This window comes from Ictidomys tridecemlineatus, chromosome 12 (assembly GCF_052094955.1).
Source record: "Ictidomys tridecemlineatus isolate mIctTri1 chromosome 12, mIctTri1.hap1, whole genome shotgun sequence".
In the NCBI taxonomy this organism is placed as follows: domain Eukaryota; kingdom Metazoa; phylum Chordata; class Mammalia; order Rodentia; family Sciuridae; genus Ictidomys; species Ictidomys tridecemlineatus.
The window spans coordinates 5,511,453-5,573,004 of record NC_135488.1 but is presented as its reverse complement, the minus strand read 5'-3'; the positions used below and the strand labels follow the sequence as shown (position 1 = coordinate 5,573,004).

The 61,552-nt window shown below is 44.2% G+C and overlaps 1 protein-coding gene and 1 long non-coding RNA gene across 7 annotated transcripts; one reads left to right on the top strand and one right to left on the bottom strand.

Moving 5' to 3' along the window:
* Nucleotides 1-21,499: 21,499 nt before the first annotated feature.
* LOC144368987 (uncharacterized) lies at nt 21,500-23,139 on the top strand. The gene is made up of 2 exons (XR_013428400.1): nt 21,500-21,573; nt 22,915-23,139. It is a non-coding gene; the product is annotated as an uncharacterized LOC144368987 (long non-coding RNA).
* LOC144368986 (mitochondrial enolase superfamily member 1-like) lies at nt 22,686-57,460 on the bottom strand. 6 transcript variants are annotated; one of them, XM_078027998.1, is made up of 17 exons: nt 57,313-57,460; nt 53,276-53,384; nt 44,851-44,968; nt 42,427-42,540; nt 42,017-42,043; nt 40,164-40,236; nt 40,007-40,045; nt 39,423-39,505; nt 37,478-37,512; nt 34,913-35,000; nt 33,358-33,393; nt 33,131-33,265; nt 29,124-29,165; nt 28,228-28,357; nt 27,837-27,936; nt 24,971-25,052; nt 22,686-24,449 (listed from the first exon to the last, which is right to left on the bottom strand). In XM_078027998.1, exons 4-17 carry the CDS (start codon nt 42,535-42,537, stop codon nt 24,348-24,350), a joined length of 1,083 nt encoding a protein of 360 aa, XP_077884124.1. In that variant the 5' UTR covers nt 42,538-42,540; nt 44,851-44,968; nt 53,276-53,384; nt 57,313-57,460; the 3' UTR covers nt 22,686-24,347. The 6 variants fall into 6 exon arrangements, with proteins under 6 accessions (XP_077884124.1, XP_077884125.1, XP_077884121.1 ...); XM_078027999.1 differs by lacking the exon at nt 57,313-57,460 and adding an exon at nt 53,999-54,069; XM_078027995.1 differs by lacking the exon at nt 44,851-44,968 and having other exon boundaries at nt 42,427-42,513.
* Nucleotides 57,461-61,552: the final 4,092 nt, after the last annotated feature.

Below are 61,552 nucleotides of genomic sequence, written 5' to 3'. Positions count from 1 at the left end.
GGAATGTGTTTGGGAACTTCTGGATGACGAGATGTCCCACCCTCCAGGTTTTCATCTTCAATGTAATGAGTGCAGGGGGAGCCAGGAGGGCTCTGTTAGGTAGAGAGAGGTGGGAGCTGATGGAGCCTCAACTAAGTGCCCCGGACTCTGGGTTCAGAGCTAGTGTTATGTGGAATTGTTGAGAGACATGAAGAAAACCCAGCTCACTGTACGCAGAGACAGCAGATGCCCTCACGTGGTCAGGCTGCTGTGCTTCTCAGAGCCCCAAGATGTTCCACAGGTGAGGAGGTGGGGAACCCACGTGCCAGCCCAGGCTGCTCCTGAGCACCTCTACCTGGATTTGAAGCATGTGACTCTGCATCAGAGTCATCACATCAATGTATCCCGGCCCCCCACCCCAAAAGTTCTCTCAGAGACACTGAGGTTCCACTGGCTCTGGACTTGCCCTTTTCTCTGGGATTCTGGGGCCCCATTAATTAGGTGGTCACAATTTTCAGCACACAGGCTGAGCCTACTGAGATCCCAGGAGTATCCAGGCATTGCTTCTATTTATAGTGCATCATGACCCACGACACTGTGGACACGTATTGCACTCACCTAAAGAAACCACCAGGCCCAGGGCCTTCGTGCCACTGGCCTGCAGAGATCTGGAGGAGCAGGCAACCTATAGGCTGTGTGGAACCAAAGACCATAGATCCTGGGATCTGAGCTGGACACACAGGTCATGTGCACACAGTCACCACTGTCACTGAGAGTGCAATTAAAACACCTGCAGATTTAGCAGTGGACCTGGTATGCCCACAAGTGGGGGCGATCTGCATCCCTTGAAAATGATCGTGTCCAGAGAAAGGCAAATTTTGTATAGCCTGAGATTAAGCAAGCTTTGAGGGGAAAGTAGGTGTGTGTGTGTGTGTGTGTGTGTGTGTGTGAAGATTGTCACCATTCACAGATAACATTTAACTAATTAGTGTTGGGAGCATCAAAGGCAAATGAAACAAAACCTCTTCCCCAGGGCAAAAGAGGGGAGATAGGGTGCATACTCAAATTTTAGTAATTTTATAGGTTACTTCCGATACACTGTTATAATTTTCCTAGGGTCTCTATGGTTCTACCCGTCATAAAAGAAGTCTGTATTTGTTGTAGAGGAATCTTTAAATAATATATTATGGAAAACATCAAAAGATAATGCCTTGCTTAAGAAAACAGCAGGCAAACTAATGACCATTATAAAACATTGGGGTTTTTAAAGTCAGCATCCTGTTTTATACACAGCCTACTGCTAAGAATTATGCTTCACACCTGGTGTGGTGGTGCAAAAAATATGTGGTTGGCCATTATTTTTCACATCCAATGGACTGTTTTTTTTTAGTGTATTGATGTTATATTTTTATGAACAAAACTTCAGTTTTCATGAAGTCCAATATTTCTATTTTTTTCTAGTTGCCTGTGCTTTTGGCATCTTATCAAAAAAAAAAATAATAATTGTCAACTCCGGTGTCCTGAATCTACTGCCCTATGTTTTCTTTTGTAGGTGTTGTATTAGGTAAGAGTTCAACTTCATTCTTTTGCATGTGTATGTCCAGTTTTTCCCAAAATGATGTGCTGAAAAGACTGTTCTTTTCCTCACTGAATGGTCTTGTGTCCCTTATCAAGAGTCATTTGACCACATACACCAGGACTTACTTCTGGGCATTCTATTCTGTCCCTTTGGTCTTGGGTTGGCTTCCTGTCAACACCACAGAGGAGCTAAGGCCACACAGTCGGCACTGCGGGCCAGCCTTGTGACTGGAGCATGATGTGAGCTCTGAGGCGCAGGCCAGCGTTCTGCCAGGTTTACACCTTAACACACTGAGGAGACTGAAGTGCTTTCTCACACAGCCTGTATTGCCAGAGGTCCGTGAGGCGAGGCTGCATCCTCTGAGTGGGGTCTCACAGGCGCCCATAAATGCATGGGCTGAGCCTTGCTCCTTCCTGGAGGTCTGGGGCTGCCCCTGCAGGAGGAGGTAACAGCTTTCCAACCTGCCCAGGGTCCTTGGTGGGCTTGGAAAGGTTCACCTCCCCTTCCATCCTCTGCTGACATTAAGAGCCCTTGGGATTCCATGGGGCCAACCCAGGTCATCTAGGGTGACCTCCCTATTTTTAAAGTCCCTTGATTAGGAACCTGAATTACATCTGTAAACTCCTCATTTATCTGAAAAGAAATAGATTATACACTTCCAGGGATAAGGGATAGAATCCTTGGGGCTGTAATTTTGCCCATCTTTCTCTCTCTGACCTTGACCTTGCCAGCCATCAGGACCTAGCAGATTCCTGCTGAACCATCCAGAAGGACAGTATGTGCCTACAAACCAACCAGCAGACAGACAGACAGACGAAGCAGCTTTCTCCTGACAGAGCATAGCTCAGAGAAGGAAAAGACAGACTTGCTGTTTAATCATATTTATTGTACAAGCATTGAAGGATATAAAATTTGACAGTAATGGTAGCCTAAATTTAGATGGGTTCTTTTAAAATGGAAAGCTACGAGAGGTGTTTCTAGATATTCTGTTCTTAAGTATTGGAACCCACTTTCTATTCTGGAATCTTCTCTGAGTCTTGATATAAGGGCCTGCTCTGTCTTTGGGGGTTGGGGGGGAGCTGTGGTGGGTTCTCCCAAGCACGCTTGTCATCGTTTGGCCGCAGGAAACAGGAGAGGCAGGTGAACAGCAGTTGGCATCGCCGTACCCTCCACATGCCATTTCTCCGCCTGTGTGGATGCTGCAGGGGAGGAAAACCTGTGTTTTTTTCTGGCGTCCTGTTTGTTATGGATCTGCCTGGTTCCTGGGGCTGAAGTGATGGAGCCATGCTGCTCTGAGCAGAAAGCCCTTCCAGAGTGTGGGCGGGGCTCTCCCTGCACAAGTCCCTGAAGTGCGTGGGGAAGGGGAAGGCATCTGTCATGGAGTAATGGGCCGGACCCTCAGTGTGGCTCTCGCTCCTTCTAGGGCTGGCCCTGGTGAAAACATATGCCAGGGAAGTCCCTGTCCTGCTGTGTTCTCGTGGGTCTTTTCTTCCAGCCCTCCAATCCCTCCTGTAGGAAATCCAGTTTCCATGGAAGTGGTTTAACTGTCGCGTCTCCTCCTGGCCAGTCATTTACAGTGCCCCTTTCATTCTTGCTGAAGTCGGGGGAATCTATCTGCCCCTCCCGCCATGCAGCATGACCACTCTTCCGGTTCCCCTTATCGCTCAGGGCAGGTGGCTCTCCTCCTAGGTCTCCATAACTGCATGCGAGGGAGAGAGTTGGACAGCAACATGGCTCAGGTCCTGTCCATGTTGAATGCTGGCGCCTTCCTAAGGCACTGAGAATGTCAGAAGGGCAGGTTTGGAGCGAGATTCAGCATTAGGGACAGGGATGGCTCTGAGGACCCTTCGCAGTCCACAGGGGATAGGGAGAGTGGGCAGGTTTTCCAGGGCCTGTGGGAGGGAGGATGTCGCCTGAGGCCAGCCTGATAGGCCACAGAACCAGGATGGGAACCTGGGAAACATGACCGAAACCTCCTAGGATGCCTGCCTACACCTTGCATTGGTTGTACTCTTCGTACTTCATGACCTGCATCATTATCAACAGCCACATCTTCATGTCCGTCTTCCTGGCCATGGTCTACAACAATGACCGGAAGCACCTGCAGGTAAGTGCCTAAACCTGGAGCTGGGGGCCAGGAGGTGGGAGCGCCTCTGCTGACCCTTTGGAGGCATCCCCTATTGTTTACTTGGGTGGAGCTGAGGGCTCCTTTGACGTCTTGCTCCTTTCTGCTCCACGGAAATCTCTTACCAGTCTTCCTGGTGGGGCTTAGGATGTATCTGAGGAGATCCGAAGGACAGTGGTTAGCCAGGATACCCACCCTTGTGTGGCAAAGCTCTTGGCTCTGCTTGTTGCTTTTAATGCCTTCCTAAGCTCATGGCTCTCTGCAGTGTGCATGTTCAATGGGACTGGGGATGTTCTCCAAGCTTCCACCCCTTCCCCCTCAAACGGAAGGGAACACTCTAGAGCCAGCCCTGAGTGCTCTGCTTGTGACCACTGGCCTCCTGGGGGCAGAGGCTGAGCAGAGGTTTCTGAGTGCCTGGGTGGTAGGGAGCTGCATTTGCCTGGAGCTGCCCAACGCCCAGCCGTCCCAATCCCTCGCTGCACAGACCTTCTTTTACTGTAAAACTTACTGCACAGAGAAACCTTTCCTGAAAGGTCAGTTTTCCTTCTGGCTCTTGACTTTTTGGTCCTGTTTTGAATTTCCTGTTGATGAGGGGTGTCCCCACTGGGGGCAGGTAGAAAGCTGGGGAGAAGGACAGGGCTTGCGGTAGAGGGCAAGAGAGCAGTGGAACTGAGTCTCAGAGCTGGACTTTGAAGACATTTGGCTCTATCAGGGTCCCAAGGAACCTCGGGGCCTCCTGGCACCAAGACCAGGCCTCCCCTGGTAGAAGAGGCTGCTCCTCAAGGTCTGGGTCTCTCTTCTCTTGAACTGCTGGACAAACAGTTGATGTGCCTCCTACGCCTCGAAACCAGCCTTCCTTAACATGCATCATCCAGCACACATGTTTTAGATGTGCTTTTTGTGCCTGGAACCACCCAAGGTTCTGCGGAATCCACAGTGACTGAGACCCTTTAAGCTGGTACCGTCCAGCTGTGGGACCCCATCACCTGGTTGCCGTGTTGTGGGACAGCCTCAAGGAGCAGTAGGACTGAGCGCGGAAGCTGGACGGCTGGTTCTAACCTCAGGGGCGTTGTTGAGTTTCCTTCCCTTCTGGAAAGTTCCCTGTGGTCTGACCAGATGGCAGCTGTAGGAGTCCAGCTCCCACAGGGGGTCTCAGGAGACGAACGGATGGTGAGGAGTCTTAAAAAGGGGGTGGAGAAACAACACAGACACCAAGATGAAGGTGCTGAAGCTAATCTTTACTTGTGAAGTTAATCATGTATACTTTTTATTTTGGCAGGCTCACAGTACTTTGTGGTTACAAAACAGAAATCATTATTCAAAGAAACAAAGTATTACATAGCTACAATTAGAATAGAAGAATGTATCTTGGCTTATGCATAAGCAAGCATTTTTACTTTCAGTTCACTTTGCTTTGAACTGTTTCCACTTAGTTTTTAATAATAGTTAGAAATGTCCCAGACTACTGGCCTATACCTTGACTATTCTTTCTTGACTAGAATTGGTGCCACTGTTATGGTAAGCGGTTAACTTTGAAAGAGAGGCTACTAATTTTAATCAAACAAGAGCAAGAGCACAAACCATTGTGCACAGGAACAAGAACAAGTTGCCCAGTACTAAGCACTAATCTGTCTTCTTAACATTAATTCTTCTTCTTTAGATTTTAATTTAATTTCTCAAAAAATTCCTCGACTGTTTATCCTACAGGGGGTTTCCTCATTAAACATTAACAATTTACATTCCACAGTTGAATCATTGCATTTAGAGCAAACAGATCTATTCTTTAGAAGTAGTTGCATTAATTGGGAAATTCATGTTTTTTTCCTTCATACTTAATGATAATATGAGAAGTTGCAACTAGACTTATTAAAGGAATACAAAAACAAACCAGCCCATTCCCAGAAACATACTGCGCTCCTCCAGAGGATGGATGCCTTGCACCATCCACCTCAGTAGGGCCTTGCCATTGCCTGAGTCAGGGGAGGGGGGCAGCAGGCAGCCTCAGCTGTCTCCTCATCTCTCTGGCTGTCTTAATGGAGCCCTGTGTCCCTCTCCCTGTGTCTCTCTCCCCTCAGTGGTGCCCCAGCCCCTTCCTTTCTGGAATCCTTTCTCTGGGGTGGAGTGGAGTCTGGAGCCTTCTGCTGTGGGTCTGTTTCTCACCACAGATTGTCCTCCACGGGTTCCCTCATTGACACTTGGTAAGATGAGTCTGTGACCGCAGGCGTTGTCAGCAAAATTGACGTGGAGCAGGGAGGGTGACGTCCTGCTCATTGGCTGACCCATCAGTGACTCTCCCTGAACTCCTCCTTGACCTCCACGTGTTTGGTGTTGAAGAAACGGACATCTTCTTGAATCTTCTCTTAAAATACCCAACTCTGCTATTCTGAGAACGGGGTTCGAAAACTGGCCTCCCTGAAATGTCCCCAGGTGCTGGAGGCATTCCGCCTTCTGAAGGTCAAGGTGGCACTGAGGTTGCGGTGAAGGAGGCTGCATGGAAGCAGCTGGTGAAGGTGGTGGTGCCCGACATCAGCACCTCCCACCTGGAGCTACTTCTGAGGACCTCAGACGAGGGACAGAGGGACACGTGGGTAAGGAGCCATCACCTCTGATGGCCCTCTTCACTGTGCTTCCCAAAGTGATGGGAAGCTGGATGTGGCTCAGTGGTTGAGCGCCTGCCGAGCGTGGGTGAGACGCTGGGTTCGAGTCTCAGCACCACATAAAAATAAATAAATAAAATAGGGGTATTGTGTCCATCTACAACTTAAAAAATAAAATTAAAAAAGTGATAGGAAAAGCAGCAGCGCTGTGCAGTCACTCAGGATCTGAGGTGTTGGTCCCAGGATCCCTGTAGACACCAAATCCCAGGATGTCAAGCCCCATGGAGGGTATGGCAGAGCAACTGCACAGAACCCAACACATCTTTCTGTACCCTCAGATCATCTCTAGATTTCTTCTAGTAGTTAATGCTGCGAAAATCCTTGTTACCTAGTAGTGACAGGAGAAAAAGTCTGCACGTGTTCAGTGCAGACACATTTTTTTTCCCTGAATATTTTTGACTTGAGGTTGGTTGAGTCTGGGAATGTGGAACCCACAAGACAGAGGGATGACTGTTATTTTAGTTTAAAAATTTTATAAAAAAAATGGTAGTGAGGATTGAACCCTGGGGTACTTAATCACTGAGCCACATCCTCAGCCCTTTATCTTTTTTAATTTGAGATGAGATTGGCAGAGTTGCTGGAGCTTCACCATGATGCTGACCCTGGCCTTGGCCTTGTGATCCTCCTGAGTAACTGGGATCACAGGTGTGAGTCGGCAAGACAGGTCCTCAGCATTTAGCCAGCTCTATTTTGTCACTTGAATCATGATTATAAGTTAAATGAGACCAAGGTTCACCTGATTTGCAAAAGAAATTAGTCATGGCCTTTTTTATAAAGATCCATCCATGTGGTGAGGAGAAGATGCCAGCAAGCCGCTGGGTTGAACAGACTCCCCAGTATTTTGCCTTTAACAAACAGCTGCCTCAATTTAAACATCACTCTTGGGCCAACCTGTTTTTGAGGAAGATAACCAGTCAAATTTGCTGGCTTGTGGGTGGTTGATTATGTTTCTCAGGATACAGCAGAGCTTTCTGCTGACTGGTGGCTCCTTCCTTAAGTGCTACTTTCAAAAGACAGTTTTAATAATACAGGTCTTCAATTACACACTTCACGCGGTCTCACCTCGGAACAGGTGAAGGAGTGAAAGGGTGCTGTGGAGCGTTCCACGTCCCCACTAGGTCAGCAGATGTGAGTACTTGTGGATTCCAAGACTGACACAGGAATCCTGTTAGCACCCAGAGTGTTGGAGCTTGAATCCAGTGTTAAACAGAGAAGCATAAAATATAAGGGCAGAAAAAATGGGTGGAGTAGAATTATAATTTTTTTTTCCTTAGTGATATCTACTTTTTGTGGTCTCAAATGTTTTCTTATTCTTTCCTTTTTTAAAAAAATTATTTTTTTAGTTATAGGTGGACACAGTACCTTTATTTTATTTTCATGTGGTGCTGAGGATCCGACCCAGTGCCTAATGCATGGGCTCTACCTCTGAGCCACATCCTCAGCCGGCTTAATCTTTACTTTTTAACTGATACATAATAACATAAAATTGTGTATATTTATGGGGTACCCTGTGATGTTTTGACACATGTGTACATTGTGTAATGTCTTATACTTGTAAATAAAGAGAGTATGAGGCAGGCAGTGTGGTCTACACTAAGGATAGGCCAGCCACAGTCCACTGGCCAAGAGGGGCTCCCTGTTTTTATAAATGCAGTTCTATTGGAACACAGCCATGCACATTCATTCATGTGCTTTCTATGGCCTCTTTCATGCCCTAATGGCAGAATCAAGTAGTTCTGACAGAGATGATGGCCTGAAAAGCCTAATGTAGTTACTATTGGACCTTTTAATGAGAGCTTTCTGATGCCTAAACTATGACATTACATGGCAGATGGGTACAAATTCCTTCTTAAGAAAACATTACTACGGTCTTGATTTTCTTTGGTCTGTTCTATCTGCTGAATCTTCTGGATTAACACATACACATTCAATTCCATCCACTGATGACATTTCTTTAAGTTATATGCTGTCACTGGACATGCATTCTTTAACTGCTTTGGGAACTGGCCACGTAGGAGAGAGGTGACAGGGTGGTGGGGACATAGGACCCCAGGCATTCAGCAGCTCTTGGGACCATTGGCTCATCAGTCAGGTGGGTCCAAGTGGTTTGAAAAAGCACACCTGCATTTCAGCCTGGGCTGGAGGGTGAGTGTGACGAGGCCATGGGTTTGAGAGTTCGTGGGAAAGGACAAGGCAGTCAGGTGGGTGGAGAAGAAGGTCAGGGCCCAGGTAGAAGTACATGGGTTTCACCAGCTGCCATGGTGCATGCCTGTAATCCCAGCACCCAGGAGGCTGAGGCAGAAGATAGAAAGGTTAAGGCCAGCCTCGGCAATTTAGCGAGGCCCTAAGCAACTTAGCAAGACCCTGTCTCAAAATAAAAAAATAAAAAGGGCTGGGGATGTGGATCAGTGCTTAAGTGCCCCTGGGTTCAATCCCTGGTACTAAAAAAAGAAGAAGTATATGGGCTTCATACGCTTTGGAGGTGGGGAGAAGGACGGGCAGGACACATCAACGTGGGCAGCAAACCTAGGTGGGGAGGAATGAAGGGACAAGAGACAGGAGGGATGACAGCAAGACAGGAGTTCTGATCAAGCTGCAAACTTTTATTGTTCACACAGGGGTATTTATATGCTGGGGATGGGGAAGCTCTCTAATCAGCAATTGCTGGATGTGGGTGGTACAACTGCCAGCTGCAAGATGTGTGATGATCCTGATAACTGCAGGATGTTCCAGGGAGATAGGTAGCTGCAGGATTTCTCCCAGGGGGCTGTTTCTTGTAAATGTCAGGCTATTCTTTGAAGGAGAATTTCCTTCTAGCCCCTGACAGGTCAGGGGATGGCCTGAGGGCAGAGTGAAGGGTGCTGAGTGAGTGGGTAACATGCAAATGAGCAGAATACTGTCCTGCTGCCTTAAGTGGGTGGAGGGTCTGAACAAGGGCAGGCAGGTGGGACGCTGGGGAACAGCAGTATGGCTTCTTGCCCTCGGGCTCCCCCTTGTGGGGGCTTCAGGTCTTCCTCTGTGAAATGCAGAGCTCAGAGTCTACACCAAATTGACTTCACCCTGGACCTTAGTGAAATACGGACTTGGTGTCATTTTTCTGTTGCACACAAAACGAACTTTCTCCACTTGGCTGACCTCCTTAATGTGCAGGTGGTCACCGACAACATCAGGAGACATCTGCTAGAAGCCTGGGTGCCATGGGTGTACCAGTCGTCTGCAAGCCTCTTGGTCCAGAGGATGGTCTGGCAAGGTAAATGACACAGGGACAGTTTTGCTTTAACAGAAGTCCCTGTCCACATTGCCTGCGCTGAGCGTGCCGCATTGCTGAAAGGACAAACCTACAGCCTGTCACTGCTTTGGCTTCTCAGGGAGGCCTGGAAAGGGGTCAGGACACAGTGTGTGGGATCTCCTATGAGAATAGGCTTCTAGAATGTGCTTCTTCGGGTGATGTCTCCCAGGACACTCAAGGATCATGGAGAGGTGTGCTCCCTGAGCCAGGGAAGCTGACCCCTCTCTGAATTCAGGAGGTCCTGGCCCCACCAGCATAAACACGAAGTTGACACAAATCTGGCACTTTGATTCTGTGAATTATGGTCAGGACTAATGAGTCAGCTTTGTTGGGATAACTGCTAAAGGAGGACTGTGTATCCCTTAATTTTCTAGCCGATGGCCTCCGGAAAGAGCCATTTATCCTGGTTTAAGGCCTTACTTTTAATGTGTGCGGCCTTCTCAGCCATAGTGGCCTCTTGTTTTCTTTACATTTAATGTTTCATAAAAGCAAATGGCTCCGAAGCCCCTGAGACAGGTGAATGTCCCTGTTAGCTGCCTGCATTTGGAATTTATCAAAGATCTTTACACGAAGACTCTTTTCTGTCGATTCCAACCTTGAATCACAGAAGTGCTCCTCACAGGGGAGGACACTAGGGTGGCCTCTCCATGCTGTCCCCTATATGGCAGGCTCCCTGGGGCACCTGAACACCTGGGGCAGCTGTGCAGGAGCTGGAAGGGGGAGCTGAAGCGGGGCTGGCAGGCTGGCTTGTTCACCCACTTTGTCTCCAAACTTAGGAAGCTAGACTTGGAAGGTGTGCATGGGGAGTAGGTTTTCTGAAGCTCTCTTATTTAAGGCTGCGATTTTTCCTGGGGACATCCTGGACCGAACCCTAACCACCTCCCTGCCCCATGATTCTGCCTCAGCTTTCATCTGACCCAGGTGCTGCCCCCTAGGGGAGCCTGGGGAAGCTGCACCTCTCTCCCTCCTTGGTTCCTCTTGGGAAAGGAAGGCTGCACCAGGGTCAAGAGAGGCAGATGAATTCCAGCTCTGCTAGAACCTTCCTGGGTGAAGAGTGGTGTGTGTTGGGGATGCTGAGAAATAAAGTCTCTCAGGTAGGGCCCTAAAGAGGATCGCACTAGTTTCGCTGAAATGCAGGGTGACAGGGTCTCTCTCTCCCCCCAAGGCATGATCTTTGTCTGGGTTTATGATGTCGTCATTCTAATCAATGCCATGTTAATTGCCCTGGATGAGAAGAACCCCTTCATCTCCTAGCCGAGTGGCTTTTCCTTTCTCTGTAATTCTTGAGATCCTCCTGAAGTTCTACACGCATGAGCCCAGAGTCTATTTTGAAAGAAAGCAGTTCTGGAACTGGTGAGTGTGTGTCCTAGGGAGGGGACAGGGGACTTCCTGTCACAGTTTAGAGACATGGATGCCGGTCTCCAAGCTCCACCTGTGTAGAGGCATCTTATAATGAGCTCTTGGAGGGGAACCCTCTGCCTGGGTAAAGGCCGAATTTCCCAAAGTCAATTTGAACTGTCTAATTAAAATGAGAACCACAGACCTTGACATCCTGGAGTTGGGAAGGATCTTTAAAAGAAGGAAGCCCAATGTTTTTCTCTAATTTCTCACAATACTTCTTTTTTAAAAAAATATTTTTGTTCTTTTTAGTTATAAATGACAGTACAGTGTATTTGGACCTATACATACATGAAGCATAATCGCCCATTCTTGTGGTTGAACTTGGTGGTATGAAGTTTCACTGGTCGTGTATTCATATATGAACTTAGGAAAGTTACGTCCGATTCCTTCTACTATCTTTCCCATTCCCAGCCCCTCCCTTCCCCCCACTCTGCCCTGTCCAACCTGGTGATCCACCCCTATCCCACCTATGGTCACTCACAATACTTCTGACACCAAGTGTGTGTTATTTTCTCTCACACCTACCAACTGTCCAACTCTCTGGTCGTCAATTTTGTGTCCTGCAATTCAATTAAATTTGGACACAATTTGTCCACAGTTAGCATCAAATACCACAGGTTGAGGGCTGAGCCAAGACTGAGGACAGTCCCCAAGACTGTCCTCTCTCCAGACACCAACTGCATGTCCACATTAACACCTGTGCTGCTGACTGATCGCCTACAAATCAGAGGTGACCAGAAAAACACTTCGGTTACTAGATTTCTGGTTGTTGTATAAGGGTACAGCTCAGGTCAGCCAGACTGAGAGGTGCAGGGTGCAGGAAAAGGGGTGCGCAGCTACCATACCCTTTCCAGGTGTGCCCTTCCCTGCCCCTCAGTAACCCATAAGCTCCCCCAACACTATTGTTTTTTTTTTTTTTTTTTTTGTGGAGGCTTCGTTATGTGTGCATGACAGATTACACATTGGCCATTGGTCATCAACCCAATCTTCAGCCCCTCTGCCCTCCCCAGAGGTAGGCGGCATGGATGGGGGTGGGGCTGGAAGTTCTAGCTCTCTGATCCCCTGGTAGATTCCCCTGTCGATTCAAATCCCCATCCTGAGGGGCTTTCCCAGGGCGACCTCATTAAGCTCAGGTGGGGTTGAAAAAGGGCTTGTGATGAATAGCAAAGGATGCTCCTTCCACCTCTATCACTTATCACTGGAGGGACAGGGCTCTTAGGCGTTCAGGTCATGAGACTAGGGATGAAGGCCAGGCATCCTAGAACAACATGGCCAAGGAGGCAATTCCTTTGGCAGCTTCCTTGGCCCGTTCCCTAACCTCACTGTCAGAAACTCAGCCTGTGTGGCTGGCCAACGGGCTGTTGGCCAGCCCTCCCCTGGGCGGTGGACATGTCTCCCACAAGCCTTCCCTTCTCCAGGCCGCTGGTCTCCACCCTCGGCCCTGGTGCTGTGCGCCAGCTGGTGCGTCTTGAGCTGCTGTGTGTCGAGCTCTGCAGGGCACAGAGATGCAAGCCGCAGGCTGACTTTGGTGGTGCACAGCTAGGCGGGGTCTGACCCCTGTGACCACTGCTCTCAGTGCCAGGAAACTTCTCCCGAAGTGCACGTGGCTAGGGGGACCTGGTCGGTGTTTTCTTCTCTTTTAGCACCACTGTCAGGAAATTCATGGCACGATGAATTCTACTTCCATTAAGTCGTAATGTACATAGTAAAATTAATACCAGGAAAGACCTACTGTGCATTCTGCAAGTATTCTTCACCGGATGGGCACAGTGGTGCACGCCTGTGGTCCCAGTGTCTTGGGAAGCCGAGGCAGGAGGATGGTGAGTTCAAAGCCAACTTCAGCAACTTAGCAAGGCCCTAAGAAATTCAGCGAGACTCTGTCTCTAAATAAAATATGGAGGAAAAAAAAGGCTGAGGATGTGGCTCAGTGGTAAAGCACCCCCTGGTTCAATTTCTGGTGCCCAAAAAATAGAAAAATAAAAATGTTCTTCACCAGTATAGACTTTTTTGAAAGGCGAAGTGATGTGGGTTAGTGATTCCTGCATCTCTGCGGGTGACTCAGAGCAGCCAATGGATGATCATGGGATGGTTCAAGCCTAGTGTTTCTTGCTTCCCATGCAGTGACCTAAAAGTTCCAGAAATGAATTTCAGCACTGGCTAGTTATCTCACATAAGCTGTTGGTTCAGTTTTCTGGGGACCCATCAGAGCCTGAGCTTGACATGCCTCTCACTTGATTCTTAATGGACTTTGCTTTTGCCATTAGGTTTGACACGCTGATCATCATCGCAGCCTGATGGCCACGGTGGCTGATGCCACCATTCAGTCAGGACAGTGCCTCCAGCTCTAGGCTTCACGGAGGATCAGGTGCTCATTCAGCTCTCTGTTGAAAATCCACCCTGCACTGTGGAGATTTGGGGGCCAGGAAGGGGGACACCAGAAAATTATTAAAAGTGTTCCGTATTCAGGTTGGAGGTATGGTTCAGTGATAGAGCACTAATCTGGTGTGTGGAGCCCTGGGTTCAATCCCCAACACTGGGAGGAAATATATGTCTCTATGTGTACACACACACACACACACACACACACACACACACACACACACTTATATCCAATGCTCTTGAGAGGGATGGTGCCTTTGTGTGTGTCTAGCCATGCAGTATTTTAGGGATTTCACGTGTAGGAGTCCATCACACCAGATTCTTACCTGGTCATCTCTCCAACACTGGGCCGTGTCTCGGGGCTGCCCTCTACCCTTCCATCTCCTGCCTGCCTTGGCCTTCCACCCAGATCCTCCCCACAGCAGGAGCCTGCACCGACCCTGCCCCCACCTCTTCCTACCACATCTACCTCCACCTTGGGTGGGATTATTTAAGACTTCTTAAGGGAACTTGATGAAAAGAATTCTGGGGGAGGAAGGCTCACTTGCAATGGGCTCTGTAGAACTGGAGCCACTTTCTGAGGACAGTCCATACTTGCTCGCACACCTCTGGAGCTGGGGGCTGGGGGCTGGGGACAGGGAAGCCTGGCCTCCACACTCACCTTGGCTCTGACTTGTAGGTATGGTTCCGGATTCAAGGCAGCACTTCTTCGTTGGTGCTCAGACCATTGCTCTCTTCTCTTTTCAGTGCTGGGCCTAGAACCCAGGGCCACCCACATGCTAGGCAAGCGGTCACCACTAAGCCCCACTCCCAGCCCCCTTTACCATCTTGACAGGAAGTTGCATCACTGTCCAGGGACCCACAGTCCCAGTCCCCCCAGGGCAGAGACTGAGGAAGCGCATTATTAAAGGGTTGTGTCTCTTACCAGCAAGAAAATACAACAGTCAGCAGATCCTGGATATTGTCTTGATACCGACCATCCTCTGGCTCCTAAGGGTCATCGTCAGCATTCAGAGGTAAGGGGGCCGTGGCATGAGGTGGCTTCCCTTGGGTGGTTCCCCAGGTTAAGCTGATGGAAAGCCGTCTTACGTGGGAGCTACAAACACTCCCAACCTGGAACCAGGGATATAACGCATGTGAAGGGTGTGGGGTTCTCTGGGAACTGAGGAGGAGGGAAGCAGAGAGGAGCCAGAGGCTGGGTTAAGAGCACTCGGCCGTCAGCTCCCTGGGGACGCATGAGCCACTTTCATCCCTGAGCCTAGCCCTGCATGTGACAGCGTGAGAGTCGTCCTGCTGGTGGCTAATGCTAACCCAAGTGTGTTAACCATTTCTTATTAAATCCCACCCACAATCCTTGATGTAGAAACTTTCTCTATCCCTACTTTATTGGTGGTGAGTTGAAGCATAGAGAAGTTAAGTCACTCTTCCAGTGATGCACAACCAAAGTGCATACCCAGGAGTTGGACCCCAAAGCCCTAGATAAACCCCAACCTCAGTTATTATTATTATTTTTTATACTGGAGGTGGAACCCAGAGCCCTACACATGTTAGACTGAGTTACATCCACACCCCCTTTTTAAAAATGCTATTTTAAAAAACTTTTTCTTAGTTGTAGAAAGACAATATTTAGTATTTAGTATTTTTTATCAGGTTCTGGGAACGAACTCAGTGCCTCATGTGTGCTAGGCAAGTACTCTACCACTGAGCCACAACTCCAGCCCTAAAATGCGATTTTTAATAACATTTCAGTGAGGGGCTTTCTAAATTGCCCAGGCTGGCCTCAAACTTGTGATCCTTCTGCCTCAGCCTCCTGAGTAGCTGAGATTCCAGGCATGCACCAGCACACCTGGCCCAGCCTCACTTTTTGATTTAGGGCATCTGCCCTTCTGGGGATGCCTGGCAGCCACCTCTGTCCAGGACTGGCCTGCTCCTCCAGGACAGCTTTAAATGGGGTCAACTTTGGTGGAGAAAAGCAGATGAGGCCAAGTAGCTCTCTATTCCTCGTCCACCTGAGTCTCACTAGAGTTCTAGGTTATTATTGCTGCGGGAAGCTGCTCGTGACACCCATTCTGTGAACAGTTGCTGGCTTTGGTACACTAAAATAATTGATGTTGATTTGCTTTACAAATATTGAAAAACTATTCTGAAGTTTTCACCAGTGTGACATCTGTTCCCCTGCACTGAGTTAAGTTTATTCTTGACAGTGGTGGAATTGCTTGTGTCCTGGGAAACATTTTGAGTGTTGCCTTCACACCTGTGTGACAGGATTCACAAGGACTGGGTAGTGGGTGATAGCTCTTTCCCTTTTCCACAGGGGCATCCTCCATGTCTTTGTGTGGAATTACTGTGTCCGGTAGTCGCCAGGGCTCAGGAGGGGCTGTGCCTGTGTGACTTGTGTCACTGACTTGCCTTGCAGCCTGGAGCTCCTCCCTGATCCCAGGAGTTGCAGTTTTCTGGATGTTCCTAAGGTTCCCAGGACAGTTTTCCTCCACAGGAAAGTTTGGAAGATGTGTTCTCTGTTCCCATGTTCAAACTGTACGGCAAACTGTTTTTCAGATGAATTTCCTCTGCTGACAACCAAACGTGTGTTCTGGAAGGGTGTTTTGGAGGAGTTGCTGTGGTTTATCAAGGTAAAGAAGCTGTTTCTGTTGAAAGTTGACGGTCTGTTTTCAACATAGAGAGGGTTTTTAAGAGTCCGATCATGTAACTTCTAGGCCCACAGCCCTTAGACATTATCCCTAGTAGTTCTCATTTTACTCAGTAAAAAGCAGAGTCCTTATCAGAATGCCTTCCAGCTCTGGGAAATCTGCATCTCTGTACCATCCATCCTAACCCTCTTGCTTATCTTTGAGCACACTAGGACATTCCCACAGAGGCCTCTGGGACTTACTTCCCACTCTCTAGAACCTTCTTCTCCACCCCCGTGGAGTGTGACTCCTTCACCTCCTTAAGTCTTTGCTCAGTGAGTCTCAGCCTCCCAGTCAAAGACTATAATTCTCCCCTGACTCCTGTATTTTTCTCGAGAGGGAACATCTGATGTGTAATGCCACAGTCTTTCCTCTCCACCCTGCCCCCATTGTGGTTAGGGGGATAACAGACAAATAAATAAGCTCCACGAGAGCAAAGAATTAGTCACTTTTTTGCTGTTGTTCCCCCAGGGCCTGGAGCATAGACTGCCATGTGCTAGTCACTCAACTTGTTTTGAATGCTGAAAAGAGCAAAAGGTAGTAGGTAGTTTGGAAAAGAGCTCGAGAGCCATGAGATGGGTGGCAGTGATACCAGGCTCCTCCTTGTATAGTGTCCTGGTCCAGAACCAGTGATGTTCTGACTAGTACTGACCAGAACCTTCTGAAGAGATGGGCTTGGTTCTAGGACAAGCTAGACATTTGGATCCCATCTATAAAGCTCTTGATGTGGCTTATATGATCTTGGGCCATCCAGGCAGACCTAGAAAGGGTTGACATTTGGCTTCAGTTCAGTCTTTCTCAGTTCTGTGTTATTGGGGTAGGTTCTGTGTTGGTTTTTAAATGACTGTGAACTTCTAAAATGCATCTTCAGAAATCTCAGGTCTTTTTTTTTTTAAAAAACAGTACCGGGAATTGAACTCAGGGGCACTCTACCACTGAACAACACCCCCAGCCCTATAGGAAAAGATTGGAGAGATGGATCCAAAGAAGGGGTCAGACCACCCTATTACCACCATCTAAAAGTTAGGACTGGGTCCAGTCTGCTTACAGATAGTTCAGGCTCCACGTGGACAGGGTCAAGTGCCCGCCCTCCAGCGTGTCAGCATGGGCTAGAGGCTGAGTAGTGGGTGACTTTGGGGGCCTCAACCCAGATGGCTCAGAATTCACTTGTGTGCCTGTTATACTCTCATCTCTTTAGGGATCCACAAATGCGAAAGAACTATCTTCCAAGGGAGTGAAAATCTGGGATGCCAATGGATCTCGAGGCTTTTTGGATGGCCTGGGATTCTCCACCAGACAAGATGGGGATCTGGGCCCAGTCTATGGCTTCCAGTGGAGACATTTTAAGGCAGAATACAAAGATATGGATTCAGGTGAGGGAACAGAGCAATTCCTCAGATTTCCCAAATGTTCTTCCTAGCGTGAGTTTGCTCCATTGTTTTGGATAAAGTCTAGGGCATAATGAATCAGCGTCAGCGTCGGGGCAGGGGTGTAGCTCTGTGGTAGAGTGCTTGCTTAGCATGTGTGAGGTCCTGGGTTCTGTCCCAGGAGCTGATATAGAACTTTGACATTTTGAGAGACAGTGCCCCATGAAGGTCAGATCACACTCTTGGTGATTTGCATTTACGGGGTTCTTATGAATTCTTGGAATTTTCCTTATCTGTGCCATCCTGTGTTGTTTGTTGGTAGATAGCTGCAGGATTTTTGTCCATGTTGGGGAATAGGGTAGGAAGAAAGTTCATCTGTGGGAGCTTGTTTCTTTAGCTAGAGACTAAACCTCTAGCATGCACTAGGTGGTGTTGGTGTGATCCAGCATAGCATTGAGGTCCCCTTCCCCACACTCTGCTGGAATAGAGGAAGGATGAAACATTTCACTCCAGGATTTCCTGTCCTGTTAGTGGCACCATTTGCTTGAGTCACAGAGCCCAACCCCCCTCCCACTCCTGCCTTTGGCTCTTTATTTCTAGCTCACCTGTTCTTAGGATAGGGGTTGCCAAAGCAAACACCACCTGAGGGTGTATTTGTGTGTGTGTGTGCACACATGCAGGAGTAACAATTTCCTGGCTGGAGGGATTTGGGCCTGGTGTTAATTCCTCAGGGAAAGACTAAGTCTGCATTTATGTGCAGACATAAGGCCTTTTTTGATGTTGGCAGTTTCAAGAATTAAAAACAAAAAACAAAAAACAAAAAAAAAAAAAACAAACGCTGGAGGACTAGGAATGGGTGAATTTGAAGAGGGAGAAGGTAGAATGGTGGCTTGGGTTGTGGGGAAAATGGAAAGTTACTGTTTGGGTACGCAATTTTAGTTTGGAAAGATGAAAATGTTCTAGAAGTAGATACTGTGTGGTTGTACAACAATAGGAATTACTTAATGCTGATGAATTGCATACTTAAAAATGGTTACAACAAGGGCTTGTCTAGCATGCGCAAGGCCAGACTTTCTGCAGGTGAATGGTCAGTGGCTTCTTGGTATGTGATTGCTGACCTAGAGCTTTTTCCTGAAGATGTCAGGCTTCTCCCCTGGCTAGGGGCTTTACATCCTGCCTGGTGTTTCTTGTTGCTTAAGGGGCCAAGTCATAAAAGTATTGACTTAGTTGGATGAGTACAGGCTGCTAGATGTCAGCAGAGGAGTTTGTCATCTTTGATTCTGAGTTTTCATTTTGAAATAATTAGATTCACAGGAAATTGGGAAAAAAAAGGTAGAGAAAATTCCTCTGTACCCTTCACCCTGTCCCCACCCATAGTGATAGCTGCTATTAATACTCTTACTTAAATTAACATTAGTACAATCCAGAGTTGATCAGTTAGAGGCCTTTATCCCACAAGATGTGAGAACTGTTGGTCTGGAACATTTCTCATCAGTTGGAATTTTAACTAGAGGACAGTCCGAAGCTCTCTGTTTCCATTAACAAATCACTTCTCAGCTTCCAGTTCCATCTCAGAAGGAAAGCAGGGAATCAAACTCCAGAAAACAGGATTGGGAGAAAAGAAAGATGATGTAATCATTATAGAGTTTTCCTATATTTATGGGAAATACCTGTTTAGCTGCTCAGTCTCGAGTATAGTTTGGGGTAGAAATGTGGGTAAGTTAGTATCAAGGTCGTGGAAAGGAATCCACAGCCTCTTTTTAGTTGGAATGTGTATGCAATGCTATATTCTACTTAAGACTTAATATGTTCTGTGGGACAAGGATAAACCAGGTTGTGTCAGTTGAAGTGTGACAAGAAGGGTTGGTGGGTTAGAAGCTGAGTCAATGGGAAACATTGGAAAAATCTAAGATTATTGAGATAAGTGTATAAGTCTGTGGGGGTTTTGTTTGTTTGTTTTTGTTTTAACTATGAACAACACACCCGAAAATGGATAATATTATAAAGGTTTATTTAGCTCCTGGTCCTGGAGGCTCAAGGACCCACATCTGATGATGGCCTTCGTACAGTCCGAGTTCTGAGGAAGCTGGGAATTGCATGGCAAGAGATGAGAAGAGCACATATGTGTCCCTTTTGGTTTCTCTCCCTCTTATAAAATAAGCCACCAAGATTTAATCGTGGGGACTGTGCCCTGTGACATTTTAGTTTTCGGTGGACACATCTTCATTTTTTATGTGGTACTGAGGATCAAACCCAGCGCTCCGCGAATGCCCGGCGAGCTCGCCACTGCTTGAGCCACATCCTCAGCCCAACACATGAACCTTTGAGTGACACACTGAAACCATGTCCAAACCATAGCACTTAGCAGTGGGGGAAGGGAGGAGGAGGAGGAGGTGACACTGTGATAGGACAAATCTTTAAGGAATTCATGTATAGAAAACAGACTTTACTATGACTCCAAAGGACTGAAAGCTTAAGACCTCAAACTCAACCCAGAGAGAGATGAGAAATTTGCACAGAGTTCTGTGACCATGGGTCAAGAAGGGACATTGAATGAAGGGTGTAATAGATGATGGCAGGGCCATCCCATGAGAGGCTCTGATTAATTTGTGTATGTGTCTTTAACAATTCTATAGATTATTCTGGTCAAGGAGTAGACCAACTGCAAAAAGTGCTTGACACCATCAAAACCATCCCTGATGACAGAAGGATCATCATGTGTGCCTGGAACCCAAAAGATGAAACCATCCTGGTCATCCTCTTTTCTGTTAAGTGTATGATCAGCACAAAACAAAGCCATGTGACACTGCTGAGGCACCACAGGGAGGTGGGACCCGGGGAGGTGGGACCCTGGGAGCTCGTCCCAGCCATGGGGTTTGTTGTTAACCTCAGCAAATCACAATTCATTTTCATTCTCGGATCATCAGGTTGAAAGCAGAGCATCTTAATTTGTGCATTTATACTTGTACTTTTTTCAAAAAAGAGTTTTAAATTGCCTATGAAAATACACATAAAATCTTAACGTTTTATTTGGAGCAGATGACATTTCTGGTCACCACTACTCCACTCTCACTAATAATTTTACAACACAATTGTTAAAAATAAAGTCTACCCAGAATGGGATTTTGGATCTATAATGAAGACAGTAGGGTCTGCTGAAGGCACCAATATCCTGTGGTCCCTGCAAATGAAGTAACTCATTCCTCCTGTATTTGCAGTCTGGTGCCACAAAAATAGCATAGATCCTTAATTTCAGCTCGAATAGGAGAACATTGCTTCAGCATAGATAAATCTGCACAAATCTTCAGCTTCAGGCCACTGCTGCAAGGGGTGGGACAATGGTCTGATTTTTGTATGATGAAAAAATCTGGGTTGCAGACTTCCCTGGGGCCTGATGGCTTTTTTCATGATCTCTGATGGTTTACCGTGCTTTTACCTGTGCTCTTTAAAACCATATACCCCTCCTTGTTCTCCTCTGTGCTGGTTCCTCAGATCTTCCTCTGATGGCACTGCCTCCATGCCATGCCCTCTGCCAGTTCTACGTGGTGAATGGGGAGCTGTCCTGCCAGCTGGTCAGGTGACATGGGCCTGGGAGTGCCTTTCAACATCGCCAGCTATTCCCTGCTTACCTACATGATTGCACACATCACGGGCCTGCAGGTGAGCTACCCTAGGAAAGCGCTCTTATAGCCAGCCTATTGCACTGAGCTCTTTGATTCTTTAATTTGGAAAAACTAGCAGGAGAATTCAGTCTCTGATTAGTATTAAAATCTGATATACGTAAGACAGATATAAACTGGCTTGCCTCGTGAGCCTTCATCGGGCTTTCCTGCCTTTGTTGTCTATGTAAACGTAAGTTCACGCAGGTTGTCTATAATGTAACTTTCCTAAATTAACTTTTCTCAAAAGCTGTACTGGTTAAATTCTTTATTTTCCTCAAAAGCCTTGGGATAGCTACATATTCTATAATGCGTTTTTAAGTGATGGGTTTAAAGGAATTGAAATGAAAACATTGATTGTTCTGAGGGATTTATTTAGCCAGGTGGTTTTGTACATACTTTGGGAGATGCACATATTTACCTGAATCACATTGAGCCACTGAAAATTCAGGTAAGAATGATATCTAGTATACTTTTCAAAACTTGGTACTCAAAGGTTGATTTGTGGAGCATTCCTATATGACAGGCCCTCTGTGTGATGTCATGCTGAAGTAAAGAGGACATGCTCCAGTGTTTAGGTGGGCAGGGATGATGTGATACTTGATGTGATAGGAGCTGTGAGGAACTAAGCACCTGTAACAGAAAGGAAGAGCCACACTCTGGGCAGGGAATTTGGTGCCTTCCTAACTCATTTTTTTAGTTGTCTTGAACCTTTATTTTATTTATTTATATGCAATGCTGAGACTCGAACCCAGTGCTTCACACATGCTAGGCAAGTGTTGTACACTGAGCCACAATCCCAGCCTCCCCAATTCATTTTTACTTGAAGGGGAATTGAAGTGCATGTTTTCTCTTTATTCTATGCTAAATATAATGCTTAGGTCTGAACTCTCAAAAGCCTAGTCTGTTCAAATCCCTATTACTGACCAACAGATGACTTGAAATGGAATAAAAATATGAATGTGCCTTCATGAGCCCCAAGAAAAAAAATAATTTTAGAACCAAAAACTTTTACTCTTATCCTATTCTAGATTAGATTGTAAGTTACTCCTTTTTCGGATGTTGGCCTAAATAGAGGGTGACCACAGGTTTATTCAGCCGCTTCTCTCTGCTGTCTGCACTTGTGTTGGACACAGATACAAAAGGTCATGACCTCTACATCCTCACTGCCACAAGTACTCATACTGGAGTCCGGGCTTGCCTTTTTCTGTAACTTGTCGAGAGATGCCATCTTTTTTTCCCCTTTCTGCCAGGGACATTTGGGTTAGGGACAGTGGAACTCAAGAAACTATACTGCATGTTACTATGAGGTATAGATGGAAAAGTAAAATAAAAGACTGTGTCATAGTGTTAATAATTACCATGAATTACCATAACTCACACCTGATGGGCTACCAGGCACCTGGTGCTTTGTATTGGTACAAGATACCCTTTACACTTGATCTGTGCAACAAAAACAATTGGCTATGTTGCAGTAGTAGTGTATAACCAGGGTTAGGGCACCCACAGTACTAGACACTTGTAAAATAATACTTTGTTGATTAAAAAAAAAAGAACACAGTATTTAAAGTATTTATTTATTATTTTAGTTGTAGTTGGACACAATATCTTTATTTTATTTATTTATTTTATGTGGTGCTGAGGATTGAACCCAGGGCCTCACACATGCTAGACAAGCACTCTATCACTGAGCCACAATCCCAGCCCAAATACTGTGTTCTTGTTCCATGGGAAGCAGAATTAAAAGCAGGTTGCACAAATATGGCAAAATAATGATCTGATTTTTTTTTAGCTTCAGCGAGAACCAAGACCATTCCCAAAGCTCAAAATCCTTCGAAAGGTTGAGAAAATCGATGACTTCAAAGTTGAAGACTTTCAGATTGAGTGGTACAATCCACATCCAACTATTAAAATGGAAATGGCTGTTTAGAGTGCTTTCAAAGGAGTTGGAAAGGTTTTGTCACTTGTAGGGGTAGGCTGAATGCTCAGGTGAAAATTGTTTTTTTATAAAGAAAAAGAAACTAGGTCAAAAAAATCAGTTACTATTCATTAGCTTTCAAGTATGTTTCCATTGGCAGATATAACTGTGCTGTATGTTTTAGCAGTCACATTTTGTTGACTGAGAAAGCACAAAATGCTGAGCAAAGAAAGTGAAAGTTTATATACTTTTAGCAAAAATACATAGCATTTCAGTCTCTTGGCTTCATTAAGACTTGTGAATTTCATTGTTTGTACAAGCTATTTATTCCCTTCAATTTTGAAGTAACCCATCTATCATAATATATGTGCATTATGAATGCTTATTTATGTTTCTATAATAAAGAACTGTTTGCATTTGTCCATTTTTTTTTCATTCTGTATTGTCATTTATCTGCTCAGTGCCTGCCTAAAAGAGATTCACCCAAACAAACCCACCTAAGCCAAGCTGTGCTGGATTCTGGTTTAGATGCTGCTTAGAGGGTGAGAATATATATTAGAAATTCTGACTAAACTATATTTTGCCCTTTTTTTTCATGATTCATCTCATCCTAGATGCATTTTACATTAAAAGATAATTACCACTTAAGGGGCTGGGGTTGTAACTCAGTGGCAGAGTGTTTGACATCACATAACAAATAAAGGCATGCTGTCCAAAATAAATAAATAAAAAGATAAACACCACTTAGGACTGATTTTTTTTTTGTTTTGTTTTGTTTTTAAGGATTACAAAAATAATTCATGAAATACCATTTTGCCCCCATATATGTTAGTGTGGTATGGATTCTCTAATATGTTTACTGATCAGGAAAAGGCTAGATCACATCAGGGCTAATAGTTTTTCCTTGGATGCACTAACAGATCCCCTGGAGTCCTGGAGAACTATTTTTATTCTGCTAGTTTATGACAAGTGTTAGAACAAATAAGGGATTGTTCCAACAAATTATGCAATGTGTTGCTTATTTTCAAAGTATGATTTAATGTCTGCAGACTGGCACTTGATGGAAATTTTGGTAAGAATATCTTCCTGGGCTTTGGGTTAGGTAAATCTAAATCTACTTAAGGATTAAATAGAATATATATTGGCTTGTTAAAATAATCAAATTGAAATGATGACTGGGCTAATTCTTGAGTGGAACTTGTCTTGATTAGTAGGATAAGATTTTTCTTCTCTATTTTTATAAAACTACCTAGGAAATTTTAAGTCTTTTCACTTAAGAAAAAATGGTGTTAGGGCTAAATGAACACTTAGTTTTCTTGAGCAGCGAGGAGCTTCTTCCAGACATCGCCATCTGGATATTGGTGTTTCCTTACAGAGTCCTCCTTCATTTCTGTTGAGTAGCCAGCGTCCTAGCAAAGACGACAGAGTCACTTGTGTGGATAACCACCAGGAACAAAAATATGTATGTTACTTATTCCTACTGTTCCTAATAGTGCCAGTAAGTCAGAAGCAATTCAATATTTTAAAAAGTTTTCAGACTGGGGGTTGGGGGGCATACTTTATTGGGTACTCAGTAGGATTAGTTACAGAAACTAATCAAATTTCCTTTGATAGCACAACCCCTATTGGTGAAAATAAGCCACAATCTGAACCTGACCAGGACAAATGGCCCAGGTAATACCATTGTAGTCAGAAACTTTTAGGTCACTAACTTGTAGATGGTACCAATTTTTGTTTTTTTAAAGAATCCTTGTCAAGCTATTTAACCTCCATGCTGACCTTCCGGTCCTAGGAATTTGATTCTGACCTCTTAAGGAGCCATTTGTTTCTAGATATGAAAATAAACTCTGGGGAGTTAGAGCTTTGTGCCCTATGTTCATGGGCACACTAGTGGCTAGCAGCATCTAAGGTGTCCCAAGTCCCAGCTTACCTTAGGAGGCATGTAGGAAGCCTGCTTGATTACCACAGGATACTTGAAATGTTCATGCAGATGGTCCACATATTCACACATCCTAGAAGAGGGAATTAAATTGGGACAATAATGCCCGAAATCAGATAATGCTTTTCTTTTCTTTTTCTTTTTTTTAAAAGAGAGAGTGAGAGAGGAGAGAGAGGAGAATTTTTTAATATTTAGTTTTTAGTTCTCGGCAGACACAACATCTTTGTTGGTATGTGGTGCTGAGGATCGAACCCGGGCCGCATGCATGCCAGGCAAGCACGCTACTGCTTGAGCCACATTACCAGCTCCATATAATGTTTTTCTTAAGGCAGAGGGGGGACTGCCCTTAAAAAATGGACTCCATCATGGCTTAGCTGATTTCAAAGGCTTCTATGCAAAGCCCTTCTGTGCCTTGGATGCTTTTTATCTGTAAAACAGCTTTTTATCTGTAAAATGTGGGGGCTGAGGTGAATCACAAAGCCCCTGGTAACTAAAAGTTCTGTGATGCCCTAAAAGCATCAGTTTAGATTCCATGAAGTATCTGGAATGACCTGGTTGCCTATATCCCAAAGTTAGATGAATAGATTAAATCACCAAGTGAGTCTCTTTCCAGCTATGTAACTAGTTTAGAAGAGTATAGGTTTGGGTCAGTCTGTCAGCCACTTTCTAGTTTTGTGGTGGGAGGGTGGGATGTGTTTATGTTTGGGGTGGAGGGGGACAGGTAACCTAAGCTGCTTTAGTCTCTTGATTATTAATAGCTGTGGCAGGCAGGCAGTGTGCAGCCTGGTGCTGGGACTGCATAAAGAAATTAGCAAATGAGTCTCATGGTTTTGGTGGACACAGGCACTAAGCCACTGACTGTGCTGTGTCATGTGTTAAGAACAGGTTGTGGAGGAAGACAGCCACATGAGACAGTACAGTTGGGCCTTGAAAGATAAGCAGGGAATAGTTGTTCCCTGCAAAGAAGGACAAAGCATGTGGGGTTGGCGTGCACTGTCGGTGTGGTGGTGTACGGGCATTCCCCCCAGCACTGCCAGTATTGCACCAGGAACTTCCTGCACTGAGGTACTGGTGGCACTCATTCTATCCCTCAAGACCCCTGGGACTTCTCAAGGTTGGTCTGGACCGCCCTTGTTTCCAAGGGCAGGAACTGAAATGAGAGCAGCAAAAGCAACATAACCTAGGAAGATGGTTTTTCTGCATGCTAGAATCAGCCTATTCATTGGAGTGGGGATGACCTGATGTCAACCTCCATCTTCCAGAAGAACAGATGGGTTTAGTATAAAATTGTTTAGGCATATTAATAGGAAGTACCTGTGTACTCATTACTTTATTACTTATTTCTTTGGGAAATGCACTGAGGGATACTGAGGTGTCCCAAGTCAGCTACCAAGAGCTTACCTGAGTCACACTGAGCCACTGAAAATTCAGGTAAGAATGATATCTAGTATCCCTTTTTAAGCTTGATACTCTCTTGATAAATGTTGATGTGTGGAGCATTCCTATGTGACAGACAGGCCCTCTGTGTGATGCCATGTTGGAGTAGAGAGGATATGCTCCAGTGTTTAGGGAAGGGTTCTGGGCAGGTGGGCGGGGATGAGTATATAAGTATATAAATTCCCACTTTCTTTGCTCAGCATTTTGTGCTCCCTCAGTCAACAAAATGTGACCACTAAAACAAACAGCACAGTTATATCTGCCAATGGAAACTTACTTAAAAGCTAATGAATAGTAACTGACTTTTTTGACTTAGTTCCTTTTTCTTAAGAAAAAAACAATTTTCACCTGGGTATCCGGCCTAACAATATAAGTGACAAAACCTTTGGAACTCACTCTAAATATTAAAGAAAGAAACCATTACAATTATAAAGGACCCCTGCTATGTGCCCAGATCGATCCCTTTATTTGGCTGGGAGGGTTACTGAGGATTGGGTGCTGCTGAGCGACATCCCCAGCCCTATTTTGTATTTTATTTAAATGAGTCGGGGTCTCACAGAGTTGCTTAGTGCCTTGCCATTGCTGAGGGTGGCTTTGAAACTCTGAACCTCCTGCCTCAGCCTCCTGAGCTGCTGGGATTACAGGCGTGCACTACTGTGCTGGCTCCATTTTGGTGTTTACCTTTCCAATGCCTGTTTTCATGCCCTCTCTGTGCATCATGTTAATTGAGCTTTTTTAAGACACCTTTAACTCTAGGAGACCAAAAAGCACAGTAAGCAAAGCTTTATGGATGCAGTGACTGGAAGGATCCCATCCCAGTTTCACCTGGGGACTGAGGTTACAGTGGAGCACTTGTCTGGCAGGTGCAAAGCTTGGGGTTTGATACTCACCATGGCAAGATGATAAAGTTCCCCTGGGCATGCCAAGAAGATGAATTAACTACACAAAGCTGCAGCCAGGTGGTACAGGACTCCAGGGTCAGGAGACTGGATGGAAGTGGAGAGTGCATGTGTGCTGAGAGCTGGCTTCAGAAAAAGGAGCTGGTTTTGAGAGAGGAAGTCTGGATTCAAACTCCACCCCCAATACACTTAGCAAAGTGAGTCAGCTACCAAGAGCTTACCTTTCAAGAAGGAACAATGACTCTGCACTGGTGGGTCTCCATTGTTATTGCCCCATGTGGAAAGTCAAGCAAGACTAAAAGCCTTTGTGTTATAGTTTGTGTTCAGTTTATGAACACAAAAAGTAAATGCTACTATGTTTGTTCACTTTGGGAGCTGGCTTTCTTAAAGCCATTTTAGGCCCTTGTAACACTGCACCAGGTTCTGAGTATTTCTGGTCTTGAGAGCAGAATCATAGAAGATGTGGCTTGAACCAAGGGGCACTACTCAGTGGCAATGTGAGTTAGTGGCACATTACTGACCTGTTTTTAAGGCTTGCAGAGACTGATATGTAGTCAAATATAATCAGGTGCTGCACCAGTTCACAGAGGCCAACTCCACCCGCATGGGGGCAAACAGGAACTAGAAGAAATTTCTATTTAAGGCCAAAGGTAGCACAGAGAAAGGAAGGAATGAAAGAGAACCCTGTGGTTTTTATTAATACCCAAAGGTGATTAAACCATTCATTAATACTGAATGAAATTCCAGGATGAAAATCATCAAAGATATCTTGATTAGGGCTAAATGAAGAGTTAGAAAGAAACCAACAAGGCAAACTACAGGCTTATGTGAATTGCAAAGACCCCCAAGGGAACCATGGGGTCTGATGGCAGGAGAAACAGGTCTGGCCTGCAGCCTCTGCAGGGCCCTTACTTCCAAACTTCTTGGCCATCAGTAATACTGACAGGTTTTCATTGACACTTCCCAGTCTGCAGCTATCAATCTGGAGAAACTGCAGGACATTCGCTTGTAGGAGTTGCTTAAATATCACTCTATTGTGGCACTGGAAATAGAATTAAAAATAATACAAAGAGTCAGCCTTAGCCCTCAGGATCCCTAAGCCTGGCAACGTGGTGATTCCATGCCAGCTGTGACTCATCAGAGGTCTTTAGCAAGCCTGGGCTGTATTATTCTCACTTGGCATGTGGTGGCCCTGACAGTGCAGGCAGGGACTTTGGGCTCACTTCTTTACAAATCTGCGAATGTGACAGTGTGAGTCAGGTACAGATCGCATCAGCCCACCATTTATTAAGGAATAACTGCTGTGTCGATTGGCAAGTAGAAGTGAAGTGGAGCATCAGGATGAAGTACAGTAATAGCGATGAGCAGGTGGCACAATGACAAAACAGAACCATGGCAGAGCAGTATTGCTCCTTTGCTGGGAAAACTGAGAATCTGTTCCTCACATTGCTTGGCTCGTGGGCTGGCTGCAGCAGGTGTTGGCAGGCACTTGAGCTTAGTTTATAAGCACAGAAAGCAAATACTATCATGTTTCTTCAATTTAGAAGCTGGCTTTCTTGAAGCCATTGTTTGCCCTTGTGATCATAACTTTAAATTGCTGCCTTGTCCATTCTGATGTGGAAAAAAATCAATGACCTGAGTCCCATGAATTATAGAAAAAGCTGCAACCTTTTGACTACATCTGACTGCAGACACTAAGGAACTGCTGATTTTTAAGATAACAAAAATTCCCAGCTCACAATGCAACAGGTACGGGAGCCTAATGTACAATGGGGTCCTCAGTCCGTGGTCAAGGACATGTCACTCACCTGCTCTCCAGTGGCGACGCCAATTCCTAATGGAACCAGTGCCTACAAGAGAAGCCAGTCTTGTGTCATTTTCATAAGATTTGAAACAACTCTTTGTGTTTAAAATATTTATAGCTGAAGAAGGAGACATCCTTGGGGTTGGACCATGGGAAGTTTAAAGACTGGCAGGAAGATATCCAGGGTAATGTGTGTGTGGAGGGACCAACGCATGTCCAGAGAGTAAAGGCAAGCACTGCTCACAGTTGCTATCGGTTCCCTTCCTGGCTCTCCTGCTCCAAGGCCTGTGCTGTGGTGTGGAACTGGGAGAAGACCTGGTCACTCAGCAGTGGCTCTTCATGGACACACAGGGTCCAACCTCTGCTTCCTGCAGGTTACCTCTCCCTTTCTTATTTTTCCTCAGTGGTTATTCTAGAACCCTCTTGTGCCGCTGTCAATTCCAAAATCCTCTCCCTTCCATGTATGTGGATGACTGAGATCCTACTTCACAGATAAGGCTGAGACCATTGCTCACCTGCGAACTCTTCACTTGGTGAGTTGCTGGAATCTTCCAAGACATGATGCTGCTACTCTGTCCTCTTGCCTGACTCTGGAAAGCTACCTCACTCACCAGCCACTGGGCCCTAAGCTGCTCCTCTGCACTGAACTAAGATTCTAAAGTTACCCACCTCAGACATCTTTGGCTCCTGTCTGGTCCTATCTCTTGATCACTGACACCCAGAGCCCACACTTTCTGAGCTCTTACTGCCTGTCAGGCACCATGTAAAATACTGACGTCAATCACTCCTAGTCACAACCCAGCGGGAGAGGAGCCATCAGTAGCCCCATTTTACAGGTGAAGAAAAAGAGGTGCAAGGTAAGAACTGTGCCCCCATCACAAAACTAGAAGGATACAGCTGGTTTGAACTTTAGGCCAATTCCAGAGCCAGAGGAGGCTCTTTCTACTGCATTTGGTCTGAGATCTCACCCAACTTTACTTTATGTGTGAATCACTAGATTAAGCCAACTTCTCAGAAGAAATAGCCCTTATTTTAGAAGGCAGTGTCCCTTACTCTAGCACTTGTCCTGCCTTAAGCAGGATGTGTGAACTTGGCCAAGTTATGCACAAGTAACCTGAAGCCCTGGCTTCCTAATTGTAGCAGGTCTCAGTTTCAACAGATGGGTTCTCAAGAGCCTTTTCACACAATATTTTATGCTTCCTGAAGTTTCTAATTTAAGATTGCTTGGTTCTTTTATCTTAGAAGAGAGGGAGAAAAGGAAAGGTAATGAGAGAAAACCATTTGAGTTACTCATTTTACCACTCTAAGGCGGTCTATGTGTGGCACTGACTATGTACCAAGTTTTTGTACCTCCTTGTCACTAATTCCTGAGTCTGCTCTCTTCAACCTGCCCTACTCTGCATCTCCCCTGGATGTAGCAAGAGCCTCCCAGTTCCCATCCTATTTCCTTCTGCCCATCCTTCGCCTTCCAAAAATCCACCCCCAATTCACTTCTGTTGCCATACCAGTCCACTCGCCCTTTCCTCCAGCCATCACCATGATTCTCCAGTGGCTCCCTCTGGCTGCATTTCTGAGCAATGGACCCCATTGTCTGGCCCCAACTACTGCCTTACCAGCACCTCCCCAGCATGCATCCTGCATTCCCTTAGGTATCTCCATACCACCCCTCCCTTGTAGCTGGCTCATTTGCCCCCTTCCTCTGATGCCTACTGAGGAAATGACATCCCCACACCTGTGTAGGCAAAACCTGGGAGGATCAAATTCCAGAAGAGCTTCTAAGGAGACCCTCCAGGTGAGCAGAGGTGGGGGCGGGAGGGCTGGGGCGTACAGCATACATTAGGGTGCAGCAACCCTTAAAGAACTCTAAGAAGCAAAGGCAAGTGGGACTCAGGTGAAAAGTCTTGCTGTCCCATGACCTCTCATCCAGAGCTGCCCATTTCAGAACTATTCCTTGGAAAGTTCGGGTTTTCTTTAAATAAAGAGGCCCCAGTTGCTCCATGACTCTTGCTCTCATTCCCTCCCCTGTAGTGTGGTGTTCCCTACATTATCACTTCTGCTATCCACCCCAGCTGGTAAGTTGATTTTCTTTTTTCCTCTTTCACATAAGACCACACTCATCATCCTTCTCCCACTTCTTTCTACTGTACTCGGCCCAGGATCCCATCCAACTTGACTTCATGTCTCAGGTTTTTCTCTTTCATGAGGCTGTAAGTAAGGAAAGGAGAGAATTCCTGAAACAGGTTTCTGATGAGTGTCCAACCTAAAGTAGATCATATGCTGATTTAGTGAGAAAACTGGAAGAACAGGTCTCTGAGCCTCTGACTTCATACACTTGTAAGACCTGTGAGTTTAGGCAGGATGCATTGAAGTGTTCCTCCCAGAACCTGGAACTAAGACTACTCCATCACAGTTAACTTTTTGCAGGGGGCAGAGGTTACTGGGGATTGAACACAGGGGGCACTCGACTACTGAGCCACACCTCCAGCCCTATTTTTGTATTTTATTTAGAGAGAGGGTCTCACTAAGTTGCTTAGCACCTCGCTTTTGCTGAGGATGGCTTTGAATTTGTGATCTTCCTGCCTCAAAACCACTGAGATTACATGTGTGTGTCACTGCACCTGGCTCAGAATTAACTTTTAATGATCAAATCCTAATAGGGGAGAGCAGAGTTATGCAAAGTCACCTCAGGGAGAAAATGATTCCTAAGGGGGCAAGACTTGGCTGGAAACCAAATGAATGTAATAACTCAATAAATAGCACAGGGTGCAGGGGAAAAGGGTTATCCGATGAAAACACAAGTCAGAGGCAAATGTTCCCAGGGGGAGAGACAAGGCTTGAGTCTCAATGTCTCTGCTGCCAGAAGCAAGTATATCAGCTTGGTGATAGCCATGCTGGGCCATTGTGGTCTGAAGCCAGCACATCTGCAAATTCCACAGCCAGTCCTAGCCAGTATTCCATACTCATCCTGCAGCTCTGGCTTAATACAGCTTCTGACAGAGTTTGTGCTGGTTTGAGGATGAAAAACCTAGAAGTTCTAGTTCTCTTTATGAATTAACCAACTGGCATTCTCGCAAAGGTCAATGCTATAAATCTGAGCAAGCCCTCCAAAAGAGACAAAACTTCTCGGATATCCTTACGTATGAGTTGTTGTTTCTTTCTTTTCTTTTAATATATGAGGTTCTTTCAGAACCTGAAAGGGAGTGGGGCTGGCTCCCAATTAGAGTGGATTTCTCTCAGGGGCTCTTGGAAAACACAGTAAACCTTCTCAGGGAGGCTTGACATTGACATTAACAAAGCACACCTTTCCTTCTGAGACATCCAGAGAAGTCTACACTTTTTGTTTCATTCTGGGTGAATGAGTGAGGATGCTCCTCACTTACAATAAGGATAATGATAAACCCCATTGTAAGTGGAGAGGATACTAAGTAGAAAACTCATCAAACACCACCCATGGAATATACTAGCTTGGCAGCTCAGCACACTGCAGAGCATTGGTTATTTCCCCTAGTGATCGTGTGGATGAGTGGGAGCTGCTACTTGATTCTGCTTGCTCCTGCTCAGCATCGCAGGAGTGTTGTACTGCATATTGGAACCCTAGGAAAGGATGCAAATTCAAAACTTGAAGTCTAGTTTCTGCTAAATGCCTATCACTTTTGCACCATCATAAAGTGGGGAAATCATATGTTGAGCCATTTTAAATCAATGACCATCTATATCTAAATATCAGTCATATTTCTATATTTATAAAGTATGAGAACCATATCTATTAATCTTCAGATAGCTGGTAGCCTTTCAACTTTCAGCAACTTTTTTTTCTCAAACAAATGGAAGTACAGTCTGCAGCTCTTATACTTAATTGTAACTTGTCACATGTTACAATTATTTCAAATATTCCATGAGGAAATGTAAAAGGGAAAATGCAAAAAAATTTTGGCATCTTCCATGACCCTTCTGGAAAACTAAACAAAAATAAATAAATGGCCAATGCAGCAGAAGCATCAGATTACCCACCCTGGAAATGGCTGCGTGCCCTAGGATGTCATCAGGGGACATTGGCTCTTCAATCCACAATGGCTTGAACTCAGGCAGCTTCGACATCCACTCCACTGCCTCAGGCACATCCCAGCGCTGTTTGGCATCCATCATCTGTAAGTAAAGGGCCTTCACTCTGCTGCAGGAGTGACTCCCAACAAGGAGACATTGTCACTCAGTACCACCAACTGCTGAGGAAGATTCACCTGACATTTCCTTTTTTGAGGACAAGCACATGCAGCCTAAACAAAAAGAACCAAAGAGTAGCCACTGAAATTAGAACTCTGGCTCTAGATACTGTCTTTTTTGAGGAGATGCAAATTGTTCATGAAGACCCTGGAATGTCTGAAAGTGCCCTGGGCTGGGTCACAAGAAGTACTTGCTAGACCCTGAAGCTCAGGCCCAGTTTACATTGAGATGCCCCCACACCCCCACAAATAGGTGTGTTTTGCAGTGTTGGTTAGATTGTTGGAACCATTTTATCATTCTGAATCATATGCACAGTCAATATTGAGTTTGCTCAAGAGTTATTTATTGACTACTACCGACCATGTGTCTGGCACATTAATAAATAACTACTTAATGAAATACCTGCTTCCCTGGGCACTTCATGGATTTTGTTTCATTTAATCCTTATAAAAACCCTACAAGGCAGTTCATATTAACCTATTATAAATAGAGAACTGAAATGCAGAGAAGTAACTTACTCAAGAACAGTAAGGTAAGTCAAGGGTGAATTCAGATCCAGGCCTCACTTTCCCAGCCCTGGATCTCTGTAGTGTGTGCTGCCACCCTGCCTGGAAGCCAGGGGCTGGGTGTGCAACACTTGAGCAAGACCCTTCCACCCCAACTATCACCAGCCTTCCCATGCTTGGAGAAGACAGAAAAGGAAATCTATCTATAGAACGTGCTAAGTGTGTGAGCTCCCTCACAACATGGTGAGAAGCAGAAGACAGTACACTCAGGATCAATTTTCATCATAAATTATTTGGACGAGGATGACCTCATGAAACAAAAGCAGCTAAATTAACTCATGTATAAATAATGGGACTTCTGATTCTGCTGCCACTTCAAGGAATCCAAACTTCAATTTTAATGTATGAAACAAGCCTTTTAACTTTATAAAAAAAAGATTTGAGGTGGCTGGGGAGTGGCTCAGCGGAAGAGCGCTTGCCTCCCATGTGTGAGGCACTGGGTTTGATCCTCAGCACCATATAAAGTAAATAAACAAAATAAAGATACTGTGTCCGTGTGTAACTAAAAAAAAATTTAAAAAGAGATTCAATGGTGACCTCCTTTCATGAAAATATTTTACACATGATAACTGTTTCATAACAATACGCAGTCAGGAATGACCAATCCTCACATTTATTTCTGCCAGAGTTTCAACACTTCTTCACACTAGTTCCCTGAGAGCTGCCTAGCTGATGAGCCAAGTAGGGAATTAATAACTGACACATCAGGACGCCAATGGGAGACCCATTTGCTTGAGTTTATTCATATTAGCAAGATGACCAATCTATCACCCTGGTATTATTTAGCTTGTTCTGCAGAATTCAAAAACGAAAAAGTATCAGCCTCCATTTTTTAAAAAGAGTTCACCTACTACAAGGCCACAGAATCATAATTCCTCTGACAGTAAGTTTTAAAATTCCCACTGTTTTTAATTCTTGCTTGAAACGAGTTCTTGCTTGAAATTTGTTTTGGCCCTGAACAAAGTGGCAAGGTGGCCACTTCTTAGTGGTGTAAGAGGATATTTACCAAAGTCTTCTCTGGTCCAATCATGTCTATGATGAGGCGGCATCGACACATGTCATCCTGGAGATCAGCCCCAACCTTTACTTTAAACCTATAAATACATTTGGTTGGGTAGTTTGGATCTGTCTTCTGACTTGACAAAAGCTCCTGGATTTTCTACAGAAGTGACTCTCTATGTCAATAATCCACAGACCACATTTTCCAGTAACCTCTTGGTATTTTCTAGTCAAACTTTAGACAAGTGGCTTGAAAATAAAACTGCAAACTGCATCTCTCAGTACCCAGGATCAGGGCAATGATTTTCAGTTACCTGCAGTTAAGGAACTGGAGAGAGAAGTTAAATCTCTAATATAATTAACTGAGTTTTTACTGTGTCATGAAAAGAAATTAAGAGCAAAAAGGAACAAAACTGGGTGTGTGTATGTGCTAAAGGCCGGGCCCCAGCCCCAGCTCTACTCTCTCATTTCACTCCCTAACTTTACCGCCACTACTACCTCCCTCCTCCCCGCTACCTTGTTGATCCAACACCACACCTCCTGACCTACCCAGCCTCACTTTCACTCTCAACCCTTCCCCTAGAACTACAAAATGTCACAGTCGGAATTGAAGAGGACAGTGGGGCTGATATGGTTTGCTAAGACAACCACCCTGAGAAATCACAAATCAAGAGTCTGATTTATAAAGCACCTACATTTGCCTAGCCCTTCCCACAGAGGGTCTTATCTTAAGAGAGGAAGGCCTTCGGGCTAGTCTGTTCCCTCTGGTGCAGGGGCCTAAGCCCCAGAGGGGAAAAAGGACTAGGCCACAGCACTGAGGAGCAGCAGAGTGTGGCCTCAGGCTCCCTGCGGAGATCTCCTTCACACCACATCTGACATTTGCAGGGAGCTCCCTAATCTGTCTTGAGGTTCAATTATGCTCTTGAAATAAAAGCCTCTACATTTGTTCCCTATGACTTTGCTGTCAGGAGAGTGTCATTGACCAGAATGTGGGCACTGTCATATGGAGGAGGGGACACATTGCCAGGCCACTGGCAAGCTCTCTCGCTTATCAGCTTCTGCTTCCTGTGCAATCCTGGCATCAAAGCTGCACTCAGGGCCAGCAATGGCTGCTGGATGTTGCTCCAGACCGAGACTGGACTGCCCAAGCTCCTTCCTCTGCTTCCCTAAGTGCCTACAAAAATCCCCAGCTCACACGCACCCATGCACTTATTGCCCTTTTCTTCCTGAGCACAGTACTATACTCTCTAAAGACATTTCTACACACGTTGGAGCTTGACTACATGATCTGTGGTGCTTGAGAGAGGGCTGCTGGCCACAGCCTCTGCATGTCAGGCTTCTTGTGTTGGGAGGCCCATGAAATTTTCCTGGAGCCTGGCCGACTCACCAGATTCACTGCTCTGGACTCCTGAGTCTGGAGGAGGGCAGGAAGCCTGCATTGAGCACCTGCTCTGAATCTATCTTATGTTGGTCCTTGTCACATATGGCAACTTTGAGAACCTTCAATTAACATTATTTCCATTTTATACAGAGAGAAAATGCAGTGGAGCAAGAGTAAGCAATTTGCTCAGAATCACACAGGTTTGTAGGGAATGAGGGGGAAAGGCAAGATTTGATTCCAGTTCTATCATATGCCAAAGTCTCTTTCTATTGCTTTATGCTGACTCCTTTATATCTTTAGCTGAGAAGTTAAAAAGAATCCACATTAGTGTGCACATCAATCACTTAGGGATCTTGTTATAATGCATTTTCAATGTAGCAGGACTGGGGAGAGGCCGGGACTCTGCATTTCTGACAAGCTCCCAAGCTCCCAGGTGCTCATGCTCCATGAACCACACTTTGAGAATCTGCAGAGTTGGTAGCCACATCAATCACAAGCCAGGTAAAAGGTGCCACCTTGATCTACACTCATGGGCTTATAGTGGCTGGATCAAGAGGGAAGACAGTCTCTGCTTCCTACTCTATGTAAGGATTTGGAGTTATTGACAACCATAATTCATTCAGAGGAAGATCGTAGGCGTCTCAGGGGTCCATAGTCATATATGAAGGAGGGAGAAGTGCAGGTGTTCCATCTGATCAGGAGGCAGTCTGGGAAAGGGAGGGTTGTCACTCCAGTGGAAGAGGAGAAGCCTGGCTCCTGGAAACTCCATGAAGAACCAGGAACAGTGGCAGAAAGTTAGTTGGAAGTGAAGGGTTGCCAATATTCAAGACCTTTCTAATATTTAATGGCCTCAAGCAATGGAAAAGTGCTTTGTAAAGTTAAGCTGACTGCCTTGGGAGCTGTCCAGAAATGCTGAATCAAGTCTTGTGATTCATCTAATAGAATGGATTTCTATTCTCAATAGCTGCTTAAAGTGGACAGTCTCCAAGTTCTATTTTATTCATGTGATGTTCTAACATTCTAACTGGGACTTATCTTTGGAGAATGAGCCTGGTCTACATTGGAGCTTTGGTGTGCCTATGTGCCATATTGCTTTTGGCCTTGTTGGTGCTGTTTAGTCCTTGGCTCTTCTCCAATGAGTCTCTTCCTGCTGATAAGAAGGTCAAGTCCACTACCACACAAATAACTTACCTGGTCCAGCCGTCCTTCAGCGCTGCTGCACAGAGCTATGGGGAAAGAGGAGTACCTGTTGGTACTGGCTCCTGGAAATGCCATGAAGAACCAAGACCTGGGCTGGGTTGTGGCTCAGCAGTAGAGCGCTCACCTGGCATGTGCGAGACCCTGGGTTCCATCCCCAGCACCACATACAAAAATAAACAAGTGAAATAAAGGTGTTGTGTCCAACTACAACTAAAAAAATAAATATTAAAAAAAAAGAACCAAGCCCAGTGGCAGAAAGTTAGTTGGGATGGAATAAGGTACTGAGCTCCCCTTGCCTGACATTAGGCACCTCAGTCATTTCTGATCTGAGTTTCATAAACATAACAGTCATATCATAAATCAGAAAAACAATTATGTATTGTTAAAATTAAAAGGAGATGCAGTTTGGCCAACAGAGCATCATTCTTTCTAGTGGTAGTGATCCTTGTCTCTACGGGAACTATTTCTCAAACTGTCACAGCAATCCTGGAAGTGGAATTTAGTATGAATGACCCTCTTTTTAGCCAAGATTTTCTGTGACGGCCATCGAACTAATGGATAAAAAGAGCAACAAACAAAAGCAGGCTCTGTCTCTTTCTCTCTCTCTCGACTCTAGGTGAGTACAATGTAATAAGAAAGAGTAGGGGCTGGGTTGTAGCTCAGCAGTGGAGCATTTGACTCGCACTTGTGAGGTACTGGTTCAGTCCTCAGCACTATGTAATAAATAAATAAATAAAATATATTGTGTCCATCTTTTAAGAAACAAAAGAGTAATAAATGAATAATGTGCTATCTGTTTATCACACGTCAGCCATCGGATGCTAACCTACAGCTTTCCTCAAAACTGCCCCACTGAGACACAGGCTGTTATTTCCCTGTTTCACAGTGAGAAAACTGAGGCTCAGCAATGGGTAAGTCACCTGCACAATGGTACATGGTTCTATTAGTCTCTATTATCAATATTAGTCTCTCACCTTCTAGAATTTGAGCTAGGATGATTATGTCAGAGTCCCAGGGTCCGCAAGGTGAATGGCTTGACTTTCATTCATATACAAGTACTTTCTGAAGGAAGCCTTGGATTGAGGATTTGGAAAACCTAATAATAAAATTGTAAATCTCTCCCAGGGAAGCCTGTGTGATTTGGTATCTGGCTCTTCCACTTCCCTGCCCCATTTTTCGAGCATACATCTCCCCCAAACCCTAGGGATCTCTTGAGTAGTGTCTTTTGTATGCTAATGACATAAACATCAGAGCTGATCACCAGAAAGACCAGGCCCTAATAAGGTGTTAGAACTTCCAACCCCCACCCTAGACCTCTAGAGAGGGGAAGGGATGAAGGTTGAGTTTACTGCCAGTAGCCAATTATGTAATCAACATGCCTACTAAGTGAAGCCTCTAGAAGAACCCAAAAGGAAAGGGTCCAGAGAGCTTCAGGGTTGGTCTGGGTGCCCCTGACACATATTCTGCTCTGTATATCTGCTCTGCCTGGCTGTTCCTGCATTATATCTTTTATAATAAACCAGTAAATGTACACAAATGTTTCCCTAAGTTCTGTGAGCCATTCTAGCAAATAATAAAATTCAAAGGCAGTGGGGGTAGGAGGTGGGTTGGTTGGGTTGTATAGAAACCTCCATTTTCTAGATGGTTGGTCAAAAGCTCAAGTGACAACCTAGACTTGCATGACTGGCATATGAAGTAGGGAAGTCCTGTGAGCCTGAGCCAATAACCTGTGAAGTCTGATGCTAACTCCAGAGTTAGAATTAAGTTGTAGGCCACCCATGGTGCCCACGAGATTAGAGAATTGCTTGGTATAGAAGAAAACTGTCCACATCTGGTGTCAGAGGTGATGTATGACTGCAGAGGTGCGAGTGCAGATGGAAAGCCAGTTTACTTTTCCCCCTTCAGCTTGCCTGCAAAACCAGGTTAAAAAGCCCACGTGCTTTAGTGTGTCATCTGAGTACCCCAGCCAGGCGCATGATGTGGTGTAGGCAGGGTAGCCATGCATCAGCACTTGCTCTTCTGGAAAACACAACACTTGTCAACATCTTGCACCTTCATGGAACTTTGGGTTCAAATTGTCTGCAGCTAAACTGTTGCCCAGAGAGTCCAGCTCTTCTGAGTGCCCTTCACATGCACCCTGCCACAAGTTCAGCCATTTGGGGTATCAATTCCAGGTGATCAAGATACCCTCTCCGAATGCCCTACTCTCCAAGGGTCCCCCTCACCTACAGTAGAACCCTAAAGTCAAACTTTCTGTGAGCAGTGGCTGAAGTGAACCCTGCAGCCAGAGGTCATACCTATGTGGCTTCTTCACCTAGACCCACAATTCTGATTGGGGCCTTAGTTGCTAGGCACAGTGCATCTGGCTGGCCTAGAGTTTGTGATCCTCATGCCTTAATCCCCCGAGTCACCCAGGTTGGCACAGTGCATCTGAGAATAATGTGTACCCATAGAAGACAGGGACACTCAAAAGTGAACAATGATAGAACAAGCAAGGAAGGAAATTTTCTTATAACCTACCTCTTTCTTTTTTACCAATTTGACCTTTCTTCAGTATTTCTGCAAAAAATAAAAATCATCACTCACTCCTTCATCCATCCAACAGGGCCTATGGCTGCTGCGTACACATTTTAGTAAACCAGGAAGCTTCCAGGCCCACTCCTTGCACATGACTCACCATAGGCATCCTCCTCAGTCAGGACATCAGTGATATACCTAAAATCAATGCAGGATAACAACGCCCTGGGATCCTAGCAGCGGGACAGGAAGAGGAAGGCCTCAATCAATTCACAGGCAGATTATGTTTCTAAGATGCTGCTTATTCTGATCTATCAGGCTCATCCTTTCCAGGAAGGGACCTTTGGGATTTGTGTAAAGTTGGTCCTGTCACTCCTTATGTGGAGTCCTTCAGAGGCTCATTGCTGGCCCTGGCAAGCCCTCAATCCCTCATGCCCTGATCCTTCCTTCCCTGCTTCTGCCTTGTTCTTTCCAAAAAACATGGCTTCCCAGAAAGAGGCCCTGGCACAAAACAAACACTTGGCACAACATAAACAAACAGACGGTACCTGACATCCCACTATATACCTGTTCAACCCCTAGGCTGACTCTGCTGAGGGGATGAAGGTGGTCCTGGAGCAGGTTGGTATGGAGGAAAGAAAGCTGCTCTGAGAGCTGGGTCACCCAAGGTCATCCAAGGCCCACTGCTCCTGCAGCCTTGGCAATCTCCTCTCCTGCCAAGTGGAGATAATTTCCTTCCCAGACAGCAAGAGAGTGTGGAATGGGAATGCGTTGACCTTCCTGGACAATGGCCAACTGTGCTCCAGATCAGCTTTTCTTCCTCTGCCCGCTCAGCGTTCTGGCCGCAGGTCAACTTAGGCCTCACACTGGGTCTTCTCCCGACCCCACCGAACAGTCAGGGGAAAAGGAACTAGCAGCTCTGTTCCCACTAATGTCATACAGTAACCATAATAATCCCCCAGAGCTGCTAAAAATCTAAAGCTCTTTCAACCCTGAGATTCTCTTTTGAACAGAGAAGTAGCATTGAAAAGAAGAACAGGTTCCAAAAAATGGAAAGTTCTCAGGTGGGATCTCAGGCACTTTTCTGGTACTCCTCAGATCCTTCTGTTGTGGTGGTCACTAAATACACCCTGGATGAAAGGCTGACCCTTGAGAGGGCCCCCATGCCATCCTTGGCCATATCAGGTGGATGTGACAGCCGCCTCTCTTCACCTGCCTCCAGAGGGAAACAAAGTCTCCTGGCCCAAATGTCTTCAAGGCCATTGTGTTCTTTGCTTTTCATTAATTTTCCTGCTAAATAATAATTTGTGGACCACCAGACATCACACTAAGGCAGGTGCAGCTCACAGTGGCTAATTAATACACTCAGGGTCACTCAGCTAGTTAGTAGTGAAAAACACACTCAGAGCTAGGTCTGCCTGGGTCAGGGGTTCACTCCCCTTTAACCTGCATGGAGTTTTCCTTCTCAGCAGCCAGGTGTTCACCCTGCTATAAACAGGTCAAGGAGAAAGAAAACACCAAGTGTGTAACTTCAGAATCAGTGTGAAGGTCCTTCCCTGCTGGAAATGCAAAGCACAGGTTGCCATGATCTTGCTTTTGGGGTCAAAGTGACCAGATGATGTCTTAACAGAAGTACCTGGCTTTCAGGAGTTTAGGAGGTGCTCTTCTCATTTGGTCTTTAACTCAGGGACTTTGCAGAGGCTCTATGATCTTCTTCTCATAGTCCTCACAGGCAGAGGAGGTGGAGAGGATTTGCATCCCGTGTTATATGTCCCCAGCAGGGGAATACCTTAACTCCCTGCCTCCTGACTTACCACCCCACCTACATAAGCAGAACTGCTACTTCACATATCAGAAAGGGAATATTATATTTTACTGGTTTTTGCTTTATCATCAGTAATCTATAGACTATAGATTCATAGTTTTGAACTTACTTACTGATTATCAAAAGGCAAATAATCCACAAAATCTATTTCATTTAGAAATGATTACAACATTAAAGAAACTACTTACCATATCCACAAGTAACTTACACAGAGGCTTGAAGAAAAAAAAAGAAAAGATATGTAAAGCACATTCATAAAGTACCCATTTTTGTCCCATGTGCTTGTGGCAAACTCGGACTATCAGAGCTTCGGTTCCCCCAGCCACCCACTCACCTCTAATGCTACCCTTATCTCCTGCTGCCTCTTAACCTGTTCCCTTTGCTGTCCCTTTCCATCTTTCTTGGCCCTTTATAATCTAATCCTATAATTTCCTAACTATTGCCAATATCACTCAGGGAAGAAAATAATCAAGTATCTCAGTATTTCCTTTTGGACACCTGTGTTGCACTTGACTTTGGTCTTCTGAGGCTGCTTATAGAGAAAGTCACATGTCCTCCTGTGCCACAGAGCTACACATGTGCTTCGGAGATGATTTACCTTTCCTTCCTGCTTCGCCCACAGGTCCCACACCGAGTTCAGAATGGCTGCTGTTGCCAGGTGCACCACCCCTTTCTCTGGACCAATCTGGGAAGGAAAACATAGCAGCATTTCCTAGACATGAAAAAGACACTTAGGTCCTTTGGCCAGGGACACATTTCAAGAATGAAAAGACAGCAATGGAAATTCATTTAAAGGTTATGCTTTATAGAAAACAATTTTTTTTAGTATTGATTTTTTAGTTGTAGTTGGACATAATACCTTTATTATTTATTTTTATGTGGTGCTGAGGATTAAACCCAGGGCCTCACATGCGCAAGGAGAGTGCTCTACTGCTGAACCAAATCCCCAGCCCCAGAAAACAATTTTTAACCAACAGAAAATTCGTGAAAGTATAAAAACTTGTCTTTTCATCTCTCTCTTTACTAAACCATTTGAGAGTAAAGTTTCAGATAGCTTGTTCTTTTACTCCTAAATACTTTGGTGTATAGTTCCAAAAAAACAAGGACATTCTTCTTCATAACCACAGCACAAGGGTCATATTCAGGAAATAAAATATTGATGGGATAATGGTATTTAAAAGATAGTCCATAATCATAATTCATAATCCATAATCAAATATCATCAATTTTCCCAATAGTACCTTATTTTACCTTGATCCATATTCAATCCTGGAACACGTATTGTATTCAGTTGTCATGGCTCTTTAATGTCTTTTTGTCTGGAACAATTTTTTTTTCTTTTGATGATATTGACATTTTAGAGTAGAGGCCATTTGATATTATCAAATACCCCGCTATATGTGTCAGTCTGTAGTAACTTCATGATTAGATTCAGTTTATTCTTTTTTTTTTTGGCGTAAATGCTGCATAAGTAATTATGTCATTTTGTTTTATTATTATTAGGGTTATTAACTTTCACCACTTGAGTAAGATAGTGTTCATTTGGTTTCTCTACTCTGAAGATACCAGTTTTCTTTTCTAAATAAGAAGATTACTATTGACCCGAAATTTAAGCATACACTTGTGACTCTTGCTTCAATTAACTGTGGCTATGATGGTTGAAATATGGTGATTTTCTAATGTTATCATTCATCTCACACTTGTTAGTTTATACTCTAATGATAAGTTTTCCTTTGCTTATTATCTGAATAGATTCATAAATTCTTATTTCACTCAGTGAGTTTAAATGACATTGCTATCGTATTTATTCTAATGTTACAGTTGTCCCACATTTGGCCAGTGGGAGCTTCTTCAAGATGACACCTTTCAAGGCAAGATACACTTGCTTTGCAGAAAGTAAAACATAAAACCCAAGGCAATATGGAAAGTGCATTCTCTTGTGCCCTTCTTGGTGCATGGATGGGAGACTAGCAGAGTTGGACAAGACAAACCAGTCATCAGGAGACAAGGGCAAAGTCTAGATTACTGGCTTTATCTTACTGTGTTAAAAATCCTTACTCTAAAGCCAGACTCAGAAGGCAAAGAGTTGTATGTTTTCTCTTCTATGTGGAAGTTAGAGAGGAAAAAGGAAGAGAAAGGTATGGGGGAGAGGTGGGATCTCATAAAAATCGAAGGGAGAGGAAAGGGACCAGGGAGTGGGAGAAAGGGAAAGAGGTGGGAATTGCTGGGGAATGATTATTGGCCAAATTATAGTTATATCGTATGCCTGAATGAATATGAAACAACAAATTCCATCATAACTATAATGTACCAATAAGAAGTGTCGAAAGAGTAAAAAAAAAAAACCTTCCTTTAGAAACTTAGTTTTTCATGCTTCAACAGTATTAAGCAGGCTAGGTACTATGGTCTTCTTTATTTCTCTCTCTCTCCTCTCTTTTTTTTTTTTTTTTTAGTACTGGGGATTGAACTCAGAAGCACTCAGCCACTGAGCCACATCCCTGGCCCTATTTTGTATTTTACAGACAGGGTCTGTAAATAAAAATGGGCTGAGGCCCAGCCCATTTTTATTTTTTATTTTGAGATAGGGTTTCATTAAATTGCTTAGTGCCTTACTAAATTGCTAAGGCTTAGATTACAGGCGTGCACCACCACACCCTATTTTCTTTTTAACTTTGCTCTTATTTTACTTCTTAATAACCTCTGCCACAATACCAGAACTGTTCACATTCTCTCTTCCAAAGAAAGGTTGCCCATTCAGCTTTTTATCCTCTAGACCACTGTTTCCAATCTAGGGAGTGGAAAATGAGGTAGATAAGAGACAAAAAGCTTTAAGCCTTACAGAAAGGAACTGATTGCCTCAAAATACTGATTATCTAAATGACTGAAGCCCTAATTTATTTGAATGAAATGCTTTACTTAGAAATTATACAGCCATTACTATTTTCACATTTGCTGCAATCAAAGGACATCTTAGACCATAGTAACTTATTTATAAAAGCTTTTTACAAAATAGGTCTCTTACCCATCTGAGCTGCCCGTCACTGGTGAGCTGCCTGTAGAAGCCTCTGAAATCACTGACAATGTCCTGGAGGTACTTGTGAAGCACATGGTGGGCAAGGGCATTCACAGCACAGATAAAACTATTTTGAAAGAATTCCATTTTTATTGATGTTTATAAAAAACATATTAGTGTATCCAATAAATTGAGAGGAAAATACCACAAACTAATGTAGACATTTTATGAAAAAAAATTAAAGTACCAAAGGTAAATGTTTTGTAAAATTGCTCTAAAAATGTGCATGTCTTATTCTGTGCTTGTCATAACTAATATTCCCCCAAAGCAAAATAGCTGAATCTACATATTGAGTTAAATTTCCTGAATACAGTAAATATGTTTGATTGATTGACATGGGAAAAACAAAACCACAGATCTGTAATATTAAATGATGTTCTAAAAATTATTTTCCTATTCACTTTGTAAGGTGTTCAATCAGATTCAAAACCAAACCCTAGTACTTTATTGTTCCTAAGGAATAAGAACACACTAATTTACAGAAATAAAAGAGAAAAAAAAAAAAGAAAATGCCTCTTCATTATTGACAAGTTTTGAAAATATCTTCAATTTATAAAATCATAATACACTACTAAAACTTAAATGAGGGCTGGGGTTGTGGCTCAGTGGTAGAGTACTTTCTTGGCATGTGTGAGGCACTGGGTTCGATCCCCAGCACCACATAAAAAAACTAAATAAACAAAATAAAGGTATTGTGTCCATCTACAACTAAAAATATTTTTTAAAAATTAAATGAATTTTCAACTAGTATAATATTTATACATACATAAAACTGAACTTCTTATATTGACTTATTTAGGATATACTATATTTTTCATACACAGTTTGAAGGTTAAACTTAATTTGGGTCAATAGTATCATCAATTATTTACTCTTGGTGCTTTAAAAAGCTTTGTTGTGGGGTTGGGGTTGTGGTTCAATGGTACAGTGTTCGCCTAGCACGTGAGGCACTGGGTTTGATCCTCAGCACCACATAAAAATAAAAATAGAGGGCTGGGGATGTGGCTCAAGCAGTAGCACGCTTGTCTGGCATGCGTGCAGCCTGGGTTCGATCCTCAGCACCAGATACAAACAAAGATGTTGTGTCCGCTGAAAACTAAAAAAAAAAAAAATATTAAAATTCTCTCTCTCTCTCTTTAAAAAAAAATAAAAATAGAGATATTGTGTCTACTTTTAAAAAACTAAAAAATAAATATTGAAAAAAGCTTTGTTATGTTATTTAAGCTGAAGAGGGGTTGCATACAAAGTAGATCAGTGGTATAGGGCCTGCCTAGCATGTGTGAGGCCCTGTATTTGATTACTAGCATCACCAAAAAAAGAAAAGATGAATAAATAACAAATTATATAAGAAAGGCCTTTCTTATCCTCTACTCATTCTATAAAACATAGTTTATATGTACATCACCAAGATAGTCAACTCAAGTCATCAACTTAGCCCCAAAGCTATTAATTTATTACAGAAAATTTTGACCAGTTAGTTTGGTATTGCTCTGCTTCCAATGGAAAAAAAATTAGGTCATTTAATAGGATAGTTGAAGGGATGTGGGTTTACTATCAATCAGACCTTATGAGAAAGACATTCTGAAAGTAGTACCACATGCTCTTAGGATGTGCCTGGCCTGTGTGAGACAGCTCTCAGATGACTGTACATTGCTAATGGATATAGCATTTAGGGCTGAACTAGCCGTTCTGGGTTCTCTAGGGCTTTTGTTAATGGGATCCACAATCATTCTAGTTCAGATATTCCTTCCCTAGAATTGTAAAAAGACAGAATCTTCCTCATTCCTTGATGAATGAGGTTCTCGGATTTTAAAAAAATCTGAAGAGTAAGACAGTGACTCATAGTGAGGTATATTATTATCTACCTCAAACCTTGGCCTCATGTTTTTTATTGTTGCTATAATTCACTGACTAAAGGAGCCTGTGGTTTGCATCAAAACAGAAGATGCATATAACAAAAGCTAAAGATGAGCTCATCCTTTATGGTTCTAAAAGATGAGGCCACACTGAAATATTCAGCTATCTATGTGGATTTTTCTTGTTTGACATAAAGGCACTGTGAGAAGTTAACTCAAACTTGTTGCATTCAGTAGAAATTTGGGTTGTGATGTTGATGCTGGCTCCCTGACAGTGCAATGTCACAGGAGACGGCAAACTTTGGAGAGGAGTGCTGCTAGAAGCAGCCTGCAAGAGCCAACAGCAGCCTAGTTGCCATCTGCCCTCTCCACACACCTCAAGGAAGGGCCTAAACACCAGGAGAGGGATTCCTTCTGGCCAAAGCAACCAGCTCAAAGTGAATCAAGTCTATACTAGCTCAAGGGAAGAATCTCTGTCTACACTAGGTCAAGAGGAGCCAGTCCCCATCTATACTGGCTTGAGGCAAGTATCTCAACTGAACAGGAGAGGGGAGGCACAGTGGTCCAGGCCTTGCAGAGGACAGCTGCTGGGCTCCTGCCTTTGCCCTGAAGCTTCTCTCCTTCTTACCTCTCTTTAATCTGCCTTAAAAAAATCTCTGAAATGTCAATTTTACTATACAATTTGTAAGACACATAAATTTATCAAGAAGCATCTTTGCTGTTCTAGAAGTATGGGAGAAAGGACAGAGAAGAGCAGGGCAGGGGGAAGTGTCCTAGGGAAAGTCTCTGATGGGGCTAGGGCTGTAGCTCAGTGGTAGAGCACTGAGCTACATGTGAGAGGCACTAGGTTCAATCTTCAGCACCACATATAAATAAATAAAGATATTGTGTCCATCTACAACTAAAAAAAAAGTCTCTGATGCCTCTCCCAGGTGGGGGCAGAGGAGACTTCTAGTGGATCCAGCTTTGCTCCTGTCTAGAACCTGTGCAGAGAAGCCTGAGCCACTTTGCACACCACACTCCTGCAGCTGTTTAGTCCACACAGATGCCCATGCCATGATGTCAGGATCACAGAGCACAGGGTCTTCTGGCTGTCTGTTGGCTTTGTCTATCTCAGCTCTCCATTTTCACTGGAGCCCACTCTGTTCCTGAATCTAGCCCATTTCTGCCCTTCTTACATTGGAACCATTTTTTTTCTGAATGCTGGCCCACAAGGCAGTTGCTGAGTGCAGGTGCAGTTCTTGTTGTTATAAGATTGCCCTGTGACCCACCTACTAAGCATCATCCAGGGGTTAGGCATGTGGTGCACAGGGTCGCCCAGGGAGGCTGTGCTGGGAGAGGAGGTCTTTGCATATAGGAAGCAGGCATGCTGGCTTTACCATTGCCCTTCTGCCCTGCCTTCTTGGCCTGCGTAGGCAGCTGCTGCTCACAGGTAAGATGAAGGTGGAAGGGCAGGCTGACTGGCATTCTTCTTTGGAAAGACACTGGAAGGAAAGTTCCCTGGGGCCCAGGCAAGGCCCAATCCTGTTGATGCACAGGCTTCACCAGGAACACGCAGCCTGCGCCCTGGGTTATCTGGTGCTGGAGTATCAGGTAGGAAGCTATCACCTCATCGTATTTTCAATTTGCCAGGGACACTCAGGTATTTTATGGGTCATAATCCATGTCAAAACTGATGATTACAATTGCAGAGTCTGGGTGTTAGGGGATTGGCTCACTAGAACAACTGGGTGAATATTCTTCACCCTGGCTCAGTCATGGGTGCCCCATTATTTGCTCTACGGTGGGCCTCTGCATGGAGTCCACTGTCAGTATTTGTTGACAAGGCTCCATGCTCCTGTGGAAATATGCTGGGGAATGGTGCACCTTACATGCATGATTACCTCCTTCAGCTGCTTAGCAGTAGCTCCATACATAAATGGGCACATTGCTGGCACCATCAAGTACAAAAGACACCCAGGCTACAGATGTCCACCAGGGGGCCCCCATATTTTTTTCCCTCTAGATGACTTCAGCGGCAAGGTATTAGAGAGTGACCCAGAACTTGTTCAGCTTCTGCCCCGTCATGAATCTGGTGCTCAGGCTGAAGTTCAAGAGTTTGCTGTTGCCTCTGGTGCCCACCAGCATGTTCTCTGCATTCAGATCTAGGTGCTCAATGCCCTTCTTAATCTCTCACAATCTGCCTGAATGGTCTCTTGGCCTCCTCCTGCATGCCATCAACATCCAGGATGAGGTGTATGCCATAGCTATATGCCATAGCTGGATATTTTCAATGGTCTCAATGATCTGAAAGAGGTGGATCACACTTCGGCGTTCCATGGCCATCAGCATATATAGTTTGGATGGGATGTTTTGCTCTAACTTTGGCAGAACTTTCACCGTCATCTCTGTCCTGGTGAGGAGCTGGTGGACTAGTTTCATTTGGGCAAAGCCACCCTGCCCGATGTCCACCAGGACCTGATAATAGTCCATGAAGGTGGTTTTATAGCAGGAGCTAGACCCCGGTAGTACTACACTACTCTGACTGCTCTCACTACACATCCCAAACAGGAACACCAACTAATGATACTAGCTGAAACAAAACAAAACCAAGCCAAAAAATAAACAAAAAACTACCAAAACAAAAAATATCTCTCTCTCTCTCTCTCTCTCTCTCTCTCTCTCTCTCTCTCTCTCTCTCTCTTTATATATATATCTCAAAAGACCACAACCACCCATCACAAACCATCAAAGGTACTATCTGGGAGTCCAACAGATTACCACCAAAAACTTTCTATACTTGTGGACAAAAACCCACCACAGTCAGCCTCTTATATAACTGATGCTTGAAATTCCCTTAAAATGGCTTCTTGGGTAGTCAGGACAAGAAATGGTGCAGTCACAATTGAACATAACTGCCAGTGGGCATCTCACTTTTTGACCTCCAGGACATTTTTTACTTTCATAAGAAGTATAAGAAAAGAGTCTGGAAGCTTTTTGTATCCGTGGGTTATAAAGATGGATATTTACTTGCTTAGAAATTAAAATCTGTGGGCTGGGGTTGTAGCTCAGTGGTAGAGCACTTGCCTAGTACGTGTGAGGCCCTGGGTTTGATCCTCAGCACCACATAAAAATAAATAAATAAAATAAAGGTGTTATGTTCAACTACAACTAAAAAATAAATATTAAAAAATAAATAAATAAAATAGAGGTCCATCAACAACTAAATTTTTTAAAAAGTGTATGTATCTAATAACAGAAAAAAGAAAATGAACAAAAAAGAAATTAAAATTTGTAGGATTAAAAAAAACTATAGTTTTATGAAGCATCAGTAGTGACTGATACTGATGTACTCAGGCAAAAACACTAATAAAAGGCAAGAGGAGGAAAAAAAGAAACTTGGATTGTAGTGGTCTGACTTCAGCATGGAGAAATTCAAGTTTGTGTGTCTAATGGGATGGGTGGAAATTCATCTGGAAAAATTGGCCTTTGAAAGGCAGCTTCTTGCTGACTAAACCCAAGGGTTTTCTCCTAGACCTTGATTCTGTGGCAACCTCCAGCACTGGAAGTTCACTCAGCAAAGCTTGTGGATGACCATGGATGTCTGAGCCCAAGTGGTAGCATGACTGTATTTTTGTTTATTTACACTTTCCTGCTTTGGGCTGGGGCTCGGTGGTAGAGCACTCGCAGGGCATGCCTGAGACACTAGTTCAATCCTCAGCACCACATAAAAATAAAATAAAGGTATTGTGTCCACATACAACTAAAAAATACATATTAAAAAAATTTCCTCCTTTTTAACCTCTCTTTCCTTTCCTATTTTTTTAATAGCTTGGTATTACATCATACACATCATTACACACTTATCTAAACCCACAGAATGTGCAATACCCAGTGTGAACCCCAATGTAAACTATATTCTTTTGGGGATCATGATGTGTCAATGTGGGTTCACTAATCATAACAAAGGTACCAATCACTCCAGCAGCACACAATGATAAGAGGGAGGCTGTGGGTGTGTGGGGCGGGTACACACAGCTTGATTTTGCTGTGAACCTAAGACCACTCTAAAAAAATTGTCATTTAAAAAAAAAAAAAAAAATATATATATATATATATATATATATATATATATATATATGTATATATATATAAAGAAAGCAGGAGACATTAATAATAATTAAGTAAATTTGATAAAAATATGAGTTAAAAACCACCCAAGAAAAACAACACTGATCTATTCTATACATTATAATACAACCTTTCCTCCCTACCTCTCACACACATGAACATTCTTTATGGGAACAAGAAAAATACTTTTTTTTTCCTTTCTGCTCTATTCTAAAAGAATGATTAGGCTGACTGACAGAGGCTGTGGGGAATGGAGATGAGCTAATGGAATTTTGCATCTTTAGTGCAAGGGCCATGTAGCTTTTCGAATGAGACTGCAGTCAGTCATGTGAAATATATAGCAAGGTCAAAGTTAAAATGGGTTCTGTCCGGCTGTGGTCGGAAAAAGGGGGAAGCCAACAACATTAGCACATAAGAGCCATGCCATAAAGACAGGAGAGTTGACCCGCCGCTGCCCAAGATGTCCCTCAGGACAGTGGGTGGGGCTGAGAGTATGGGGCGATGTCAGGGAACAAACACTGAGCTCAGCAACACCCGAAAAGAGCTTCTTATTATCCCTGTGCTCACGGTCCTTCCATTGTGCACCTACCCACAGTAGCAAAACTCAAAGTCTTAGCTGTTAACAGAGAATGGTTCCAGGGGCCTGTCCCTATTTTGTAAGTTTACTGTGCATTTTACAAAACCTTCAGGGGCCATGCTTTGTAGTTTGTAGTATGAAGAATGACAGTAGCTTCATAAAGCGCTCAATGTACAGATAGCGATGATTAAAGTTTCAGAGGAGTTAAAATACAGCTTATAAATCTACCCTGGAACTGCGTTTGGTGGCACACACCTGTAATTCTAACAACTCAGGAGGCTGAGGCAGGAGGATTGTAAGTTCAAAGCCAGCCTCAGCAACTTAGTGAGGCCCTAAGCCTCAAAATAAAATATAAAAAGGGCTGGGGATGTGGCTCAGTTAAGCACTCTTGGGTTCAATCCCTGTTACGAAAAACCAACCAACCAATCAAAAAACTACCCTGGTCAGTGGTCACTGTCTTGGGGAAAACTTTTACACTAAATTGTTAATGGTGTGTGTGGAGGGAGGCAGATCATTGCCTGGTCTCTTCCATCTGCCTAGTAAGTGCCTATTTATTCTCAGAGCCTTTCCTCAAAGCATCACCTCTTCTCTGAAGCTTGCCCAAAGCCACCTGAGCAGAGCAAAGTAACCCCTTCACTTTGCAACAATCCTCACTCTGTACCATGATCCTATTTTTTTTTTTTTGTAGTACTGGGGAATAAAACTGGAGCACTCTTACCCGTAAGCTACATCCCCAGCTCTTTTTATTTTGAGACAGGGTCTCACTAAGTTGCCTGAGCTGCCCTTGAATTTATGATCTTTTGTCTCAGTCTCCTGAATAGATGGGATCACAGGTCACCACTGCACCCAGCTGGATTTTGTCTTTTGTGACTGTTTCCTCAATAAATCTGTACACTTCTTGTCATTCACACACACGCACACACTTCCTTCATCTGCTTGACAATATTAAAATCTTTCCGTAGGGCAAGATTTTTATCCTACAGCTACCTAGAATGCTGATGGTGTAAATAATCATGAGGGAAGAGTCATATTGCCACAAAAGTTAGATAACCTGTTTTACCCCTTTCCCTGATAGTTTCTCTTCACCCTATCATGATTTGGCTTCAGCCTCTAATGATCCACTGAAAATGATCTGGCAAAGGTCGCCTTTTTGTACTTCTTGAATTTTATAGCATGTGCATGTACGCACACAAAAAAGTTGCATTTAAATGTTCTAGAGAACAAGTGCTTTAGGAAGCAGCTGAGTAGCTCTCTGGGCCTCGGTTTCCTCATCTCTTAAAAAAATGAGGGGGCTCAACATTGTCTCTAAGATCTTGGCCAGCTGAGAAAAGTTACATTATGTTCAGTGCCTTCAGTTTAGGAAAATGGGGGAGGGGAGAAGAATCACTTAAACATGGCTCAATATGCCCCACAAAGAACTGGCCCCTCAAAGCAACTTTGTGTAAAATATTTTGAAAACTAGGTAGACTCACAGTGCACACCACAATAAACCTAGCTGTGTGAACTTACATCTGCTCCCTCCACCACCCTTGGTCACTTTCCTAGTATAGGTCCTCAAAGATCTACAGAAGCCAAGAATTAAGAGAAGATGAATAGCATTCTGGTAGTCACCATTCAATACAGAGAAACAGATCCAGAGTCAAGGGTTCCCACAGTCTATAGATGGCTGTAAGAGGAGAGGCCAAATGCTGCACCTTTTAATTTCTCCCAGCAAAATAAGTATTGTTTTTAATCCCTTTAAGAAGTGTAAATACAGAAAAAAAATAGGTCAGAACTGGAGTCTAAGTGAAAAACGAATCATTCTAGAATCTCAAGAGAATCATCAACTCACCAACTTCAGTGCCTTTTCCCAGAGTGAAGGTAATTCCATATCCCTTGAGTCCATCTCCCGCATCAGTCTCCAGGACAACATAGGCAGCCGAGTAGTCAGGGTCTGTATGCTGCAGGAAAGGTGACCCATACCCCCCCAAATGCAAATGTAAGAAACCCAGAAATAACCATGACAATGACACCTGAAACAGAAAATGCAATAAGGGACATGTCAAGAAGAGATCCAATCTGATGGAAGAGTTGACGAACCTCAAAGAAAATGCAGGAGATCTGAATGGACCAAAGGAAAGCCCTGATTGGTTCGCATCCGTTCAACAAATACAATGTATATTTTTTTTTCTTTGGTGCTGGGGATAGAATACAGGTCCTGGAGCATACTAAAGCATACCCTGTACCACTGAGCTACATCTCTAGTCCCAGATGTATACATTTTTTAATGCCAATTTGCAATATAAAAAAATTGGTGTTCAGCTGGGTGTGGTGATGCATGCCTGTAATCCCAGTGGCTCGGGAGGCTGAGGCAGAAAGATCATAGGTCAGCCTCAGCAACTTGGCAAGGCTCTGAGTAACTTAATGAGACCCTGTCTCAAAATTTAAAAAAAAAAAAAGGTTAAATAAAGGGCTGGAGACATGGCTCAATGGTTGTGTGCCCTTGGGTTCAACGCCGGGTACAAGAAAAAAAAAAGTCATTTGCTCAATTTCATATTATTATCATTGGCATTACCGATATTGTCATTTGTGGTGCTGGTGATCAAACCCAGGGCTTCATACATGCTACCAAAGTGCTCTACCACTGTGCAATGTTTCCAGGTCTCAGTTCAATTTTAAACCCAAGAATTTCCAATCACAGCTCACTGAACAGAGTTATGTTGGCAAGTAGCTTAAAATTGAACAAGCCAAGGTTTCAGAAAGCTCTTACATAAAATTGGACTGATCTTCACTGCAATAGTTTATAGCAGGGATGATAAATATAACAGTGCAAGTTCAGAGACCACTGGCAGAAAAAGAAGTAAAGCTTCAAGACAAATTAACCCATTTTGTTGTTGTTTTCTATTGTTTTTATTTTTTTATGGTACTGGGGATTGAACCAGGGGTGTTTTATCTCTGAACTACATACCCAGCCCTTTTATTCTTTTATTTTGAGACAAAGTCTCACTAAGTCACCAAAGCTGGTCTTGAATTTGCAATTGATCCTCCTGCCTCGGCCTCCCAAGTCACTGGGATTACAAGTGGGTGCCATCAAGCCTGGCTAGAGAAGAGTCTTAATGGGAGTGTGCAGTTAGATGGGAAAGCCTTGGAGAGGGAAGAAGGGGGCCAGTGCAGGAAGAAGGAGTAGTCAGAAAGGCTGAGGCTGGGAGCTAGACAGCCTCACAAGGAAGAGACAGCAGATGTTCAAAATGCATGGAGCATAAAGGTCCCTGGAAGGAGAAAAAAACTGAAGGCAATTCCAAGAGAAGGAAGGAAAGAGTAGTCAATTTCAGATTAAGAAGGAAGGAGATGTAAAGGATAAGGCAACAGACCTAGAGCAGGAAGTTTGGGGATGAGAGGAAGAAACCAAAGGGAGCTAGAAAGGTGTGAGGATCAAATTCAGACTCTTCTAAAGGGAAAGCTCTGTCCATGTGGGATGGAAGAGAACCAAAGGAAATAAGGAAGTACTGAAGGACAAAGGGATATAAGTGGGAGCCTTGAGAATAAATAAGGGAAGGAGAATAGATTAGCTTTGGAGCAGGACATGATAAAGAATAAAGGGAAAGAGGAAAAGAGGTTGGTTTGGAGACAGGTGTGCAGAGATGGGGCCAAGAGTATGACTGTCTTCAGTCTTCTCAGTGATGCAGTAGGCAACATCTTCTAACTGCTGGGAGGACAGGACTAGGGATTAAGGGAGCTCACAGATAAGGAGCAAATAAGAGAGAAAATACTGCAAGGAGGTGGCCAGTGGGCAGCTGAGCTGAGATGCGAGCTCACAGCTGTGGGGCTTTCTGGGTGCTTGATGAGTGTTGGGAAGCAAGAAATTAGTAAATACATGCAGGCTGAATGCTCCATGTTTCCAATAAGGGCAGAAAGAAATGATCAGGAACTTCTGCTTTAACAGATTTTGAAGAGAGTTTCAGGACTTCTTTATAAAAATATCAGACTTCTCATCAGGAAGTTTTGCTCTGCTAAATGCTGAAAAGAAGCTGAAGTGCTGAGTTCAGCATGGCCAGAGGGCAAATGAAGCAATCACGGTGGAGAACTGCAAAGCAGCTTGTTCTGCTAAACACTTGAGAGTCAGCACATAACATACACTCTATTTCCTGAGGAGAAATGCTTATGTGTTTATGAAATTGCAATACAGGTATCAGATAATTTTTCCTCACCTAGGGGTCATACACCACTCAGTCCCAGAAACAAATGCTACTTCTTAAACCCTCCTATAATAAAATAGTTTATCATAACATTTCACAAATTCAAAGCTCAGGGCTAGGTCAGAGTTCTTTCTGCTTTCAGTTTCCTCTTATGTAAATAGTAATTATAGCCAATTCTTATTGAGGACCTTCTCTCTGTCAGCTCTTTTCAGGTATCTCATTTTACATGCATGAAGTAGACACCACTGTACTCATTTTATAGATGAGAAAGCCTAGGCTTAGAATGTGTGGTTTACCCACAGCTGTCAAGCTTCAGAGGGGCAAATGCAGTAGCACTCAATTCAGTGTTTGCACTTTTACAAATCAGTAAAATTTCAAATATTTATTTGGAGGTCCACAGGGGATCATCAACTGGATTTACAAAAAGTCATTTATCATAATATCATTTGTGAAAGGACTTGTAGGAATTTTGAAAAGCAGTAAGATGCTAATGCCAGAATAAGGGATACTTTTTTTAATAACATTATTTAGCATGTTTTGAGAGGACTATTAGAAAATTCTTTTACAAAGAATTTCAGGTTCGTAAAGAGCAGAGAAAAATGTAAAGAACACCAATCTGCCATCTACCCATCTTGGAAAGTAAAACATCACAGTGTGAATAAAGAGTACTTGGGTACCTTTCCTCACCCCATTTCCTCTTCATCCCTACAAGGAAACATTTTCCTAATTTTGGTTATTTCTCACTTTGGGGCAAGTTTCTTTACATTCCCTACATATGGAGTCAACTTTTTCTAGTGTGGCCATCTCACCAGAGGAGCAAAGTGGGGCACAGTCCCCGTGAAGACCCTTCTCAGAGGCTGAGGATGTACTCCGAGGTAGAGTGCTTGCCTAGTATGCCACAAGTCCCAGAGATGGATTCCCCAGCACTGCAGAAGGAGGAAAAATCCCCAAAACAAAATCCTGCTCAGAACTTTTATATTTAGGAACACCACTAGAGACAGCTGGGAGGTGGGGGCGCTGGGATAGGGAGAGGGGTCCCTCTGACATTCTTATTAAGGGGAAAAAGCCCTTCAATATTTTGCATAACTCCTTACAGTGACAAAACCTTCCTAACCAAGTTTCTAAGTACAGTAATTTCACAAGTCTTCTCCTATGTGACTCGAGTTTTTTTCGGTGCTTAGTTTCTCATTCCAACGGTGACCCTTTCGTTTCATAGTCCCAAAAGGCACAAAGAAGTTTGGGTCTTCTCCAAGGCACACAGCAAAGTTGTGGCAGGGGCAGGATCACCACTCCAGACTCCCAGCACCAGACTTCCTGGTCTCTGTCACTTCAAATCCTATCAAGTTCTCCGCGGGGAAGCTGTCAGCACTTTTTTTCTCGGGTTTCCTTGGTGAGGACCCTACAAAACTCTTCTGCACTTATTGCATAATAAGCACTCTCCCCTTTCCAGGAAAACGTGAATCAAAAAAAGTAAAACCAAGACATTTCAAATGCAGGCAAATAAAATACTATAAATAAGGGGGGGAAAATAAACCGGAAAGGTGGAGAGTTTCTGGCTGCTTCCTCAGAGATAGAAAAAGCGTCCACCTTCCCCGCGCTTCCAGTTCCCACTGTACTGAAGCCAGGTAAAGCCCGCGACTCGCGGGCCTGGGTGTTGTCCCGGCGGCGCCTGAGGGCGGTGGGTCACGCTTACCATGGCGTCTGAGCCGTGCCCCCCGCCCCCCCAGCGACGTGGGGAAGCGCATGTCCCAGACCGAGAGGCGGGAGATCCTGCCGCGCGCAAGGGAGCCGTCAGCTGCGGTCGGGACGCAGAAGAGCGGCGGGGCGGGGCAGCCTCGCGGAAAGGCGAGCGCTGATTGGTCGCCCGTGGGGGGGGCCGCGGCCACGCACGTGGACTTGGCCTCTCGGGCGCTGCAAGTTCAGCTCCCCCGGATTCGCCCGCTTTTCTCGGAGTTTGCGGTTCAGGCTGGCTCGCGCGGCCTACGCGAGGGTTCCCTCCCAGTCTAGATGGTCCCTGGGGGAGAAGGAGGTGCGTGTACCACGGGCAGCCCGGCGCAAACCTGCCCCGCCTGGACTGGAAGGGAAGGGACTTACCAGGAGCCGCGCCCCAGAGGAAGAAACCAAGTGCGACCTGGAAGCAGGTGTGGGCCTGTGGCTCGGCCCCGCTCCAGACAGCATGTCCCCAGGAGGGTAGTGGACTAGAAAATAATATTTATTTATATGTGGTGCTGAGGATCGAACCCAGGGCCTTGAATGGGTGCTCTACCGCTGAGCCATATAACCCCAGTCCCCCTAGATCTCGTTAAACGCCCTCAGTCTTTTTGCCACCGGACAAATTAGAAGTTAGTAGGGATTACCTACTCCATTTACAGCTAGTGAAAGAAAGGCACCTGGTATTGGTTATCAATATATATTGCCAACTCCAGGGCAGCTACTTAAAAAAATGGGGAAGAAAAGTATAACTGGTATGTTAAGAGAGAGAATACAATCATGTAAAATCCTCAGTTCACAAAGGGCGGGAAAAGAATGGAAAGCAAAAATAGGAACAAAGAACAAAGAAACGAATAAAAATAGTGACACATGTAGTAAATATTAATAAAAACTGAATATAAGTGGTCTACATGCACCAATTAAAAGACAGAAATGGCTATGTTAAAACAAATATAGATTACAAGTAAATGGTCTGTGTCCCCCCACCATGTTGAAATTTACTGATATGATAGTATTAAGACATGGGATTAGGAGGTTGTTAAAATCATGAGGGCTCTGCCTTCATGAGTAGAATTAGTAACCTTGTAAAAGGATGGGAAGGAATAGCATTCACTGCTTCTTCCTTGTGAGGGCAGTGTTCAAGAAGCTCTCTTGGGGCTGGGGATGTGGATCAAACGGTAGCGCGCTCACGTGGCATGCGTACGGCCTGGGGTTCCATCCTCAGCACCACATATAAAACAAAGACGTTGTATCCGCCGATAAGTAAAAAATAAATATTAAAACTCTCTCTACTCTCTCACTCTCTCTTTAAAAAAAAATAAATGAAAAAAGAAGCTATCTTGGAAATAGAAGCCATTGCCCTCTCCAGATACCAAACTGACTAGTGCTTTTGTCTTGGATTTCCTAGCTCCCAGAACTGTGAGGAGATAAATTGTGTTCTTTGTAAATTATCCAATGTATGATATTTTGTAATAGCAACATAAACAGACTGAGACAGGTAGACAAAAAAAAAAAAACATATTGGGCTGGGGCTGTGGCTCAGAGGTAGCACCACTTGCCTGGCATGTGGGAGGCACTGGGTTCGATTCTCAGCACCACATATAAATAAATAAATAAAGGTCTATCAAAAAGTTAAAAAAAATTAAAAAATTTAAAAAGTTACACCATATTAACTCTAATCAAAAGAAAGCAAGTAAGGCTATATTAATTTTAGTTGGAGTAGACTTCAAAGCAAAGAAAGATAGTCAAGGATAAAGCTTGAGGCCAGCTTCTGCAATTTAGGGACACCCTGTCTCAAAATAATAAAAAGGGATGGGGATATAGCACAGTGGTAAAATGGTCCTGGATTTAATCCCTAATCCCTAAAAATAAAATTAAACACTCCAACAATGAATAAAAAGAATTACAGACCCCAACCAAGTAGGCTTTATTCCAGGTGTGCAAAGCTAGTTCAATTATGGAAATCAATCCATCATTTAACAGGCTAAAGAAAATAAATCATGTGATAATAAATGTAGAATAAGCATTTGACAAATCTAATTTGACACTCATTCATAACAAAAACTCAGTAAACTAGGATTAGATGTGAACTTCCATAAGTTGATACGGAATATCTACAAAAGCTCCTATAGCTAAAATCATATTTAGTGTTGAGAAGTTTTACCACCAAGATCAGGAAGGAGCAAGGCAAAAATGTCCCCTCTCATTGCTGCTTTCCAGCATAGTACTGGAAGACCTAGATAATCTAATAAGACATAAAAAGAAAATAGCAGGTATATGTGTTGGGAAGGAAGAAATAGAACTGTCTTTGTTCCACTGATGATGATTATCTATAGAAAAATTTGAGCCAAAAAACTACTGGAACTAATAAATGATTATAACAGTTTTTTCATATAAAGTTCACATATAAAAGTCACTTTCTTATACACTTGTCCCAATGAACAAATGGAATGTGAAATTAAATACAACACAATTTACATTAGCACCTGAAAATTGAAATATGGAATGTTTTAATTTCCCTTAAAATCCTCTGTATTCTGCCTATTTATCCCTCCCTCTCTGCTAACCCCTGGCAACCACTGAACTTTGTCTTTTGTTATGTCTTTTCCAGGTCATATGGTCGAACATCCAGTACCTAGTCTCTTTCAGATTGGCTTCTTTCCTTAGTAATATACATCTGCATTCTCTCTGTATTTGTTCCTGGCTTAATACTTCTCCTCAAGGGTTATCATGTATCCAGTTAGTCAGGAAATTCCATATCTTGGCATTTTATATGGAGAATATATGTATATCCTTCCAGAGTGACAAAATAATTTAGAGAATCAGGACTAGGCATCTTAATGACACAACTGGGTAAAGGAATAAAGTCAAGTAGAGAATAAATTAACACCAGAAAACACAGCACATGCATATCCAACATATCCACCAATGCTCATTGGTATGTGAGTGTTTAGCAATGCATCAACAATGTGAAAGTAAGTCAAGTCTCCTCTGTTAATATACAGCATGAGTATGCATCAGGCCTAGGGCACAGCAGCATGTGCACTACTGGAAAGTGTTTCACATATGAATCATACAGTGTTGCTATGTACTTTGACATGTGTGTGAGACCAGCCATGTAAATGTGTCCATGCTGTTCCCCAATTTGAAGGCTCACTGGCTGGGGCACTGCTGCCATTGACTGGAACCTCAGGCTTTTCCAGAACAGAGGCCTGAAAGACTCTCCCAATGACTCTCAGCATTTCTCCCTGGCATAAGGGGAGGCTCACTGAGGGAAGCCCTGGAAGCAGCAGAGGCTAGTGCTGACTCCTGTTTTCATGGAGTGCCCAGGTCCTCCTGCCCCACCACTCAGCTAGTTTCCCTGACATGCTGCTTGGGCAAACTCATAGGGAAAGGAGAAGCTGCCACCCCAGGTCACTGTCTACCCCACCTGTGCCCAGTGCTCTGCACCAGGGCAGGGCACTCTCAGGCTGGAATGGGGAGCCCATCAGAACTTGACCTTCAGGTGTACATCTCACTTGCTCCTTGTCCCAATTTCCTGAGGCCCTGAGGCCAAAACATTTTCTGTAGAAACTAGCAAAGAACAAGCCTCCCTGAGGCGCAGCAGAGGCCATGCAATGTCAACCACACCTGCTTGGAGTAGCAGGGCTGCCTGAGCCCCAGGGAGCTGCTCCTCCTCCTTGAAATGGATGAGAGGGCTGAGCAGCACCATGGAGCTCTGCCTAGGTTCCTCCTGTTGTCTACCCACTCCATCCTGCACAATGCAGCTGCCAACCAACTCAGGGCCTTCTCTCCATGAAAGTATGGACCCTCTGTCATACCCCATCCATCTGCTGCTTCCTCTGAAAACTTAAACTCTTGGTCTCCTGACCTTTCTCTGGATCTCAAGGGAGCTCCTGCGCTGAGGCTGCTCCACCTTCCCCTGCTCCACCTTCCCCTGGAACCTTCAGCTATAAGAACTTCACCACAGCTGCACAGTGTCCACCCCATGGCCTAATGCTGTCAGGCTGGGTCTGAGTCAGGCCATCTGGGTGAAATGGGGCTCTGTCACTGATAGTTTGTGTCACATCAAGACAGTCTCCAACCTCCCTTGGCCTCAGAGGGTACATCTGTGCAGCTGCTACAACAAAATCATCTTCCTGGTAGTTATGACTTCAACCTAAACATATCAGGCCTTCCAACAGATCTAACACAGAACATGAGGGGCTCTTGATTCTGGTGTT

Coding starts and splice junctions, on each gene's coding strand:
- LOC144368986 (XM_078027995.1), bottom strand. CDS start 53,356: ATGTTGTCCTGGAGACTGATGCGGGAGATGGACTCAAGGGATATGGAA. Junction 29,166..33,130: donor GGCACGCAGCCATTTCCAGG/GTGGGTAATCTG, acceptor CTTCTCTTGTAG/GCACTGGTTCCATTAGGAAT. Junction 25,053..27,836: donor TCTGCAAGCCTTAAAAACAG/GTCAGTAATGTG, acceptor TCCCTCTTCTAG/GATGTGTGAATATGTGGACC.